Source organism: Bidens hawaiensis, unplaced genomic scaffold (assembly GCF_021521415.1).
Source record: "Bidens hawaiensis isolate Kalapana, Puna unplaced genomic scaffold, B.hawaiensis_p1.1 tig00023933_1, whole genome shotgun sequence".
Lineage (NCBI taxonomy): Eukaryota > Viridiplantae > Streptophyta > Magnoliopsida > Asterales > Asteraceae > Bidens > Bidens hawaiensis.
In genome coordinates, this window is record NW_027493765.1 from 24970 (window position 1) to 97058 (window position 72089).

At 34.0% G+C, this 72089-nt stretch overlaps 3 protein-coding genes, 1 non-coding gene and 4 pseudogenes across 6 annotated transcripts; 6 read left to right on the plus strand and 2 right to left on the minus strand.

The window, feature by feature from the left end:
* The first annotated feature begins 4504 nt into the window (after window positions 1–4504).
* Window positions 4505–11255, plus strand: LOC143568329 (actin-related protein 5-like). Its single transcript, XM_077054509.1, has 12 exons — window positions 4505–4608; window positions 4697–4767; window positions 6268–6392; window positions 6550–6594; window positions 6696–6798; window positions 6884–6993; window positions 7085–7194; window positions 7287–7377; window positions 8600–9031; window positions 9762–9889; window positions 9967–10303; window positions 10719–11255. The coding sequence occupies exons 1-12, from the start codon at window positions 4508–4510 to the stop codon at window positions 11223–11225; spliced, it is 2160 nt and encodes a 719-aa protein (XP_076910624.1). The 5' UTR covers window positions 4505–4507; the 3' UTR covers window positions 11226–11255.
* Window positions 11256–12637: 1382 nt separating this feature from the next.
* LOC143568330 (B-type cell cycle switch protein ccs52B-like) lies at window positions 12638–15579 on the plus strand. The gene is made up of 7 exons (XM_077054510.1): window positions 12638–13186; window positions 13650–13772; window positions 13842–13946; window positions 14073–14252; window positions 14725–15084; window positions 15181–15312; window positions 15471–15579. Exons 1-7 carry the CDS (start codon window positions 12644–12646, stop codon window positions 15522–15524), a joined length of 1497 nt encoding a protein of 498 aa, XP_076910625.1. The 5' UTR covers window positions 12638–12643; the 3' UTR covers window positions 15525–15579.
* Window positions 15580–20772: 5193 nt separating this feature from the next.
* LOC143568328 (aspartyl protease family protein At5g10770 pseudogene) lies at window positions 20773–22164 on the plus strand (annotated as a pseudogene).
* A 1825-nt stretch (window positions 22165–23989) lies between these two features.
* On the minus strand, window positions 23990–24152 carry LOC143568349 (small nucleolar RNA snoR143). The gene has a single exon (XR_013141566.1). It is a non-coding gene; the product is annotated as a small nucleolar RNA snoR143 (small nucleolar RNA).
* A 6999-nt stretch (window positions 24153–31151) lies between these two features.
* LOC143568331 (aspartyl protease family protein At5g10770-like) lies at window positions 31152–34835 on the plus strand. The gene is made up of 2 exons (XM_077054511.1): window positions 31152–31332; window positions 33499–34835. Exons 1-2 carry the CDS (start codon window positions 31167–31169, stop codon window positions 34749–34751), a joined length of 1419 nt encoding a protein of 472 aa, XP_076910626.1. The 5' UTR covers window positions 31152–31166; the 3' UTR covers window positions 34752–34835.
* A 2720-nt stretch (window positions 34836–37555) lies between these two features.
* LOC143568321 (aspartyl protease family protein At5g10770-like) lies at window positions 37556–43265 on the plus strand (annotated as a pseudogene).
* A 497-nt stretch (window positions 43266–43762) lies between these two features.
* LOC143568332 (receptor-like cytoplasmic kinase 176) lies at window positions 43763–47823 on the minus strand (annotated as a pseudogene). Its single transcript, XR_013141559.1, has 6 exons — window positions 47742–47823; window positions 47250–47522; window positions 45826–45961; window positions 45608–45750; window positions 45402–45525; window positions 43763–44178 (listed from the first exon to the last, which is right to left on the minus strand). The product of XR_013141559.1 is annotated as a receptor-like cytoplasmic kinase 176 (transcript).
* A 100-nt stretch (window positions 47824–47923) lies between these two features.
* Window positions 47924–57756, plus strand: LOC143568339 (glucan endo-1,3-beta-glucosidase-like; annotated as a pseudogene). The gene is made up of 6 exons (XR_013141562.1): window positions 47924–47929; window positions 48182–48232; window positions 53032–53672; window positions 54965–55313; window positions 56194–56524; window positions 57681–57756. The product of XR_013141562.1 is annotated as a glucan endo-1,3-beta-glucosidase-like (transcript).
* The last annotated feature ends 14333 nt before the right edge of the window (window positions 57757–72089 follow it).

A 72089-nucleotide genomic window follows, 5' to 3' on the forward strand; every position in this document is an offset into this window, starting at 1 on the left:
GGACCTTTCTCTCTAATATATCATTCTCAATAGTAATAATAATTTAAATGTGTTAATGTTAAGGTAATATTACGATTTAAATGGGCTAAAGGGTCAGCACTGTCACTTAAGAGAACTCGCATATAACTAAGGGGCATTTACATATTTCTCATTCCTAAACTTTGAAATTACATATTTCTCTAAACCATGCTTAAAGAGCATTGTACATTCTGCATTAAAAGCTTGTATTTTGAAAAAATATGTAATTTATATAGTTTAGGAAGGTAAAATATGTAAAAATCCCTATATCTAAGTAATCAACAATAAAAAAAATATCAATATATGAATTTAATAACTTCATTTGTACGAATATAGATTTTTCTCTTAAGTAGTAGGAGAATTAAATTCGTTATTATGTGACCACTTTCAATTTCTTACAACGTTATTTCTATAAAATTTGGAATTCTATTATTTTTTTATTTATATGACCACTAAAATTGTGCACTTCTTTCCTGCAATCTCTCTCCCACCACTACACCCCTAAATACAATCCATCTTCTTGCTAATTGAGCGCCACGTAACATACTTCACCCCCTATCACTACGCATGGTCTCACAAGATATTCATATGCAAAAACTCGGAAAAAAAGAAACATAAAGATCGATTTAGTGATTATTTTTACCAGTAAACACTAACTTATAGAGTTTGGTGGTGGCTAGAGTTAACACATTATATGACATGTCAAAACACATAAATATACACACAAATTAACACAACCCAGAAGCCAGAAATCACGCAGAAACACTGTAGACACAAGAGATGAAAGCATGAATTAAAGAGTGAGAAACATAGCATTACTTAATTTGGAAACTTGCATGTCCTTGCACGCAACCACCATGCACCACCAGTTGATCTCCACCGCCACCTCCACCTCCACCGTAACCATCATGATCTACAACCTACCTATATATGTAGGATATAATAGCAGCTTTACTGGTACTGTTGTACTATTGCATACCTTTCTTTCACCGCTATACAAGTTTTTGTTCATATATTGTACTTCTTTTTTCTTCTTTTGGTAACAGCCTAATTGTATATAAATTTTGTACCACTTAATAATTTTTTGTTAAGATAATCATTTAAGTTATTTTTCTAGACCAACACTACCCCAACCATAAAATAACTTACCAATAAGACATCGCAACCAAACATATGCTTGACAAAAATAATTTATCTAAATGTTTTCATAATCGGCCACCTATGTGTATTTTGAACAACAATGATCACTTCTGGCAATACAACTTCTCATGTTGCTCCAAGAGAGATGAACGTGTCCGCAGAGTAAATGTGAAATTTAGTTTAAGGGAATGTTAAAAAACGTGGACCCCCCCCCCCCCCCGTTTCACATTTTGTTAACCTTAGCTGTTACAGGTTTCTTTCATATTGTAAATGTGTGTTTATTTTTAATTATATTAGTTGTTAACCTATAAAGTGTAATTTCTATTTCTTACAATATTATGATTATTATTTTTGAACGGCAAACTATCTACTCTTAAATATCCTATAAATCACCGTATATGTACATTACAGGATTTGAACCCTCAATATTTTAAATGCCACATTATTTTTCTTTTTAACGATTCAAAATGAAAGCGATACATGGTTGTTTCTTAGAAGGGGCCGATCAATCTTAAAAGGGCTTTTGGTGTGAAGCATAATTCATGGTATGAAATGCAAATGCTAAAAAGGTTCGATGATGACTTGCCACCTCTAAATCTCTCTTAATTATTCATGTACTGGCATATTTTGGTTAATAAATCTTAACAAACTTTAATTACTTTATAAACACTAAGTTTTTTTGAGGCAAGTCTCAAATTTAATTTCCCTAAGTTATAACTCAAATTTAAAATAAGGGTTATTGGATTTAAATATACATAACTTTCACCCTTTGGTCGAGAACATTTACAGCTAAAAAATATTGCCCACCATTTCCAATGTTCATATTATTTTCCTTGAACACTCTCAAGCTTAACAAATCTTAACCCCGCTAGTTTTCTTGCTGGCATGGACAATCTTTTACTCATGTGACATTGTTATTTGGAATATATACCACTTTAAACAACCCCCCCTCTCCTTATGTGGGTCCCACACCTACATATTGAACTTTTGCATATCCGTTACACCTATGTTCGAAGTCGATTTGCATATTTATGTTTTTCATATATATAACTCACTTATACACGCCCTGCTTGCGGTGCGCGCATATAATGTATATATGTGTGAACCCTCGGGTGGGCAAAAGTAAAATTGCACTAATTTTGACGTTATTTTACTAATCTCGTGAAAATAACGTTAAAAGTGGCGGAAGGTTAATCAGGCATCATGTGGTGGCGTTGATAGCCGAAAGACAATGGCACATGCACCAATCAGCCGGTGTCCCGATGATTGAGTGCTATGTGCCTTATGTCCAAGGCTTGATGCAAAACTACTATCGAGCCGAGGGTCTCACCGGAAGCAGCCTCTCTATCCCTAGTAAGGCTGTCTACATCTTACCCTCCTCAGACCCTACCATAGCATTGCTATTGGTGGGATATACTGAGTACGATGATGATGATGATGATGATGATAACTCACTTATACAAAACTCAAATAAGTTCTCAAAGTACTAATCTTGTATAACTTTACAATAATTGAATTTAAATAAGTAAATCATATTTTTGCCTAAATCTAAAGTTTAGTTTTCGAATTTCAATCAATCAACGTTAAATACATTATCAACACTCTACACAAGTGTTGTAAGAGTAGTTTTTCTCAATTGAATTGTTTTTCAAAAGCTTAATCCATTCTCAATTTCCTCTTGACTTTGACACTTCACCTAATTTCCTTTCAACTTCAACCAAATTATCAATCAACCCTAGATCATGTCACGCTTCACTCATGCACATGCACTTCAGTTCATCACATACATTTCATGAGTCACACTCCCATTATACAATCATAGCTACTTTTTAATCCATAGATCCGATTTCTTATAACTTGTTTCATTAGGCATTTCATCATTGTATTTGTAATAAACCGATTTTCGAAACCTTATCAATAATACGACTGACATAAAACATAAAATGAAATAAACTTTTAATTACAAAATTCAGTCATGAATTGGTTGATAAAGACGATTGAAATATAATTAAATAGTTAACCACAAGAATTTAAAAGATCAATTAATATGAAGTAAATAATTTTAAATGATTTAACCTTTTGCTTGAGTTCAAGTTATTTTCTTTCTATCTTTCTAATGAAAAATGCTACTCATACTCTATCATGCTATTAAACCTGACACCTCTTTTTTAAAAGTAAGGATTAAAATGAAACCTAAGCCATATAGAAAAAACTAAAACCCAAAATGTTTACATGTCCCGTTCGGGTATGGGATATGGATTTGAGATTTTTTGACTTTAGAAAATTTTCGCAGGCATGTGATTCATAGTACGCTCGATTACCCGATAGCGTAGACCCGTTTTCCCGATTATATACCCGGATAACCCGACTTACAGTATACCTTTAAAATTATATTTTTTTTTGGTGGAATTGATTTTTTTAGAAGTGAATATATTATATGAAAGTATGAAACTTGGAGCAATAGTTATTCATCAAAATTTGTTTATAGCAATTATTTGTTGTAATTGATTGATTGTTACAAACAGTTTATGGCAATCATTTTCATAATTGATTAATAGTTATTTACCCGATGCTATTGACACACCCACCATATATTTTAAATAAACTTACAAATATACCCGAAACCATGCTTTGACCGATACCCTACGGGTGACGACAAATGCCTTACGAGTTTTGGATGAACCTTACTAACTGGGCATGGTTTCGGGGATGCTTAAACCTAGAGGCGCACAAATCGGTTAACCAATAACCGGTTCATTTTCTAACAGTTTTTTTTTTGCGGGAAATAATCGGTTAGACCAGTTAATCGGGTCGGGTACTAACCGGTTTTGATAAAATAATAAAAAAAAAGTTAACCAGTCAGCGAATAACCGGTTAAAAATTTGTTTTTAATAAAATAATAATAAAAAAAGCAGTTAACCGGTTCGGTTTACAGGTTTGTAACCGGTTTTGAAATCAATAATATAAACCGGTTACTAACCAGTGGTTAGGATCGGTTAGTAACCGGTTAGGATTGGATTGGTTAGTAACCGGTTAGAATTTTGGGTACGAACCGGTTAGAAACGAGTTAACCGGTTTCTGTGTGAAATTCTACGTAAACCCATCTCAAACCCGACACATTTTCAACCTTATCTCACAACCACCTTTTTATCCATAATATTGGGCCTGTTAAGCCCATTTGTCAAACGACCCATTTATCACCCCGGTCTAAAATAAAGCCAAACCAAACCGGCCGGTCCACAACTAGCATCCCGTCGAAGAACTAACTGGTGATGTTCAGTTAAAACTCAACAAATTAGGGCACGCTTTATTCATCTCGTTTCAGCAATCAAAATTGGTTGATTATAGAATGCCGTTCATATCAAAAATACAGAGACAAACCGATTACAATCTGATACCGCCAAGCTGCCCAATCGTAATCGACAATGGCGCCTCGTATTTCAGAATTGGGTAATATTATTATATTCGCAGCTGTTTTGGTTTAATTCGAAGCTTAATGCTATGTAATGTGTTTTAATTAGCTTATTGATTGTTATAGGTGGGCTGGAGAGAGTGAGCCTCGTATTATATTTCGGAATATTGTGCAGAGGCCTCGTCACAAAATTACTGGTATTCGTAGCTCTTAATTAGATTAATATGCTATGAATGAACAACATAGGCATATGTGTTTTTAATCCTAGGGTTGAATACAAGTGATGAATAGTTAATCAAACTTCATCATCATCATCATCGTACTCAGTATATCCCACCAATAGCAAAGCTATGGTAGGGTCTGAGGAGGGTAAGATGTAGACAGCCTTACCTCTACCCCGTAGGAATAGAGAGGCTGCTTCCGGTGAGACCCCCAGCTCGATGGTAGTTTTGCATCAAGCCTTGGACATAAGGCACATAACACTCAACCATTGGGACACCGGCCGATTGGTGCATGTACCCTTGTCTTTTGGCTATCAACGCTACCACATGATGCCTGATTAACCTTCCGCCACTTTTAACGTTATTTTCACGAGATTAGTAAAATAACGTCAAAATTAGTGCAATTTCACTTTAGCCCACCTGAGGGTTCACACATATACACATTATATGCGCGCACCCAAGCAGGGCATAATATTTAATCAAACTTAATATCGGAAATCGGTCAAGAACCGAGATTTGAGATATCGATAATTTTAATATCGTGCTGAATACACACACACACACACACACACACACATATAGCACTTTAACACTAAAAATTCAGGATATCTCCTACCGTTAACAAATTATTCTTTTGCAACTTGTAAAACACTAGCGGTTGTAGCAAGCAGGAATTGATTAAGACTCAAAATACTAACATTAAACACTAAAAGATGAAAATTAAGACGTAAAACACCGATATCGGAAATATCGGTCAATAACGCTGATATTTCACATGAGGACCGATAAACGAGTACCGCCGAGAATGACTGCATAGCTTAATAGGTGAAAGGTTTTTAATCGAATTGCTTAATTTACCAAAAGAAAACTAGGGAAAATGTGACTGAATAGTGAGCAAAGGTTTAAAAGTGTTCCAGTTAGGTCGCTCATGTAATTTTTAGCCCAATTGGGTTACTAAATCTTCAAATCGAGTCTCGTCGGATATTTTGTGCGTTGAGAAAGCAATTGAGGAGAAGATGTGGGGGACGAGATTTGCAACATATGTACTTATATTAAGAAAGAAAAGAAAAACGTTAGTTATAATAAGAATTAAAAATAAAAAATAAATCCACGTCACCACTCCACATTATCATAAAAAAAGATCAAAACATTTTTCTCATTGGAAAAAAAGAGGTAAAAAATATGTTAAAATCTATAATTTAAATAAAATATTAAAGTCGAGTGACCTAATTGAAACGCTTTTTAAACATGAGTGACCTAATTGGAACACTTTTAAAACTTGGTTACTATTCTATGATATTGCCCAAACAATTATGCTGGAATAGAGCATGGCATTGTAGGTTAAATACATTGCATAATAGGAACACTAGGCAAAGGGTATTATAGAATTGTTTTAGCAATGTTGATGTTAATTTGGGGAAATCTCATCTGTTAGTGCCTAGGCCTTAGAGGCTTCTGTCCTGTTTTCATCTGCAGGTGAAACGGTAACAATTGTTGGTGACCATGATCCTGCATTGCTGAAATACTTTGACTGCACTCGTTCTGGACCACGTTCAGCCTTTGATAATGATGTTGTCTTCCAGTTTGAGATTATGGAATATGTAAGCTTACAATGCATGATAGTTTTGATTTTGTCGCTAGCTTTATATGCATCTGTTTACATTAGATAGTATTGTTTCATAATTATGCAGTATTATCTCTAATAGTTAAGTTCAGCTTTTCTTATGGTAAATGACTTCTATACCCTTCACTTTGTAGATTCTTGACTTTGCATTTGATAGATTGGGTGCAGATGAAGCTCCGGTACATTTTCACACCTATTATTATTGTCATCAATGATTTAAGTCTAACATGTTTCATTTGCTAACTTGTTTTTTTCTTTTAAATCATTAATGGCAGAACAGATTAATCATCCTATCCTTATTACCGAATGCGCATGCAACCCGGTACATTCACGTAGTAAAATGGCTGAACTTCTATTTGAGACATATGGAGTTCCTTCTATAGGTATAAATTAGTCTATACGTATATAAAACATATTTATTCATTTTTGTTATCATAACACTATATGTTTACCGACATCTTTTCGCAGCTTTTGGTGTTGATGCTGCTTTTAGCTATAAGTACAATCAAAAACTTGGAAATTGTGATAGAAACGGTCTTGCAATTTGTTCAGGATTTACCACAAGCCATGTGATTCCAGTATGCAATTTATCCTTATCCTTTATAGTTTATATACGCCCTTATGATTATTGCCAATGAATAAATTACTTATTATTCTGTGTTAACTCAGTTTATTAATGGCGAGCCAGTTTATGAAGCATGCTGTCGTACCAATGTCGGTGGTTACCATGTAACCAATTACTTAAAGCAACTTCTGTCACTTAAGTATCCTCACCACATGTAAGACTAGCCTTTCTTTTCCTTATAATAATATTTTGAGCTTCTTAGTCATTCTTTTGTCATTTGAGTTGTTTTTAAACTGGTCAAAACAGACAGAGGCTTACATGGGAGAAAGTAGAGGATTTAAAGATGGAACATTGTTATATCGCTATTGATTATGCTTCTGAAGTTAGATTATTTCAGGCATTACTCTTATCTGCCTTATATTTGTATATTGTTATACCTAGACCTGTAAATGAACCGAACGAACACGAACGGAGCATGTTCGTTTCGTTTAAAAGCATAGTTATCAAATGCGCTAGGCGCACTCAAGGCGCATAGACCTCGCCTGGGGCCTAGGCGCAAGGCGAGGGCCTAGGGAAAAAAAGCGCACTTAAATAAAAAATATATTATGCATATAAAAATTAATACTATATTTCAAATAAAATAAACAAAAGCTATTATATAACATTTAATATCATCTAATTAGTGCCAAAAGTTCTAAAATAGTGAAGATTCAAATGCAATTCCAAAACTTGAATAACAAAATGTTAATGCCTTTGACCTATCCCTGATCTAATTTCAATAACACTCCTTGTGTTTCATTTGCCTGGCTTTATCTTTTCATGTTCTTGGCATAGACAATGCCGAACCGCTCGCCTAGGAACTAGAAGCGCATTTATTGAGCCTCGCTTGAAAAATGGGCCTAGGCGCAAGAAGCGAGGGCTTTTAATAACTATGTTTAAAAGGTAAACGAACAGGGTTTTCTTGTTCATGTTTGTTTGTTAATAGTATAAATGAACGGTTCATGAACATAAACGAACGAACATAGATGAAAAAACATAATTGGCTGTACAACAATTTAAAGTAAACATGCCCATAAATCTGTTGGGCCTAAAATATATTAAAACTAGACTAAATTGTAATGGGCTTATAAGATTTAACGTAAAATAAACATAAACTAACGAACATAACTGAACGCTAATGAAGAGGTATAATTGAATGCTTTTCAAAATTCGAACATAAATGAACAAACTTGAAATGTGTTCATGCTCGTTCGATTATTTCAGGCATTACACTTATCTACCTTGTATATATATATTCTTGTAGGGTTTGAATCTCTACAGATAAAAAATTTAAGAACTTGTAACAACCAATCATTTTATTTACTTATTTTTAATATTCACTATTATTAGAAGGTAGTTTTGCCATTTATAATATGTAATTTTGTAAATGCATATATGTAACTATAATATCGCATATACTAAATGACAAAACTACCTTCAAGGAATATTAAATATATAGAATAAGTAAAAATGATTAGTTGTTAAGAGTTCTCAGAAGTTCTTAAATTATTTGGAAGCTCTGAAATGATCCTGATCCTGTATCTGTTTAATAATTTTTTAACGTGAATTTAATATTGAAGAAAGGGGCGAAAGAAGCCGAAGAAAAGACGCGATGCTGGCAACTTCCGTGGACCCCACAACCAGTTGAAGAACCGCCTTCGGAAGAGGAAATGGCAAGAAAAGCAGCGTTAAAAGAAAGACAGGGTCAACGGTTGCGGGAAATGGCGGAAGCTAAAAGATCTTCCAAAATTAACGAATTAGAAAATGAATTAAAGGGTTTAGAGTTTCTTATACACCAATTAAGACATGTTAATGGAAACGATGTTCAATCATTTTTGGCTGAAACCGGTTATGTTTCTAAGCAAGAAATTGAATCCGCGATTGTTAAAGTGACACAATCGTTAAGGAAAGCTAAAGGGGAACAAGTTGAAGTTGAGGAGAACCCCGAGGTCTCTAATTCGGAGAAGTATACGCTCATTGATGTTCCTGATAGTATGCTAACGCCTGAGCAGGTGATGTTTACATAAATGTTTCTAAAGAAATTTCAACACTTTAAAATAAATAACTAGAATATTTGTTCATAAGTTCCGTTACGGGTTTTCGGTTCGGTTTATTAGGTTAAGAATTTTATTCGGCTAAAACTGAAAACTGAATCGATTCAGATTCAGTATGGTTCAAACCGAACTGAATAACCAAATTCAACCCTAAAATTATAAAATTCGTTAACTGAGAAACCAAATCTCTTGATCGGTTTAAACTGTTTATATGGTTAACCGAATTTAGCCTTTTTGATACTGATAACCGAACAGAGAACCGAGTTGGTTATTTGGTTACGGTTACAACTTATTCGGTTCGTTTTTTTTTTCAAGTTCAAATTTTGCGATTTTCAGTTTAATCGATTTCAAACCAAATAATGAACACCCCCAATAAACAATTCAATTTATCAACCACGGCTGGCAGTTTTACGGCTTGGTTTGGCGGTTGGAACTGAATTTCTCATGTTTTTTCAAAATATTTAGTCTGTATTAAAATTGTTACATGATAACAATGGTTCATGATTATAACAATATACATAATCACGTATTAAAAAGGTTTAAACAATAAAATTTAAGCGAATGATTAGCTTTACATGGTTGGTTCCATCTTCCAAACCGAACAGAACCATTTGAATCTCAAATCGGGCCGACTTGCTTCGGCTTGGGTGGTACGATCGGTTTGAACGGTTTGTTTTTTGCTTAACAGGTCAAGGAAAAGAAGAGACAACTGTTCCTTAAAACAACGTCTGAAGGACGACAAAGAGCAAAACAAAAACGTTTTGAAGAGGAATTAGAACGTGAAAGGCGTAACAAAGAAGACGAACAAAGGCTCTTGTATGTTTTCGTCTTTTCACACATTCACACATTATAATCAAAAACTTATTTTAATAACTTTTTATTTTTTTTTGTAGAGAGAACCCGGAGCTTTACATGGAGCAATTATGGGCCAAATACAAAGACTTATCTGAAAAAGTTGACCAACGAAAAAGACAGAAAACAAACGGCAACAATGGAAATGAAAACGTGTCGGGTGGCGTGGGCCGTGGGGAGAGACTAAATGCTGCCCAAAAGGAACGAATGCGTCTTTTAACGACCGCAGCGTTCGACCGAGGCAAAGGCGAGGATACTTTTGGAACTAAAGACGAAGATTGGCAGTTATATAAAAAAATGAGTAAAGATAATGATGACGAGGACGAGGGACCCAATGAGGACGAGGTTGAGCTGGCACGCGTTGCTTCCAAACTCCGGGTTCGTTTTGTTTACTTCATTTCACTTCAATTGTTTCGTTTTGTCTTGGAATCGTTTTACCCTTGTAAAGAAAACTTCGGGTTGGTTTTTTTACCCCCATTTTACCCCAGCTGTTACGTTATGTCTGGGATATAATGACCATTTTACCATCGTAAAGAAAACTTAGGGTCCTAATTCCATTTTACTTCGGTTGTTTCATATTGTCGGGGGTAAAATGATTGTTTTACCCTTGTAAAGAAAACTTTGGGTTTGTTTTCCATTTTACTTCAGTAGTTTTTTTTTTCAAGGATAAAATGACCGTTTTACTGTTGTAAATAAAACTTCTAGTTCTTTTTCTCTACTCCATTTTACTACATTTGTTTTGTGTTGTTTGGGATAAAAATGTAAAATGACCGTTTTACCCTTGAAATGACAGGAAATCGACCCGTCTTTCTTTCCAAAGTCAGATGCCAGCTCATCAGGAACTGAACAGCCACGTTTTTGTCCGTTAACGGAGGAAGATTTCCAAATATTAATCGGGGTTGAGAGATTCCGGTGCCCTGAGATTCTTTTTAACCCGAACTTAATCGGGATTGAACAGGCAGGGTTGGACGAGATGGCAGGTGTGTCAATAAGGAGGCTGCAATCAAATAGTCAAAGTTTGGAAGTGAGTGATGGCTTGACTAATTCGATTCTGATAATGGGCGGGAGCTGTTTATACCCTGGGATGAGTGAGCGGTTAGAGGCAGGTATTCGTATGATTAGGCCTTGTGGGACCGCTATACGGATTATTAAAGCATCGGATGCGGTTCTTGACGCATGGCTTGGGGCGGCTTTGTTTGCATCGACTGTGCATTTTCAAAGACAGGTTTTTAACAGAAGTGATTATTATGAGAAAGGCGAAGATTGGCTTCGTCGGTACCAGTTGAAGTATACATTTTAGTTATGTTGGTGGCGTTGTATTGACCTGAAAATTAATTGTTGGATTGAACAGCAATCTAGGCCGTTGGTGTCTTGGTGTTTTAGACTCTTTGAATTAAGTTTAAGACACCTATTTAATGAACCAATTTCAATAGATAATGTACAATCACTTTATTAAGAAGTATAGAAAACGTCCATGTGTAACTTTTTAGAATTACACATGAAATCTGGAACTAAATCTAACATGGATTTAACGGCAAATGTTACTGCTATTTTTTCGCGAAGTTGCTTAGATATGAAAGACCGGTTTCAAGAAACAAAAAAGGGGTTACAACCCGATCTGAAACAAGTTTTGTACCGTTTAAGACCGTACGTTTGGGATGGGTTGGAATGGTATGATTTTTTTATAGAAATGGTTTGAAACCGAATATGATTTGGAAGTTGGAAAACAATAAAAAAAAGCGTGTCTAGCCTTTAGAAAATAGGTATTTTGATATGTTAGCTTAGTCACCACACTCAAATGCTGATAAAAAAGCCGAAGATGACGAATAAATATAAAAATAAAATAATATGCATTTCACATAATTTCTAAAACTACGTTTTTGTTACTTGTATCTTTACAAAAATAATAAAATATGAACTTTATGTAATGTATTTAGTTTTTTATATGTTTAAAAAAATAGAATATATTCGAACTAGTTTCAACCTGGTCTAGTTTTCATCTCTATAAAATAGCTCTAAACCAAACAGTTTTGGTTGATGATTTGACAATCATTGAGTCAATCTGAACCGATTTGACACAAAAACCAATTTTGCACACACGCATCACTAACAAAGAATATATATTTAGATTTATAAGACGTGCACTCAGTTACCACCACATGTAATCTGATCACGATTATAACTGAACGTAATTTCATAGTACCCAAATAGTAATGATAACTAATAACTTATTCCCATAATTAGGTTTACATTATACCACGTTACAAATAGGAACGGATATTAAAACTACGCAACTTCTCCCACGTCAAGGTTATGCTGTTCGATCTACTCTTCACCAATAAGAAACTCAACGCTTTAATCTCGCTAATTATATCTTTCAACCGTACCAGCTTCCTTTCTTTCTCCCCTCCAAAGGCAAATCTTTTCACATACTAAACACACATAATAAATAATAAATATAAGTAAAGTTTAATATAACCTCCAACGGCTATTTCCCGCTTCACACGCTCTCAAACCCAAAGTTTCTCTTACACACTTTACCGTTGCAATATTCATACCAAAATTCGACCGTTAAAACCCAAAACAAAAACCTCAAATTATCATTCCAAACATTATTATCCCAAACACACCATTTGGGTTTATTGTTTCTTGTTCTTGTTCGATCATCAATCAAATCCACCCATACCAAACCCAAGATTCAATTCCCAATTCCCGACAATGGATTTGACCCCAAGACGAAAGAGCGGGATCAACCTCCCCGCGGGGATGTCCGAATCATCCCTCCGTCTCAACACGGGCTCAGGATCCCTGATCCCTCTAATCCGAACCCTCTCGTCCCAGTCCCCTCGATCAATGTCCCCCCGGACGATCTCCAACTTATCCGCCTCCCCTTCGTCGAAATCCACTGGAGTGTGCAGCGATCGGTTTATCCCGTGCAGATCGTCTTCTCGGCTGCACACGTTCGGGCTGTTGGATAAGGCGTCCCCGGTTAAAGAAGGCGGTGGAGCGAATAACGAGGCGTATACGAGGTTGTTAAGGTGTGAATTATTTGGGTCTGATTTTGGGTTTTGTTCTCCTGCAGGTGGGAGTAAAGGGTCTCCGGTGAGTAGTCCGAATAGGAATATGCTGAGGTTCAAGACGGATAGTTCGGGTCAGGGTTCGCCGTATTCGGGCTCGATTTTGGGGCAGGATAATGGGTTTGGGTCAGAGACTGTGACTCCTCCAAAGCCCCCAAGAAAGGTCCCAAAAGCACCACATAAGGTAAACATTTAAAACAAGAAACCCTAATTTTGACTTTCTTTGACTTGTAAAGATTTGGTCAATCAATAGTTGAAGTTTAATTCTGCATGTTGCATAGGGTGCATAAATGAGCCAAACTGTCGCCGCTTAAAAGAGCTCGAGCCTATCTGAATTTCACTTATTGAACTCGAGTAGACTCTTTAATAGATGAGCCAAACAAGCCTATTATTTATATATTTTGTAAATAATATATATTATAAATTATGATAAAAGATTAAGTAAATAATATATATTATAAATATGTATAAATACTTTAATAGATAAATAATAAACGAGCAAGTTCGAACCGAACTCGAGCTTGAAAAATTAATCACTAGTCAAGATCGAGTTCTCGTAAGATAAAAGAGCCCCGACTTTAAACAGCATCATACATCTATTTATGAATCTTTTAATTGTCATGTTTGAATTTTGGTTTAATGTTTAGGTTTTGGATGCACCATCACTTCAAGATGACTTCTACTTGAACCTTGTTGACTGGTCATCACAAAATGTGCTTGCAGTTGGACTCGGAAGCTGCGTTTATTTATGGACCGCAACGACTAGCAAAGTAAGATTTCATTAAACTGTTTGTTAAAATATTCAAACATTGTTTTGACATTTCCCATGATGTTTTCAGGTAACCAAGTTGTGTGATTTGGGGCCGAACGATGGCGTGTGCTCAGTTCAGTGGACCCGCGAAGGGTCGTATATATCCGTTGGTACGAGTCTTGGAAAAGTTCAGGTACCATTTTCATGTTTTTTGTTTACTTTCCTGAAACTAAGTGTAATAATCAATAATTGTTTCCATATTTTTTGTTGGCTTTTTTGAAACAATGAGTATTAATCAAGAATGGCTGTGGTTTGATAGGTGTGGGATGGGACTCAGTGCAAGAAGGTTCGGACCATGGGCGGACACCAAACGAGAACGGGTGTGTTGGCTTGGAGCTCGCGGATATTGTCTTCTGGAAGCAGAGATCGGAACATACTGCAGCATGATCTTCGTGTTCCTAGCGACTATATTAGCAAGCTTGTTGGTCATAAGTCAGAGGTAAACATGAAAGCTTGATCAACATACATGAATCTAGTATATAAGTCATGGAAATTGTAAGATGTAAACGTAATCGAACCAAGCCAGAGCGTTGTCTTGCTCGTCGTTGGCTCGTTTAAATTAAAGCCAAAATTTGAATATACATAGAAATATATAAATATCACAAATTTGAATATACATAAATTAAAGCCCAAATTTATAAATTCTTTTGTTTATAATTCTGTATTATGTGTTTGTTTTTATATTTTTGTTTACATACATATAAACTTATATTTTGTTAAATAAATAAGTTGTCCTGATGAGCCACGAGCCGGCTCGACTCATTTACAACGCTATGCGGGATGCGGGATTTATGCATCAAATATATCATTTTATAGTTATAAATCAAATGCAAACATTAAATCTTGATCAAATGCAATAAACGAGGTCCGTAAGATAAAAATCTTTAAACTTCTTTTCGGTTATGATTTAGGTTTGTGGTCTCAAATGGTCACATGATGATAGAGAGCTAGCATCTGGTGGAAATGACAATCAGCTTCTAGTTTGGAACCAACATTCTGCACAACCGCTTCTGAAACTGACCGAGCATACAGCAGCGGTCAAGGCGATTGCATGGTCCCCTCACCAGAGCAGCCTCCTGGTCTCTGGCGGCGGCACTGCTGACCGCTGCATTCGGTTCTGGAACACTGCTAATGGGAACCAACTGAACCATGTTGACACTGGGAGCCAGGTGTGCAATCTTGCCTGGAGCAAGAATGTGAATGAGTTGGTTAGCACTCATGGGTACTCCCAGAATCAAATTATGGTTTGGAAGTATCCAACATTGTCTAAGGTAAACATATCATTTGTTTTTAATTTTTAATATTGTTTTTGAGGTCATTACTTTTGTGTGTTTTAAAGGTTATTAATATTGTTTTATTTGTAACAGGTTGCGACTCTGACTGGGCATACCATGAGAGTATTGTATTTAGCAATGTCACCGGATGGTCAGACGATAGTGACGGGTGCAGGGGACGAAACTTTAAGATTTTGGAATGTTTTCCCGTCTGTGAAATCTCCGGTATGTATCTGGTTAATTAATAGCGTATTGTCATTAATGCGTTAGTTAGGAGTACAAAAAGATTGTCGTTGCAATAATAGTCTTGATTTTCAAATAAAACATCATATGTATTTAAAAGAGAGTTGAATATATTTGACCCGTAATGTTGTTACTTTCAGGCAGCTGTAAGGGACTCGGGGTTGTGGTCATTGGGAAGAACCCAAATCAGATGATGCAGAAGAAGAAGAAGACGAAAATGAAGAGTGCATATGATTGTAAATCGATATATTATTTGTTTTTTTGGATATAGAAGAAGAGAACATATAGGATTATTTGTTTTTTAGATACAGAAGAAGGAAGACTTTACTCAAGATGAACATATATGATTTGTCTTTTAGATACAGTTAAGGTTTCCATTGGTTTTCTTGTGATGTATCTTTCTGTTAATGATTTTTGCACTTTATGTGTTGTCTAAGTACATTTTCGCCACTTGTAGGATGTATCCGAAAACAATAAATAATCCAGGACCTTTTTTTCTTTATTACCAGTTTACCACCATAACCAGATCTGGCCACCAAATAGCAAGAATTTGATTGTATGGGTTCTTGATATATAGTTTATTTTATGATCACAAATATAAAAATAGTTTGAAGCTAATTCCATAGCTTTATTTCAAAAATGGGATTTTTGGTATTTATTATTATTATTATTATTATTATTATTATTATTATTATTATTATTATTATTATTATACTAAAATTGATCCAAGCAGAGAATTTATCAAATGAACTTGCCTTAATGATCAATTGTAACGTATGAAAGGTGATGAATATGTGAAACTTTCTAGCTAAGAAAAACACTCTTAACTGATCAAACTGATGCAAATAAAACCATATTAGAGTTTGTTTATAAAAATAATGAAGCTAATAACAAGGAGAATTGCCAATTAATTGGTACTTAAAAAATGCAAGCGTCCAAGCTAGAGTTGAATAGATTTTAAATATATTATTCATAAAACAGTAAAAGTGATCGCGTGGCCTAATGGATAAGGCGCTCGCCTCAGGAGCCGGAGATTGTGGGTTCGAGTTCCACCGTGATCGTATTTAAATTTTTATTCTTCGTTTATAAGAGTTGTATTTTGCATTGTATTGTTACGAGCAAAATTGTTAATTCGTTGTAACGTAAAACCCTAATGATGGTGGCTATCAAAATAGGATAAAATTATGAAACAAACTATGTAAATATAACCAATAAAATGTGTAATAATTATAATTGAAGAGACATGCGAATTACACGTACTAATTTTAAAATCTTGTTATGGAAAATATAAACTTAAGAAATTAATGATGGTGATTGTTCTTGAATTGGTGTAGCACAAGGCCTTCAAAGTGGTAATGTGCCATGAAATGAAGCTCTACCACGAATGCTCTTAAAGGTATGGGAGGACCTGGTATTCTCTCTGCTATTATCATCTTGTTTTGGTTCGACAATGCATGCTAGGATGCATAAGTTTTCTTTATTTTTTTATTTTTTAGCTTGAGAATATATGTAAAGCGTATAATTTTTCACATCAGGTCGTCACTATAAATTCATTTAGCAAGCTCCTTTTTTGGATCGAGTCGTCCGTGGAATAACTCTCTGATTAAAGTGACGATCAGGTCAGATAAATGATTATTAAACTTGCACTCTTACCACGTGTTGGTCCAAGGGTGGGTGTGGGCTTGACGATTAATAATCTCAACAAATGATAAACAATTTGTGTAAGATGAAAAATCAAAACTATCACCCTAATGGACGAAAAACACACATAATATCAAATGATGTTTATAGCTCTGGCATAAATCTATAATGCTCAAAAGGAAAGATTGATGTATACGGACGAGGAGTCCACCCATTTTCGCTTTCATTTTCGCTTTAGTAAGGTAAATAAATATGACAGGTCTCATTTCCGCTTTAGTTCAATCCTCATTTAACAATCCGACACGTTTTACATTTTGAGTTAGTCCTTCAAAAGTGTTTTGTCAAACTTGTCTAGCTTTTGTTTGACCTGTATAAGGTCCCTGACTTGAGACTCTCCTGAATCAGTTTGTCTTTCATATTTTGTTTGCAAATACCATAATTTTTTACCTATATTAAATAACTAAATCTACAACTGAGATACTAGCCTTTTAAACCCTCTTTTCAGTTTACATAACAATGTATATGGCAATTATCAACATTTAAGCTAGCATTATAAACATGAATTATAAAGATTGAATTCTTAGGTTGAGTTTCTTACCATTTAGATAATTTGACCCTTTTGGATAGTATAACTAAAACAGTTATTACAACCAAAAACAGAAGACCGTTCTCAATCAAATTTTACATGCACTTCAAATGAGAGTATAATATTAAACTAAACAAAAAATTTAAAACACTACATTGACAAAAAATTAAAATAACACGTCTTGTAGTAATTAATGCACAAAGTTCAAGTAAGAAAATACATTAGTAAAGTCAAATTGACATATGCTAGTTGGACTCTTATACACATACAGTTGAGTTTAATAATCAAATTGATAATCATTATGTACATTGTTACCTCTTTTTAATGTTATCATCATTATACACGGGAATAACTCCATCATCAAGTTCGTCATTATCATGCACAATGATGTTTTCGTAAGATAATAAGAGTTGATATATACTAAATCAAAACCTGGTAAGATGCCGATTTATTTTGTAATTTTTTAAGGTTTATTTTTCTTTCTGTTGTATGAAACTCGTGTAACACTTGAGCATCAATTACCAACATATTAAATAACAGAAGATAATCAAAACCACGTACCAATTATAACCAAATCTGAACTAAATTTATCTGAATAAACAATAAAAAAAATATGCATGAAATACATGAACCATAAAATGAAATAAACGTGTTCAAGTTTGTAAATATAATGTGACAAAAATAGAACTACAAATGCATAGTCAATAACAACTTGCATAGTGGTTGATTTTTTGCTTCTTCGATGTTATCATACTTAGCATTAATATAAGTGGCTAATAAAGACGGGCACTAATTTGCATAGAAATACTTATCTACAAATCACATATAAGTGCTATGCATATTTCGTACTTGGTAGATGTTAGTCTTTTTATTGGGCTTTCTTTTACTTTAATGGATCATAGCCTACCTTTGAAGCAAATTCAGAGATAGGATCTTCAAAGTGCAATTTTGGAAGTGGATATTTAACTTTAATTTAAGACCAAACATAAAATCAAATATGTAATTTAGTTCAATTTTAAATGGTTACGGTTTGGTTTAACCATTTTATAACCAAATAGTGAACGCTTACACCATCCACATATTTGCATCTCAATAATGATTTGGCGCCCAACAAAATTATACAACCTTGCAGCACACAAAACTCGATTGACAAAGAGTTCCAATAAAAGATGACTGCATCCGGACTTACCTAGGTCAGATGTTCGTTGGAGATAGTAATTTTTCCTGATTATGGTACTATTAGTATTCAACCACGAATTAGCGATGGATTGCCGATGGTTGTTTTAATTGACCCTTTTCTATTTTCTTTATTTTTTTACTGAATCAGTGATTACGGGTGGAAATCACCCATATCGCTGGTAATGCCGTTTGTGATACGAAGTGTTTAACCAATTGACAAAACACGTAAAACAAGCTAATGGATATGTAGTACTTAACTTGTAATCATGTTAACGGGTAGACTTGTAACATATAGGATAAGCGGGTTTATGGGTCGGCCTATTTATTATACGAGTTATATGTAACACCACATAACCTTAATTGCAACATTTCATGTTCTTAGAAATTGCCCAACCCTATATTTAAGATGATCTATTGACCTTAGTCATTAAATTGAAATCAAGCCACTTTAGAGGGTTTTTCAAAAGAATATCATTTGTTATAATTTAAAAATACAAAGTTTAAATTTTATGTAATGTTATAATAATATTATATAACAAACCAGAATAAATAATTGTGCAAAGACTTCCAAACTCCAATTCCACGTCGAAGACCACTAACAATGGTGCGTTTTATTGCCATGACTGACTATAAGTAGAGACCCAAAACATAAATTAAACAAAAGTCTAGTCTTCCACTAAGTTCTTCCCACTTTTGGAAAAACCGTACATTACAGTCGTTGTAGTATGTTGCTAACATCGATCCTTAAATTGTTATGGTCATGGCACCATACCAACATTAATAACGGAATATAAGACGATAGGGTTTATCCAGGGTCGGGCCTGCGTGGGGATTTAGGCCCCCAATTTTTTGGGGGCTCTCAAACTCAATCCAATAACAACAACAACAACATTATCTCCACCTCAGTTTTCATCTAAATTAGGAGTTTCACAACACCGTAGCAACAAAATTAAACTTCATTGATATAAGACTATATTTTTTATGTGAACAATATACCGGCTCTAGACCTGAATAATTTAGAATGGTTTTGTTATAGAATTTTGGAATAAAATGACCCTCAATTATTATTTCACCTTGGGCCTTCAAAATGGTTGGGTCGGCCTTAGGTTTAACTGTCAAAACATTTAACATAATTTTGTTCAAAGAATTAAAATGGTGTAATTAGGAGAAGTAATAAGATGTTCTCAACAATGACAAGAAAATCATATACTACAAAATGAATACATAGTAAACTAAAATGGTCATTTTAAGGATGTTGAGAGAATATCAAGTGTAGCGATGAAAAAGCATCAATCTGTAAGTATATAGTTATCAAGAATATTTATAATACAGGTTAATGGAAATCCTAAAATTCATAAGAAAATACAATAATATTGTGAATGGCAAGACTAAGTGCATTCATATCCCTTTCATCATATTTTACTCTATAATTTAACTAAAAATTATATGGGACGTGAAGGTGCAATAGAAATTATTTGAAAATTTAAGGTCTTGCCACTATAAATAATGGGACGTGAAGGTGCAAGAGAAAGCATCATTGAGAAACTAGAAATGTCATCACCAAACTCTCTAATCTTGCTTCTTTGTTCTCTTTCTCTTTACTTATTTTTGGTAACAGCTAGAAAAGAGTTTGTTGTCGAAACAAGTGATGAAGACAATTATCATACCCTCCGGCTAAGCTCTTTATTTCCATCTTCTATTTGTAACTCCTCCAAAGGTTGGTTTTTCTTTTAAACTATAACTCGCAACATAGACTAAATGGTTATATAAAACGTACGAAAAAAAAAACTTTGGCTTAGCTATAACAAGGTGTTGAATAAGTATTTGTCTTTTCATGTGGCAATGGTTAAAAAGAAGTGTGATTTAGGAGTCTTAGTTAAGAGTGTGTGAAACGTTGTTATATTTGCCGTGGTTAAACTTTATATTAATTTATATGTATAATATTTATATTTAAAATTACCGTAGTTCACTAAATTTTACGCTTTATCAATTCCCAGCTTGCTTACTCTCATTTAACTTAAATGACCCGATGGACCATGGGGTTAACCGAGCTCAAGCTCAAGCTCAACTTAACCATTGATCAAAGGAGATACAATTTCTTTAATGTGACATACAATTTTATGAAACTATGCAATTTGTTTCTTTCCAAACATTTTCTAAAACTAGGTGACAAGAAAAGGGGATCATTGGAAGTAGTTCACAAACATGGACCATGTTCTAAGTTCAGTAAAGACATGATGAAACCCTTGACCCTGGAAGAAACCCTAACCCAAGATCAATCAAGGGTTAGCTCACTCAGGGCTAGGTTAACAACCAACAAAGGCAAACAAGACATACTAGACTCCAAGACCACCCTCCCTGCAAAATCGGGTAGAACAATTGGAACTGGTAACTACATTGTGACTATTGGATTCGGCACCCCAAAGAAAGACCTTACACTCGTTTTCGACAATGGGAGTGACCTAACTTGGATCCAGTGCCAGCCATGTGCGGGAGAATGCTATAGCCAACAAGAACCAATATTTCAACCCTCCATGTCAACCACCTATACCAACATTTCATGCACCTCAACTGAGTGCTCGTGGCTCGCTTCCGCAACAAGGAACAGACCCAGATGCATCTCATCCACGTGCGTGTACGCTATTGGATATGGCGATGGGTCATCACGATTGGGTTCTTTGGAAAAGAGAAACTTGCAATATCTTCAAAAGACATAGTTGATAATTTCTATTTTGGGTGTGGTCAAGACAACGAAGGACTTTTTAAAGGTGTTGTTGGGCTACTAGGACTCGGTCAAGACATGCTATCCATTGTGTCACAAGCCGCTAACAAATACCGGAAAGTTTTCTCATATTGTCTTCCTTCACAGTCTAGCTCAATCGGTTACTTAACATTTGGAAATAGTAGAACTTCTAGTAATGTTAAGTACACGTCATTCACCACAATAGGGGGCTCTTTATATGGTCTTGAACTTGTAGCCATGTTTGTTGGAGGAACCACGCTAACAATAAGTCCAATGGTGTTTATGAAATCAGGTATGGTCATAGACTCGGGAACCGTGGTCACTAGGCTCCCTTATACGGCCTACACAGCTCTAAAGGACGCATTTAGAGCAAAAATGGCAGAATATCCGATGACTACACCAAGAAGCTTATTTGATACATGCTATGATCTAAGCAATTATAGGTCAATTAAGGTCCCAAAAATTGGTGTTCTTTGGGGTGAAGGCACATATGTGGATGTTCCACTTTCAGGGATATTTATTCCATATGAAGTTAGTCAAGTGTGCTTAGCTTTTGCGGGTAATGATGATGATGATGATATTGGTATATGGGGGAATACTCAACAAAAGACAATGGCTGTTGTGTATGATTTGGGTGCTAGAAAGATAGGGTTTGCATCAGGAGGATGTGCTTAAACACAAATGAATTACAATGGCACATGGCGTACAACAGTAGGTTTTGTTGATTATCACTATATTGTATCAAAATAAATTTGTATTCCAAAGCCCTTTTGTATCGTTTAATCAAACGGTCTAATATGTTGGATTAGTATATGTTTTTGTTCTGTTATTTATTTGTTTTCATTATCCATAGATTGAACTGGGTTTGATTAGTGCTCAAATTTGGTTGTTTGAACTTACAATTAACAAAAAACAAGTCGTTTGGAGCAGACCAATTCAAGCTGTTTTACACATCAATCGACTCGTATCCATCAAAAGCCCTAAAATCAGTATGAAATTCAGAAAAAAATTATTACATTTTTAACAGGGGACAATTGAGTGCAAAGTTCTTTAAATTTGGAACAACCAATAGCGATAAACTCATTTAGGGTTATTATCGGCCAATAGCATTTAATTGAGAATTTTAAAACCCAAGAACATGGCTAAATGAGAATGGAAAGAGTCTCTCATACCGTGTTGGTCACTGGGTGGATGTGGGCTAGACGATTAATAATCTAAATATATGATAAACAGTTTGTTCAAGATGAAAAATCAAAGCAATCACCTTAATAGACGAAAAACATGCATTAATACAATGTAGAGTATATATTGGATATCAAATCTTTATAATACTTCATAGACTGAATAATAACGTGGGACTGACATGCGAACTTTGGGCAAATATGAACCGCGCAGATACAAGTTATGCCGTGGAATGAAAGACAATTCTAAATCCACACTGTCTACAAAAAAAGAACTAAGTGATGCAACTATGAATCTCATTGAGAGTTTCGATCCTATCCCAGGATGAACATTGGCAGCATGCTTAACACATACAAGTTAGACGCAAAGTGGTGCTTCTAGTGGCAGAAGGGTTAGTAACACACGTAAGAATATGCCCTTGGGAGGGGAACAAATAGTTGAAAACGGCTGCTAATACCTCGTAGACTAAGGAGCAAAAGAAGGAATCCGGCCAAGGGGTTTCTTCTGATTAGCTAGTTGATGAGGTAATAACCTACCAAGGTGATGAATGGTATTTTTCGAGAGGATGATCAGCCAACCTAGGAATGAGACACGGCCCAGACTCCGGTAGTAGTGGGGAATTTTCCACAATGAGCTAAAGTCTGACGAAGCATTGTCGCCTAGATGAAGAAGCCCACGGGCCGTGACCTTTTTTCTCCAGAAAAGAAGCAATGTCGGTAATTGGGGAATAAACATCGACTAACTCTATACATGGACATGATATATCATGGCGAATTCTTCAGACAAGATTCTATCTTCAACAATGGTATTTGATAAGAGATTTCAAGTAACTATTTCCATAATCTTCTTTCTGAAGATTCATCAAAATGATGTGTCCACATTGATATCGACACATCTAAATTATGGAATAAACCTTGAGTGCTCAAAAGGAGATTCACATATATGGAAGGTCAGCCCACATACACATTTTACTTAAGTCGAAAGAAAAGTAGGCGAGCCAAGTTGAGAACGATAGATAAATATGATCAGTCTCATTTCTACTGTAGTTCAATAATCATTAACAATCTAACACATTATCTTTTTCAGTAAGCTCTATTAAAGCAAACCAAAACCAAGTTCTGTCATAGCCTTTTAAAATAATGGCCCAGCATAAGTTGATGACAATGTGATTCAAACTGGTTTTACATGGGAACAAGGTCGGGTTCTACACCAGTTTGGAACTGGATATTTAGTACGTCTCTAGTTTAGACTATTCTGGATCAGTTTGTTGCAAACAAATATTGCTTGCAAAAAACATATTTTTTTAGATAAAACATTTAAGCGAAAACTGATGTGAGATAGAATTTAGTAGACAAACAGATGGGTAAAACCGCTCATCTGTGGAAACCATCTCAACGGTTGTCTGGCCGCTGCCTAATTTCCAACAATATCATAAGTTGATCCTCAACCAATAACTGATCAAAAAACAAACTCCAACATTGATTAAAACCAGGCTTTTAATATACGCTTTGTTGTGTATTAACACAAACCATTTGATGAAAAGGTCTATGTACAACATAATCTTATCATGAGAATGTAGAAAACAATATCAATCTACCAAACACTAAAGCATAGAAAACAATATCAACTACAATACAAATCTACAAAAGTAATGTTCTATAATAAAAAAAGGAAAAACCTAATAATAACAACACAAAAATCATATCAGCAACAAAATAAAAGCAGCAAATACTTGTTTAGCATAAATAAAACTAATAATATCAACAAAATGTAAATCAACAAATAATTATGACATCTCATAATCGAAAATCAACAAATACAAACAAAAATAACTATAAATACAAACCTAATAATAACAACAAATTGGGTTTTCATGTTAAAAATAAAATGTATTTAATAATAAAACAAAATGAAAAAAACTAAATTAATAACAAATGAAAAAACAACCTAGGATTGAAAACAACAAAATTTAATAATGTGAGATAGAATTTAGTAGACAAACAGATTGACAAAAACTGTTATCTGTGGAAACCATCTCTACGGTTGTCTGGCCGCTGCCTAATTCCCAATACAAATCAATGATTGAAAATTAAACGTTAAATATACGCACCGTTGTGTATAAACAGAGAATCATAAATGAAATAAATCATCGCTCTGTTTACAAGCAAATGCAATTAATTAAATCAAACAAAAGGCTCATATCAAGTGTAGATTTAGAGATCTCTGTCATCGCAAACATCACACGAGAGCCTGATTCGATGAGCTTGATATGCCATTTGAGCCATCTCTGGGAAAGAGAGGCGGCAATAAGCTTATAAGGTTTGTGTGATGTGAATGTGTTGCTAGAGTCCTCTCTCTTTATAATCACAGCCGCTTGTTTAAGGTTGTGAAAGGAGCTGGTGGTTATATACAATGCTATATGTGATTTAGGGTTTTGAAGGGTGTGAAACGAAACGGCGTCTTTTAGGAGTTTATAATGAACACGAATTATAATATTTTTTTTTAAAGAAAAAGAAACATAAAAGATGGGAAAGGCTTAACGGAGAGTCAAGAGCAATGTTTTCATAATCGGATCTGACAGTGACTGGACGGGCGACCGGTTCATCGGTTTAACTGGTTGGACCGGACGAACAACTTTGTTAAATAAATGACGGGTAGGCTGAAAAAAAGATTTTTTTTTTTTTAAATATATTTTTATAGTAAACCGATTCAATCGGTACGGCTTGCCAATTGGTTGAACAGGTTCGGACCTTCTGGTTCACTGGAAGCTGAGCGAACTACACAGAACCAGGGCGGTCAGTGGACCGGTCCGACTGGCTAGTTCTGTCTCAACAACATTGGTTAAGTGAATTCTTCTTTTATATATTGTTTCTTATTAAGTTATTATGATAATTTGATAACAAAGTTACTAATTTCGTGTTCGTGTTGTCTCGCACAACCAAACCGAAACTCAGCGTTTTTGTTAATTGGCTGTTTTAAAACGAAATCAGGGTTAGGAGACTGTCTCTGATAAATATTGTTGGGAAAATAAATGTGTGTTTTGTGTGATGATAGTGAATTACTGAATTTGGAGTTAGAGAAACAGGATTTAGCGTTCACGAATGAAATCCTGATCATACATGCATTTGATGGGGACTTCAATTCTTTGTGAACACTAAGTTCATGATGATGTTGAGATTGGTATTCAGGAGTGTTGAATTTACTGGTTAAGCAACTTAAAGAACCATGAAATGATGAGTGGACATTGAAGCTTGCTAATTATACACACAAACGCTACACACACATTTAAATGTACCCTTTTCTATTTACTTAGTTTTTCCTGGATCACTAATTACCAAAGGATATTGCCCCTCGGTGGTATATTGTTTGTGATATGTTGATCACCCTATTGTGGAAACATTTAAGATAATGCAACCTTAATACAAATCCTTTTACCCATTTATCAAAACACATCAAACAAGTTGATCAGTAATGATGGCTAAAAATGTTAAAATATTCTTGACATTCTTTCACTTTGTATCCAACGATATATTTGTGCTTATTTATGTATTTTTGCATTTGGGCTTCTTTGGTGATAAATGAGAGCAATTGGGCTTGGATACAACTAAGAGGATATGAGCTTGTTTATGGGTTGAAGTTTTGTTTTGTACAATTGTACTTATATAACTGAATTTGAATAATTGGAAGACAAGTTGTTAACCCGCTAACCTATTCACTTAAGATCTGATCATTGTCACAAACATATTATGATAGGATATCAATCTGTAACGAGTAGGAATTGAAATGATAAATAAAACGGATAGATCAACGGCTCGTTTTCGGATAAAGATATACAACCGAAATAAACCGCTGGGCTGCGATAACCAACCGGAGATACAGATTCACCACCCCGGCTATCGTGTCTATGATCACTCGAGATGCCAAAACCGAGCTAGCAAAGACAAATCAACTTTAACTCAAAATCCATTAATTAACCAAAGAAACTTTATCATAAATCATAATCATACATTACTGCTGCCTTTCATTACTACATTGTACAATATGTGTAGGAGATAAAGAAAAAGGAAACTAACTAAAACATGGCCTCATGAAATAAGCTAGTAAGTGAAACAAAATTGAAACGTGAAGTAACTAGAACAATAAACTAAAAATACGTGACAAATAAAATAAAACATAAACAAACGTTGCATGGCAGAAGACGTGACTAAAAATACGTGACAAAATAAAATAAAATATAAACAAACGTTGCATGGCAGAAGACGTGACTATAACCGGGTCATGGTGGATCGTCGGGTAGGAGTAAACGAATGAGCCGACTCATCGGCTTGTTCTTTAGTGACAGATCTTCGGTCACGGGTAGTCCATTTTAGCAATTTTACCATCTGGTTACAGTTTTTTAGCGTTGCCGAGCTGACCCGATTATTCATTTTTAACGTCTAACAATTTTAGAGAAACTTGATCGCTATCATTCTCTTCCTCTTTGAAGAAGTTTGTCCTCAAACTTGGATCATCAGCCTGAAACCCATATAAAATAGTCCTCAACATGCTGCTAAATAGATTTAAGAGAGAACTTCGATTTTGGTCCCTATAGTTTTTTAAAATTATCAATTTTGATCCAATAGTTTATTTTAGACTTTTATGGTACAATAGTTTCAATTAACTATCAGTTTTAGTCCAATCCATTAACGCCATCCACCAACAGTTAGTTAATACAATTTTGAGGGGCTTTTTTGTATTTTTTACAAACTTTTAATTTAATAATTTTTGTTACTTTTTAGTATTATGGTTTATTATATTTGTTTATATATAAATATCTACACACTTTTATTTTTAATATATATATATATATATATTTTCAAAACTGACGCTTTTATGTAAGTGTATATTTATTTATTTATATTTAAATACTTTCAAATTTTTTTAACCTTCTATAGTTGTAATAGTATGTCGACTTTAAAAACATTGTATTTAGTTTTATTTTGAAGTACAATTTTAAATTAAATTATGTACCATAATTAACTATAAACTAAGAAGTCATTTCCATTTTGATGGGCTAGTAAGGTGATTAAGATATGAAATATAGAGTACAAAAATTTAGTTGTTTAAAAAAAATAAAAACCAAGAATTAAAATTAATAAACAGATTTTCAATAACCCTCCGTCAATTGAAAAGTTGAACAAAATAATAATATAAGATCAACATATGCGTTTTTTACCACCAAGAAATAGAAACAGAAAAGTTAATTTTTTTAAATCATTTATACTTAATAAAGTGTAGAATTAAAATGAAACTTAAAAAATAAATATTTTGCTTTTTAAAGCCTATATGCTATTACGGCTATAAAAAGTAATAATAAAAGTAGTCAAATATAAATAAATATGTAGTTGCATAAAAGCTCCGATTTCAAAAAAGTATTTAAAAAAAAATAAAAAAGAATATATTTATTTATATATAAACAAATATAATAAACCATAATAGTTAGAAAATAACAAAAAGTATAAAGCTTATATTTAGTAGAAAAAAGAAATATTCATATGAATTAAATGTTTGTGAAAAATATAAAAAAAAACCCCTCAAAGTTGTATTAACTAACGGTTGTTGGATGACGTTAGTAGGTTGGACTAAAACTGATAGTTAATTGAAACTATTGTACCATAAAAGCCTAAAATAAACTATTGGACCAAAATTGATAATTTTAAAAAACCACAGGGACTAAAATTGAAGTTCTCTCTAGATTTAATGAGCACACCCAACCGACAATATGTGTTTAACAAGAAAAGATAATGGTGAACCGGGCTTGTGTTTAGCACAATTCTCTTAAACAGATTTGCGGTCTGTTTCTAGGGCACGTCGGTTCAAAGTAGCAGCGCTCTGTCGTACTTGATCACTTGTCTGAAATGAAAATGAAGTAATGCTACATAGAGTTAGAAAGAGTTGTGTATTTTGGTGTGTCTAGCTAGAACTGTGGCATTTGAATTGGTTTATAATCATATGGATTCATTGTTTGTTTGCTTGTTCAAATCTACTTATAATAACGATCAACTGATTATTTGCGTTGTTAGAAAACTAATAGTTTGTGTGAGTTATAGGGTATGCTTATATTTTTGTATTTAAGTTTAATATTCTAATAAAGGTTTTTGTCACCTTTTAATCTCTCGCCCAATGCAATCGATATATCACCGATATATCAGCGACATATCGGTTATCGGTCCCTTGGCGATATATACGTCAGAATATCTGTATCGATAATATCAACAAATTGGCCGATATTGGACTAATATTTGACCGATATATCACCGATGTTCTCGATATCATTGCGTTAAGTCTTAATTATCAACTTTTAGTGTTTAATATAATTGTTTTAAGTCTTAATCAATTCTTACTTGCTGCGATTGTTAGTGTTTTGCAATTTGCAAAAGGTTAATTTGTTAATGGTAGGAGATTAATCTGAATTATTAGCGTTAAATTGCTATATATATGAATTTTACACGATATTAAAATTACCGATATCTCACTGTGATAATCGATTTCTCAAATATCGGTCCTTGACCGATATCCGATATTTTTCCGCATTAACTGCGTAGCTCTCGCCACGTTATTGTATATCTCTGTTTTTGACATTTGTAAGCGTGTTAACGGGTTAGGGCATGTAACACAACTAGTTTAAAAGGCTTGTGGGACAACCTAATTATTTATTTTCGTGTCTTGCCACTTTAGAGGGTTTTTAAAAGTATCATTTATTAAAAATAAAGTTTAAATATGTAGTTTATAATGTTATATAACAAACCGTCATAAATTAATGCATGGGCAAAGACTTCCAAATTACCCCAATTCCCACGTCGAAGACCGCTAAGAATGGTGGACTAATTTATTGCCTTGACTGTACTATAAGTGAAGACCCAACAAGCGAGATGGACGCAAGATTACCAGAAATCACAAGATATACAAATTAAGGAAATGTCAACAAATAAAATAAAAGTCTAGTCTTACGTCTACAATTTCATTTGTTACATGCTCTAGTCACTGCAATTATACACGGTGACGGATTTTGAACATTTAGTATGGATGGGCCGAAATTCATGAGACTCAAGTTTTCTTTCCTGCTTCTAAGTTTCAGGTCGGCAATCCGATTCGGGTCAAGTCAAACAATAAAAACTCTATATTCAATCTTTCAACTAAAACACTAATTCAATCATTCAACTCTAAATTCAATCGTTCAAATTACTGTTCTTACATACAAAAAATCAGTTTTTTAAACAAACAAAGACGAGGAGTTTATTGTTAGTGTTTTTCTTATTTGTTAAAAAATTATTGGGATTGGACTAAATGTTAAACACTGTTTGGTATGGATGAGTCGGACACAAATAATATGGATGGGCCAGGCTCAAATAATATGGATAGGCCATACTTAGTACATATAATTTTTTTTTCTTTTTTTATGGAAAAATTTACCCTAATAAGCAAAAAAGATGAATGGCCCACGTTGCCCCCCTTATAAGATCCCCCAATGATTATACACAAGGGGAGGCTTCCTTGTGGCCGGGAAATGCTAATAACTGAAGATAAGACGACCGTGTTTGACTGTCGAAACTTTTAAAGAAACCTTTTAAACATAATGTCGTTTGAAGGAATAAAATGGTGAAATTACGAGAAGTAATAAGATGTTTTCAACAATGACGAGAAAATTATGTACCAAAAAATGAATACGTAGTCGACGAAAATGGTCATTTGAGGATGTTGAGAGAATATCAAGTGAAGTGATGAATGAGCATTAATCAATCTAGTTATCAACAATTAGCAATCAAATTAGTGATTGAAATGCAACCAACATGGGAGGGAGTCATCCCATTTTTCTCACATACCACGTCATATTTTTCCAGTTTTTCTCGTATTTCCCCAAACATAATAGTGTCACTGTCACCCGACCTTTTTCTATTTTTTCCCAAAGGCCAAAAACATCAAAATGGAAATTGTTGGTAATTTCAAACTCTAACTCATAAGTCGGTGAACTTGATGGACCGATATTGACAAGTCGTCATAGTTTTTTATGTTTCCGCCTATTTACAATATTTTTTTCAAACTGCATTGTAATTAAAATAGCCAAACAGGTAATGTCTTGTCTAACTATTAAATGCAAATTTTGTGTGTTTATTTTTTGGTGAGTTACATCAATTCGTCCTTGGTATTCCCGGCTAGAATCGATGTTTCCCGGGAGTTCCAGTCTTCCACTTTGTGTGCTCTAATACCGTGAATGCCATAACTAGACCTGCTAGACTGATGTGCCTTAAATCAAATCTGATTCTCTCTTCTTGTTTTTTATCATCTATTTTCTATTATATTTATTAATTTTATATTATACCTTATAATAATTTATTCTTTTAAAATGATTTTATCTTAAAAATCAGATATTTTTTTCTAACTTATTTGAAAATTCAAGGTCTTAATTACCTCTATAAATAATGGAATATGTGAAGGTGCAAGAGAAGCATCATTGAGAAAGTAGAAATGTGGTCTCCAAACTCTCTTATCTTGCTTCTTTGTTTTCTTTCTCTTTACTTAGTTTTGGTTGCAGCTAGAAAAGAGTTTGTGGTGGACACAAGTGAAGACAACTATGATACCCTCCGGCTAAGCTCTTTGTTTCCATCTTCAACTTGTAACCCATCCAATAAAGGTTTGCAATCTCTCTATAGTTCTTACCCATTTTATGTGTGGTTGTGCATGTGTATATAATCCAGATAAGCATGTGAAAACATCAAATTACATGGTGAATATACATAACGTCATAGTTAGTTACAGTATAATAAATAAATCCTTTATTTATGAAGTGATTTTTTTTCTAATAACTAACCTCTTTTTCTTATTTAAATTATGACTCGCAAGTTGCAACATAGACTAAATAGTTATTATATAAGACAAATAAAAAGGACGTTGGTCAAGCAATAACAAGATATTAGATAAGTATTTATTTTTTTCAAGTGGTGATGATTAAAGTCTCGAGATTGTAAAAAAAATGCGATTTAGGAGTATTAGTTAGAGAGTGTAAATCACCGTTTTATAAACAAAGCAATATTAGATGTGGTTAAACTAATATTAATTTAACTATACTGTAGTTCACTAAATTTTCGCACATTATTTCCTCGAATAACTTTTGAATGAGAAAATAGTGGATTGTTTAATAACTTTTGGAGTATCAATATTTGTAACATTCATGTATGACAAAAATCATTCGCTACATAAAATATATACCACTAAAGCCTGAGACCGTCTCCAATGTTTATGCATTTAGACGTCCTTAACTGTCACATAATATCTTTATAAATTCTTACAAATCTCAATTTCATCTCCAACCCTATAAATATCGTTATCTTCTTTAATTTCCACCTCATCACATATAAAACTCTTTTTATTTTAATTTGGGCTCACCTCATCTTCAAAAGGCAACAAAAACCAAAGCCCTTATGGAAGGGCTTGGTTGCTAACGACAAGGCTCTCCAATGGTTAAGGGCTACCAAGGGCCACTAAGGACATAATTTATCTCATGCTTTGGAGATAGTCTGACTAGCGACTAATTAATTTCGTATCTAAAAGTTAAAGTTTTGAGTTGCTACATTTTTAAATGTCTTTTAACATATATTAATTTTAATATCACGTAGCAAAAGTGTCGCATCACTATTAATGTAAGTGATGTATCATTTTTGTAACATTGATGCACCGCTTTTATAGTACTTTATATAACATAAAGAAGTGATGACCTGATTAGCGACTTCTATCATCCATGTGAACGATTTATACGTAAATGATGGAAACACAATTTTATGTGAACGATCGAAATTTAACACTATATTATTCTTTTTAGTGTGGGGTCATTTCTTTGACTATAGGTAAAACCCTGTTTGTGACTTCTAGCTTCGCTTGTCTGCCTTTAAATGAAAGTTGATTTTCAAAAAAAATAAATAAAAAGTTATATTTTTATAGAATCCTTTCTATACAACACAAACAAATACACGTATATACATACTTGTATACGGTTGTAAAATCTCTACTATATGCCAATTTAACCGCGGATTAATCGCTAGTTGTTACCCCACAGACTAGTTGGTTGTATTTCAAAATATAAGTCAGTGTGAATATAAAAAGATATTCCATAGATACTATTGTACATGTGAATATAGGAAGTTTTTGGAATCGTTAAGTCTCCTTCAAAAACCCTTTCGTGTCAGGAATGAAATTGAACCCATAGCAACCACCACTAGGAGAGTAGGACACTATAAAAATAATAGTTGTAATACATAGCAATTATTATAAACAACATTGGCTAGTAGATGATGAGACTTTTTAATTTATTACATGATTATCAATGCTTACATGTGAGAATTGTGGTTAAATAACACTTCAAATTTAAAAATATGCATTTTTAATTTTTATTTTTTCTAATTATGTTAACTTATATAGAATAACTATTTTGTGTTTTGTCTTCAAAACAAAAGATACATAGTTGATTTAGTATATTAAAATTTATAATTTCTAAAATAAATATGTAAAACTAGTTATAACTTATATACATAAACAAAAGAGTTAGAGTATTAGTACATAAGAAGCCGAACTAGAGTTTGAAAAACTAAATACTCAGCTCCCGACTTGCTTAGCTTAGACCCTTATCTAACTTAAATGACCCAATCAACCACGAGGTTAATCAAGGTCGGGCTCGACACTTAAATGACCCAATCGACAATGGGCTTAATTTAACTTGGGGTTGACTCGACCATCCATCATAGGAGATACAATTTAATATTCTTTCCAGACATTTCCAAAATAAAAAACTAATTCTATGAACTAGGTGACAAGAAAAGGGGATCACTGGAAGTTGTTCACAAACATGGACCATGTTCTAAGTTCAGTAAAGACATTGTGAAACCCTTAACCATGGAAGAAATCATAACCCAAGATCAATCAAGGGTTAGCTCACTCAGGGCTAGGTTAACAACCAACACAAGCAAACAAGACACACTATACTCCAAGACCACTCTCCCAGCAAAATCCGGTAGCACAATCGAATCAGGAAACTACATTGTGACTGTTGGATTTGGCACCCCGAAAAAAGACCTTACACTCGTTTTTGACACCGGGAGCGACCTAACCTGGATCCAGTGCCAACCATGCGCAGGACACTGCTATAGACAACAAGAACCAATATTTGAACCCTCCATGTCAACCACATATACCAACATTTCATGCACCTCAAGTGAGTGCTCGGGGCTCGCTTCTGCAACAAGGAACAGACCTGGTTGCATCTCATCAACATGCGCTTACGCTATCATGTACGGCGACAAATCATACACGATCGGGTTCTTTGGAAAAGAGAAACTTACAATATCTTCAAAAGATATAGTTGATGGTTTCTATTTTGGGTGTGGTCAAGAGAACCAAGGGCTCTTTTATGGTGCTGCTGGGCTGCTAGGACTCGGTCAAGACAAGCTATCCATTGTGTCACAAGCTGCTAACAAATTCGGGAAAGTTTTCTCATATTGTCTTCCATCGCAATCTAGCTCAACCGGGTACTTAACTTTTGGCACTAGTGGAACCTTTAGTAATATTAAGTACACACCATTCACCACAACAAGTGGCTCTTTATATGGTATCGAGCTTGCAGCCTTGTATGTTGGAGGAACCAAGCTCACAATAAGTCCATCAGTGTTTAAGACATCAGGTATGATCATAGACTCAGGAACCGTGATCACCAGGCTCCCTTATACGGCCTACTCGGCTCTAAGAGACGCGTTTAGGGCGCAAATGACAGATTACCCTTCGACTACACGAACAGACCTACTTGATACATGTTATGATCTAAGAAATTTTCAGTCAATTAAGGTCCCAAAAATCGGTGTTCTTTGGGGTGAAGACACATATATGGATGTTCCAATTTCAGGGAGATTTTATGCAATTGATATTAGTCAAGTGTGCTTAGCTTTCGCGGGTAATGACAATGATAATGATATTGGTGTATGGGGGAACACTCAACAAAAGACAATGGCTGTTGTGTATGATTTGGGTACCAAAAAGATAGGGTTTGCATCAGGAGGATGTGCTTGAGCACAAATGAATTTCAATGGCACAAGGTGTATGACCATAGGCTTTGCTGCTTATCACTATATTGTACCAGAGTAAGTTTGTATTCCAAAGCCCTTACGTATCGTTTAATCAAATTGTCTAATCTATTCAGTTTGTTGGTGTTTTGTTTTGTTATTTATTTGTTTTTATGATCTGTAGATTGAATTTTTTTATGCTATAAAGATTTGTGTTTAGGTTTTAAAGTTTTAAAATACCCCGAGCATGTATCTATGCGAATCGTGCAATGAAATCACCATGGTCGTCTATGAGGATTTAAATATCGCGGTCGAGTCAAAATGAAAAGACCCGTATGCCTTAACGAGTAGCGAAAATAATATAAGCTATTTTTTTAAACGGCGATTAATGTTATAACAATAAGCATAGCAAAATTATAATATTAAAAGCAAATACCGTAATAGCTAATGGCTAACCAATAATTTGTGAAGCCCCCTTAGCGTTATTGGCAACAAAGAAGAAATTTTAATCGGCCGCTAATTCTCTTATTTTTTATTTAGTTTTTATATTCCTTTAGTTTTTAATTTTGGTTGGGGCTCAACAATTAAAACTTGATTAAATGGGTTAATAAAAAAAATTGTGCCAATAATTATACGACAATCAAAATCTAGTCATATTTTATTTGCATGTGTTGGCCGGTTATCTGGCTCGTACACCCTCTCAGCTGGCCCAGGAAATCACTTTGAGATTAAAATATTTTGATTCTACTCACGAATTCTCAAACGAAAAAAAAAGGAAAAAAAAAACAAGCAAATACAAGTATATGGATACTATGATGTGAAAACGTGTACACGTATGTAAAATAGATCAAAACATTCCTTACACAACCATCATAGGGTTTTGTTCAAATTACACAACTCTTGGTGAAAGTGTAGTTAGTTTGCAGTTAAAACAATTGGTGGTAGAGATGAGATCAGTACCATAAGAAAAATACCAAACCAAAAATGAGTGAAACTATTCCAAATAAGGTACCAATCTTATCGGTTATGTACATGTACCAACGGTAGTACCAAAGTTGAGTAGTACTGAGACTAAAAACATGAAAAACGAATAACGATACCTATAGCAATTGTGTTTGGCCGCTACCAGGAATCAACACAAAACTGTTCATCACTAGTTGGCAGTCCCTCGATTGTTGTTAGCTAGCAACTTCTATGAGCAGTAAATTAGTTATTGAAGATTAATCTTGAATTATTAGTAAGGTTAAGGGTTTACTTTGTTATGTTTTATTAAAGCTTATTTATTGTAATAGAGGTCTAGGCTATTATTATTTTTTTATTTTTTGTGTCAAAAGAAGTCTCTTTTTTCGTATGTTCATAAAGTTTGTTTGTTAAGCTCATTTGATTATATGAAAAGAGTTAAGGGTTGTCATCACAATATCTCGTGTTCGTTTGCTTGATCTGATTTTTGTTACATCTAGGCCAACAATTGATATCAAAGCTATACCAAGCTCATGGTAGAATCAAAGAAAGAGGCCGATCACAACAAGAACTATATCGAAGCAATAAGGTTAATGAGGTCAGAACTCATATTTTTTGAAATTAGTCGCAGGAAGTCGGTGGAACTATTTTGAAACCACACGAGCAGGTAGTTATTTATTATTATTATTATTATTATTATTATTATTATTTTGAAGCAAGCTATTACCTCAAAACCAAATTTTAGAACGGAAACCAAGAAGGCAGCCTGCTCAATAAAGTGTTGAATATAATAAAAAAAAATTATCGAAGCAACCAAGAAGGTAACTACGGAAAAGAGAAGCAACCAAGTCATTAATTAAAGTTAGAAGGTAACCAGGCGAGTCATTCATCAAGCAAAGAGATTACCGGGTGAGAATTGTTTTTAATTGAAAAAATTCTAGAAGCACAAAAATAAAAACCAAACTGCGAGAAAGTGTTCAAGTTTGTGGAATCCATGTTTTAAAAGCAAGTTTTGTGTTTAACAAAATTGTATTATAATCAAGAATGCTATTCTTAATGAATTAGAAAAGAAAAATTTATGGTGTTTGGTTATTTATTGGAGATTGGTTTCGTGATCGGAAATCAATTCCAATTAAAAGAATAAACCAGAAAAGAAAGTAAATATAGGAAAGACACGATGGTGGTTGGAGAACTTCCAGTATTAACAAAATTACACAACAAAGTATGGTCAACAAAGATGGAGGAATTTCTGAAAGATTATGACTTTTGAAACGTTATTGAGCATACAGTTGATGTAGCTGTAAATGAAAGAAAGATATATACAACATTGGGGTGCATATGTCAAGTGATGGGAATACAACTAACATGGGAGGGAGCATCCCTTTTTTCCTAATTTTTCTCGCATGTCACGCCAGTTTTTTCCACGCCCCACCCTCCCTTTTCATATTTCTTGAAACATGATGGTGTCATCCTACTTTTTCTAAAGGCCAAAATCATCAAAATGGAACACTGAGAAACCAGAGGGAATTCCTCAAAATCTGGTGAAACGAAACCCCTGGATTCGATCCGGGGTGGTATTCCCGACCTAGGCTAGCGTTTCCCCGGGGTTTCCATCTCCCACTTCGTGTACTCTAATACCGTGAATGGCGTAACCTACGAGACTAATATGGCCTTAATCAAATCTGATTCTTTATTCTTGTCTTTTTTATCTTATATTTTCTATAACATTTGTTAAGTTTATACTTAAATGTAATTTATTCTATGAAAACAATTGACCTTAACAAACAAATTCGCGGTTCTACGACTATAAATAATGGGACGTGAAGGTGCAAAAAGAGAAACATGTAGATAATGTCGTCACCCAACTCTCTTATCTTGCTTATTTGTTCTCTTTCTCTTTACTTATATTTGGTTGCAGCTAGAAAAGAATTTGTGGTCGACACAAGTGATGAAGACAATTATCATACCCTCCGGCTAAACTCTTTATTTCCATCTTCATTTTGTAACCCATCCAATAAAGGTTGGTTTTTCCCTTTGCAAAGCCTAGATTTCTTCTCTTTCTTCTGTATGTATATTTTTAATCAATCTATATCTTAATTATTGTTTTTCTCGAAATAGAAGGCAAACAGGCAACAAGCTAGCTTTATCACTAGCCATTTTTACGTAGCAAAATGAAGTTTAAAAATAATGTTCATAAATGTTGTGTGTTTGTGCATGTGTGTCTAGATAAACATGTGAAGACATCAAATTAATTATAGGGTGAATATACATAACGTCATAGTTAAAGTAAATTAAATATCTTATTCTAAACCATTTACTTACAAAGCGATTTTTTGTAGTAACTAGCCTCGTGTTATTTATAACTTTGACTTGCAACATTGCCGACTTTGGTCTAGCGGTAACAAGGTTTTGGATAAATATTTATCTTTTCAAGTGATGATGGTTTAACTGTCACGATTGTTAAAAAAAGTGTTATTTAGGAATCTTCATTGACATGGCTAAACTTTATATGAATTTATGTGTACGTATTTTTTTTTTAAATTATTCTTCAGTAATTCACTAGATTTCGCACTTTGTTTCCTCGAATAACTATTTGGCTGATAAAAATAAAATAGTGGATTACATATAATTTGTAAGGTGTTACATACATTGGGCAAATTTTTATCAATTGTAAAAAACTCATGCATGATAAATCATTCGCTACAGAAATTGTTAATAAATCTTATAGGTAATACACGCATTTTCAAAAGAATTATGTTTTTATATAATTTAGTAATCAATAATATATAGTTTAGCAAATTAGAATTTCTTTTAAAGGCAATTTAGCATACTAAATATAAAGCCTCTTAAGTTTTTTAATCTTTGATGTAAAATTGTAAATATAAATCACTAATGCCTGACTAATATCATATCTCAAAGCAGAACTTTTAAGTTGCTACAATTTTTAAACTTTTGTAATTAACATCAAGAGATTTTAGTATCACGTAACAAAAGTGTCGTCGCATCACTATTAATAATGTAAGTGATGCAACATTTTTATAACATTGATGCACCGCTTTTGTAGCACTTATATAACACAATGAGATGATGGACTTATTAACAACTTTAATTTATCATTGAATTCTTCTTTATGACCGAAAAAAAACATGTGTATACACACGCAGATGCTTGAAATTTGTATTTGTGCATATGTGTGAAATTTATGTCACCCGTAGACAAAAAATTATGCATATTCCTGCATATGCATTAAATTTATGTCACCCGCAGACATAAATATATGAATTTATGTTACCCTTGGACATAAATTTATGCATCGAATCATTTCTATACAACCACACAAAAAAGTACATATATACAATCATTTCATACATACTCGTGCATATGCATGAAATTTTTATCACCTATACCCATATACATAAATTTATTTCGCCCATATATGCATACTCTCACATGCACGCATGAAATGAAAGGATGAAATTTATGTAACCCGTTGGCATAAAATTTATGTCAGCCACAATAACATTATCATGAGTATATTTAGAATGCTAGTATTGATCAAAATATAACTCAATGTGAATATAAAAGGATATTCTAGAGATACTAAAGTATGTGAATGTAGAAAGTTTTTGGTAACGTGAGTCTCCTAAAAAATCCCTTTCATGCCAGGAATGAAATTGGACCCTTAGCAACCACCACTAGGAGAGTAGGACTATAGGTATGATTATCTTCATGGATGTGCACACCAATGCGTACAAATTACTTAGTCCACACACGTCAATTAATCAATAATTACAAAAATAACATTTTAATTTCGATTCATCCTTTTAATAATACATAAAAAAAATTGTCACTAGTATAATATATATGCCTTTTAAAAAAGAAGTACTGTCACTGGCTAGCCAAGCATGAGAAAGAAAATGCGTTTTTGTTTTATGCATTAGTTTGCTTTAGTTTAATGAACATCACAAGTGTCCAAAAGCCTCGCGAGAGCAGCCAACTATTAAATAAAAAGTGTGTAAATTGAAACTGAAAGTCCAAAAACAGTAACACTTTCTTTTATTGATGAACACATTATTTATTATACAGAATGCTGATGTACAGATAAAATTGTAAGTTTTTTTATGGTTTTCTTCAAATTTTAGGGATGGGAAATGGTAATAGATTCGGGGTCTCCCTTGAGGACTTTTACCGATAGTACACAAACATGTTGTTTTTTATCATTTAATTAGGTGTTATTTGTTTTTTAAGACAAAAATTGTCTGCAATCTAATTCTATCTGATTTCATGTCTGCAACTGAAGTTATGGTATCTGCAGCTGAAGACGTGGTATGAAGATCTCCAATCTGAAAATATAATACTGTTTATTTTATAAACAGGATATCATCTGCATAAGCTGAAAATTAGTTACATATCATATATATCACAGTAGATAGAAGTCACTTAACGTCTGTATACTGCTAAAATAATTGGTGGTAATGTACGAACTGTGGAAGTGGGTGGTGGTGGACGATTGGTGGCAGACGACTGTGGTAGGCGGTGAACGGTGGGTGGTCGTGATGGACGGTGGTGGTGGTAGTGGCCGACGGTGGTTGGTGGTGGGTGGTGGACGGTGGGTGGTGGTGGTAGACGGTGGTGGCAGCTGACGGTGGGTAGTGGTGGTGGGCGGTGGACGGTGGTGGTGGTGGTAGTGGACGATGGTTGTGGTCGACGGGGTGGTGGTAGTGGTGATGGACGGCGGTGGTGGTGGGTGGTGGGTGGTGGACAATGTTGGTGGCGGACAGTGGGTGGTGGTGGATAGTGGTGGTGGGTGGTGGTAGTGGACGATGGTTGTGGCCGACGGTGGGTGGTGGTGGTGGGTAGTGTACAGTGGTGGTGGCGCACGATGGGTGGTGGTGGTGGCGCACGGTGCGTGGTGGTGATGTTGGACGTTGGGTGTTGGTAGAATGTTAAGAAGTGTGAAGAAGTTAAACAATAGCTTATTTTTTAAAACCAGAAAAACATTTTTCAGATCTGTATTTTTTTAAAAAACAAACAGTATTCAGAAGCTTATATATGTGCGCCCACAGACGTAAGTTCCTTGTAGACGTTTTAAGCAAAAGAAAAATAGCACCTTATACTTTTATATAACATTAACATATTAAATACTTGTACAATCTTATTCTGCTAACTAAAAATTAGAATTCTAGAAATGAGCATATCTAATCTAATCTAATCTAACTATATATTAATCTTCATATGAAGATAGCATTTTGTAAAATTTTGAGAAATAAATTATTGTGTGATACAAGTCTCGAACCCAAAACCTCGTTTCAAACAAAAGATGCTTACCAACTCCACTTAAGTAGTTATTATGTTGAATTTCTTGACTTCTAAATGATATATTGTTAATTCACTTATAATTAATGTATTACATATACAATTTTTTATTTTTATTATATTTTTCACCCGTGTGGAACACGGACTCTAATCTAGTATAGTTTAAAAGAACTCAAACCTCGGACCCATATTGGAGCCATTATAAATAAGTACCAGCACAACCTTTACCTTTGGAGCTTAACTAGGCTTATGAGTTTAAATGATTCTATTCATTTATATGTAGTGGTATAACTAAAAGAACAAAGATGAAATAGTTGTTGCAAGTCACTGACAAATTGACAATGAAACTTTAACTAAAGATGTGTATTGGTTTAACTAATTAACTAAATCCCATTAAGCTGTTAAGTAGGTGCTTAATTTGATAAATTTTGATACCTACCCATAATTGTTTGGGTGGCAATGAGGGATGAGGTGGAGTAGGGTTGACGTACACTACACCTGCTCTTATTTATAAACCTTTTTTTAATTTGTTATATAAATATTTGTATAATCGTTATTGCATACTAAATTATGATAAAAGTAGTGTGTATTTAAGTTATATGTAAAATTTATAGTTTGTAATTTAAAAAGAATATACTTAAAATAGTTACAAAATATATAAATAAAAGAGTTAGATTATTAACATACAAGAAGCCGAACTCGAGTTTGAAAAAAAACTAAATACTCACGAGCCTTGAGCTTTAACATTAATAGAGCTCGAAACAAGGGTAGTCCGATCTCAATTCCCAACTTGCTCAGCTTAGACTCTCATTTATCTTAAATGACCCGATCAACCATGACGAGCTTAATCAAGCTCGGGCTCGAGTCAATTATCGATCATAGAAGATACAATTTCTCAAACGAGATACATACTTATGATTTAATTCATTAACCATGCAAATATGTAATTTAATTCTTTCCAAACATTTTCTAAACAAAAAACTAATTCTATGAACTAGATGACAAGAAAAGGGGATCATTGGAAGTAGTTCACAAACATGGATGTTCTAAGTTCAATAAAGACATGGTGAAACCCTTGACCTTGGAAGAAACCTTAACCCAAGATCAATCAAGGGTTAACTCACTTAGGGCTAGGTTAACAACCAACACAAGCAAACAAGGCATACTAGACTCCAAGACCACCCTCCCAGCAAAATCTGGAAGAACATTTGGAACCGGTAACTACATTGTGACTATTGGTTTTGGCACCCCGAAAAAAGACCTTACACTCATTTTCGACACTGGGAGCGACCTAACCTGGATCCAGTGCCAGCTATGTGATGGACAATGCTATAGCCAACAAGAACCAATATTTGAACCCTCAATGTCAACCACCTATACCAACATTTCATGCACCTCGACTGAGTGCTCAGCGCTCCCTTCCGCAACAGGGTTTGAACCCCGCTGCTTCACATCCACATGCGTATACACTATCAGATACGGCGATGGATCATTCACGGCTGGGTTCTTTGGAAAAGAAAAACTTACACTATCTTCAGAAGACATATTTGATAATTTCTATTTTGGGTGTGGTCAAGACAACGAAGGACTTTTTAAAGGCTTCGCTGGGCTGCTAGGACTCGGTCAAGACAAGTTGTCCATCGTGTTGCAAGCTGCTGACAAATACGGGAAAGTTTTCTCGTATTGTCTTCCTTTGTCTAGCTCAACCGGCTACTTAACATTTGGAAATAGTGGAACTCCTAGTAATGTTAAGTACACACCATTCACAACAATAGGCGGCTCGTTATATGGTCTTGAGCTTGTGTCCATGTATGTTGGAGGAACCAAGCTAACAAATAAGTCCAACAGTGTTTAAGACATCAGGTATGATTATAGACTCAGGAACCGTGATCACCAGGCTCCCTTATACGGCCTACTCGGCTCTAAGGGACGAATTTAGGACACAAATGGCGGAATATCCATTAACTACACCACTTGCAATATTTGATACATGTTATGATTTTAGCAATTATGAGACAGTGAAGGTCCCAAAAATTGGTGTTCTTTGGGGTGAAGACACATAAGTGGATGTTCCACTTTCAGGGATATTTATTATATTTGGGATTGATCAAGTGTGCTTAGCTTTCGCAGGTATGATAATGATAATCATGTTGGTATATGGGGGAATACTCAACAAATGACAATGGCTGGTGTGTATGATTTGGGTGCTAGAAAGATAGGGTTTGCGTCAGGAGGATGTGCTTAAACACAAATGAGTTACAATGACACATGGTATAGGCTTTGTTGATTTTCACTATATTGTATCATAATAAGTTGGTATTCCAAAGCCCTTATGTATCATTTAATCAAAATGTCTAATATATTCAGTTTATTGATGTTATATATGTTTTGTTAATTATTTGTTTTTGCAATCTAAATATTGTTCATCTTTGTTGGTAGTTCTTGGTGATCGTGTTCTATTTCAACTTTCCATCAACCGTGCAGATCCAAATTAACGTCCAATGACTTTTAACATGGTAATCGAAAGTTTTCAATTGTGGTTGCCGCTCGTTATAATATAAAATTTTTATTTATTTAAAATTATTCAATTTCAATTAAAAGTTAATTAGTTGTCACGTTAATCACAATTATTATAGAACACACATGGCCCAATTTCTAATGCATATTATAACGAGTCAAAACTGTACACTAAAATCATCCCCACATTTTAGACCAAGTTACACAACCATAACCAAACAATACTTAAGCACCACCACTAGTCAAACCAGCTGGTCTAGGATAACTAGAACCGGCTTTACTATCATCACTATCTTTCCGAACCGGTTCATTTCTCACACTTTCAGAAGCTTTCTGCAGCTCTTGAATCTGCTCCAATGATTTAACCAACTCATCGGCATCGGGCCTGTGTTTGGGCTCTTTCATGAGACACTTCATGGCAAGTAAGGCGGCCCGTGTTGCAACAGCAGAAGAATACTGGCCTTGGATGCGCGGGTCCATAATATGTAGAATCTTTCGTTTGCTGGTTAGAAATGGTTTAGCAAACACGACTAGTATTTGCTCACCAGATGGACGGTTTTTGTCAATGCATCGTCTACCTGTTAGAAGCTCAAGGAGGACCACGCCGAAACTGTATATGTCACTTCTTGCGGTCAAATGGCCTTCATAAATAATATGAGAGAATTATGTGAGATTTAAAATGAGACTGCGAAAGCTTGCAAATCACATATTTTTGTTCAAGTTGGTGGCTGCAGTAAGGTTTATATTAACTATTAAGAGGTGGCAACCGGGTCGGGTCGGGCTGACCCATGAACTTTATTTGTCGTTTTCATTTTGAATCATGTTGAATTGGGCTGACCGTGGTGTAAACGAGTCAAGCCAACATTTAGCAAATGAGCGACTCAAGATTAACTACTTAAAAACTCGAATCGAACCGAGATTAAACAAGTTCGAGCTCAAGCCTTAAAATAAAGCTTGTTTAATAAACGAGCCCGAGCCCGAGCCCAAGCTTCACTTATCGAGCTCAAGCTAGCTCGCGAGCCTGAACATCCCTATTATTTATATAGCTTTTATCTAATGTATGAAATATATACATATATAATATTTATCATTTATAGAACTATGATAAAAATAACTACATAATATACTATACTATATATAGAAATAATAATTAAATAATACGTAAAAACGATTACAAAAAAATAAACGAGCCGAGCTCAAGCTTGGGAAACAGCTCACGAGCCGAGCTTGAGCCTAGTCAAGCTTGGGTTCTATTACACCCCTAGAGTTGAGCTTCAACGAGAACCAGGTTATTTTGGAGTTCTTTTATTAAACAAGCTTGACAAGGCTCTTGAGCTTAACTGGGCCTATTATTTACATAACTTTTATTTAATATATTGGCATTGTATATAAGTTACGAAAAAATAATTAATAATATACATCACTATAAGTATAAAAATTAAAATTATTATAAATAGAAATAAATAAAATAATGATATTCATATTCTTAATAAATAATAAAGAAGCAGAGCATCCAAGCTCAAGCTTTAGAATAGAACTCTAAACGAGTCGAGCTCATCAACTATTTTTCACCCTAAATCTTGCAAGTAGAAAACGCGTTAAATACAATGATATTACTACAATAATAATCTAATTCTTTCTTCATAAAATGATTTAGAAAGTGTAAAGCATTTCAAATACACTTTGGGTGACTTTCAACCTGTTTGATATGTTTCCACTTAACCTAAAAACATAACATTCCCCACCCGCTAAAGAAAAAGTAAAACCCAAATCAACCCATTTATCCATAAAAGGATCAATTAAACTCAAATTATCTACCTTACTTTTAATAATTATCTAAAAATGATTAGAAAGCCCAAATTACCTGTGGCCATGTATTCAGGTGCTGCATATCCATGGGTACCCATAACCCGTGTCGAGACATGACTTTGACCATCCGCGGGCCCATCTTTTGCCAGCCCAAAATCAGAAAGTTTAGCATTGTAATTCTGAAACACGTAAAGGGTAAATATGTCAAAACACCTCAAAAGAATAAGCTAAACTAAGTAAAAACATTAATTTGAGACATACCGAATCAATTAATATATTGGAAGACTTGAAATCGCGATATATAACTTTAGCTTCGGGACTATGTAAGTATGCAAGTCCTTTTGCAGCACCGAGAGCGACTTTTATACGAAGGTTCCAAGAAAGAGGTTGAAAGTAAGAACTTCCTGTAAATACAGTATTGTAATTATTATAATAAATGTAGATAATTTAATATGTGAGGTATTATATCAAGAACTCACGTCTGAAAAGATGGTTTTCCAAGCTGCCTCGAGGCATGAACTCGTACACGAGGAGTCTGTGATCATCTTCTAGGCAATAACCGATTAATTTAACAAGATTTGGATGATTTAACTGCCCTAAATAATTAATTTCTGCCTGCAAGAATATTAATTTAATACCAGATAAAGAAAGTACTAATTGCATGTCTTAAACTGCACCGGGTACCAAAGAGCATGGATAACTTTATTGGGTGTTTGGATGCGCGTTTTGAATTTGCTCATGTAAAACCGGACAGTGTCTTCACATGCTTTTTGTGTTGAAGTTGTAATATCAGTTAATCACATGTTACAAATGTTTGACAAAATTTGATTATGAAAGAGAATACTTAATGAAAATAAGAAAAAGTATCATTTTTGTAGGAAAAAGGGTTTGTGAAATAAGGTAAAAGTATTAGATTAAAAGATAAAAAGGCCAAAAATGACATTTTTATGCGAAAAAAGTAGACATTTTTTTGTAAAATATGATAAAAAAAAAAACTCTCTAACTAGGCTGACAGTTTTAGATAATCAACATTTGAAGTTTGACCCCAATAACCATTCTAAATAGTTGCTAAATTTTGATTATATAACAGAAACTAAATAAAATGACAAAAAAAAAAACATTTTTAACGAAAAAAGGATTAGTGTAAACGAGATAAAACCATCAGATTAAAAGATAAACGACCAAAAATGACATTTTTAGGGAAAAAAGTAGACACTCTTTAAAATATTATGAATAAAAATCTCTCCATTTAGGTTCATCAACTTTAGACAATCAAAATTTAAGTCAATAATCAGTTTCAAAACACAAATCTATGTTTAAAGAGTTGCCAAACTTTGATTTCACAAGAGAATACTAGATAAATCATAAAATGATAAAATTAAATATAACATTATTATAGATAAAAAGGGTTTGTGAAATAAAATAGAAGTATTAGATTAAAAGATAAAACAATCAAAACTAGACATTTTTATAGGAAAAATAGACATTCTTTCTAAAATATGAATAAAAATCTCTAAACTAGATTTTGACAATTATAGATAATCAAGATTTGAACCGAATAATAAGTTCCAAAATGCAAATCCATGTTTAAATATTGCCAAATAATGTAAGAGAAAACTATAGGATAAAATGACAACAAAATAAGAAAAAAAAACATCATTTTTTATAGAACAAAAAATATTTTGAGAAATAAGATAAAAGCATAAGTTTAAAAGATAAAAAGACCAAAAATGGCACTTTTATAGGAAAAAGCAAACATATTTTTTTTTTCTAAAATATGAACAATAATATCTCAAATTAGGTTCATCAATTGCAAATAATCAAGATTTAGACCCATATCCAAACAACCCCCTAATCCAAATCCAATTTAACAGCCAAACAACACACAACAATTCACACTTACCAACCACTCTTGATGACCTTGAACACCTTCATGGTTCAACCTCTTAACCGCAATAACAGTACCCGTACCCGGTTTTGCAGCTGCAAGCGATTGCTCATCAATCCACCCTTTGAAAACCGACCCGAAGCCACCTTCTCCCAACACACTATCGGGCCGAAAGTTTCTAGTGGCGGCTTTTAACACATTAAAACTGAAAATTTTCAAATTCGACAATCCCAAAATCTCCGCTTGGCTCTTCGGACTAGGCGGGTACTGATGCAGATGTAACCTTACCTATTAAAACACACTATTAATATCATTTGGCCCAAAATCTTGATCATAGTATCATATATTCATAATCATACATCAAGTTTTAATCTTAATCATAATATTATTTATGTAATTTTTATTTAAGCAAATTACAGAAACCCATCTCAGGTAATCAAACATAGATCATATTAATACCAAAAAAAATGAAAAAAGAATCAAGAATTCAAGATGATAGATACTTACCATCAAGACGAGAGCTTTCAATCTTCAACCTCACACTGAAACAAGAACCCATTAGGGGTCAAAACCCTAGAGTTCTTCTGGTCAATTTGGGCGGAAACTGTTTGATCAAAGAATGAAAAGTTGAAAACTCACAGAGGCATTTAGACAAACAGTGGGCGGGTGTGAACAAAAACCCACACCAGATGCGTGTTCAATATGAAAACAAACTAATTATTATTACCTTTTGAATATTATTTTAGTTTTGTAGAGAATCCTTCGAAAACAAAGCTAAAGCCAAAAAATGCTGACCCACTTCCATTAATTCTTTAATAGTTATTTTTTTTTTGTTTTTTAAACAATTTTGATTTATGAAATATGGTGGGGATTGAGGAATCCAGTGAAGGTTAAGAATTTGACAGCACAGAGTTTGCTGCTACATTCTTGCTAGATATTATTATTAGTATTGTGTTCCGTACTGTTCCTCGAGTTTGACTGGCTTTGTGCTATTATTACTACTTTTTCAGTCACTTTACGGTTAGGGCCCCTGAATTATGACTTTTGATTTTGTAACGAATGGCCCTTGTTACTCGAGAACGCATGAAAGCTAGAGCTAGAAATGGTGCGGTTCAACCTGCGCTATGCGGTGGTGGGAATTCAGTCAGTAAAGATCCACTGCGTATAAAACAAAAGCGAAAAGGTCATTTGGAATTTATTAAATGGCATTTGGTTAAATTTTTACTTAAATAATGTGTCGGGTGCAAAGTTTTTGATTTTGATGTATTCACTATAGAAAACGAAAGAGGTTACCCAAAAATATAGTCATGTGTAATAAAAGGGTATTGAAATGTGTCGTTTCTTTGTTTTTTTATTACATAACGTTCAAATTTCTGCTACCAGAATCACGAGCTATTGGAGGTACCGATATGAAGATAAACCAAAAAAAATATAACTTGCTTAGTTATTTGATTAGTTTAATATGTGAATTAATTTATAAAACAACAAAATAAATCATGTAAATTAGTAAGGTTGAGGAACTATTCACCCAAACTTAATGTTATATATGGAATAAATGAAATGGTCAATTTAGTATGCTATTTATTTAACATTTTATTTGTTATGCTAGCTTTTGAACCCATGTATTACACGGGATTTGTTAATATACGTTTTTTGTTAAAGAAATGAACAAAATTAAAGGTAAGAAGAAAATAAAATATATACTACAAATAGTAAGAAGTCTATATTCTCAAATTTAGAAGTTAGAATGAGATGAACCATTACAGGTTTACAACAATATACAACATTTATTAAAATTGTTTTGACTTCTTACCCATGGATAACTATGATAAATGAGATTAGAGATTAGAAAGAAAATTATAACCCATTTGTCAAAATTGTTTTGACCTATGACCCATGGATATGTATGATAAATTAGATGGGGAATTAGAAAATTATAACCTTTTATCAAAATTATTTTGAACCATGGATTGATATGAATGAGATGAAATATTAGAAAGAAAATTATAACTCATTTAATAAAATGGTTTTGTCCATAACTCATGAATAGGTAGAATGAATGAGAAGACAGATTAGACAAACAATGAATTTGAGATTGCCACATCATTCTCATTATTATTTTTTATTAGTAAAGTTAGATTTGTTTTTAAGAAATGAGATAATATAAGATAGATTATGCATCTTTAAGTCAACCATTAGAAAAATATTAAACTCCCTTAATTATCTTTTCTTAGCACACTTGTCAAGTTGTGTAGAAGTAGAGTGGAACTAATTGAAAAATGAAAAGTATAAATCTTCGGGTCATCCATAAAAGTGTATTGCGGGGATGATTTTTCATTAACAGTCTCTAATGAGTAGTTTTTGTAAATACAATTTTATTTTATATTTAATAGCACACTTGTCAAGTTTGAAGTAAGAAAAAATATGATTTTTTTTTGGTTTTATTTTTTCTTTTTAACAAATACATATATATTCTAACATGTTTTCTTATCAAATAATGTTAGGACGGGGTACATTGGGTTTATTCGTCATTGACTTGAAAAATACATGAGAACGATGTTATATTACTTTTATAGACCAAATAGTATAATAAAATATTATGAGTAATGATAAACTATAGAATAAAAATAATTTAATAAATAAGTGTCCACTATAAATTCCCACTTCCATTTTCTATTACTTATCTCCATACTTTTATGTAATCAATTACTTTAATTCCTTATCTTTTATATGACACACATTTAGATACTCTAACTTTGTTTGAAAAAGTTGCCTTTTTTCATCTTTCTAATCCACAAACTCAATGATTCGTTTTAACACCGCACCAAAGATACCTGGTAGATTATTGTGACGTGTTATGAACTTACTCGTGCACATATATTATAGTTACATTAATATCTTTTTATACTTGGCATATTCATATCAATCAAAAGCAGCACTAGGAGGTCTAGAAGGGGATGACTTTGCAATCCAATAGTAATCATTTGGGCTTGCAATAGGCCCATAAATTCCTTATGAAATGACCTCCCAAGTGACATTAGGGAGCATCAATCTTTGATAAACTAACAGCCCAGCCCAGCCCAGCCCAGCCCAGCCCAACCCAAGAACAATACATAAAAAAGTTTGGAGAAAAAAAATGATGAGACAGTAGAGATGCACAAAATAACCGGTTTAGAACCAAACACGGTACTCACCAAACCGGTTTCCAAACCACCCGAGCCCGGTGGTTCGTATAGTGGTTCTGACATTGAATAAGCGTACCGGTTTTAAAACCAACCTTATTTGAAAAAAAAACCCGGTTTGGTACACCTCTTAAGACAAAGGAGTTTCATGATGATTAATTTTTAAGATGGTTAAGAAAATATGTGGTGTATTTGCTACAACCTTTGATGTATAAACAACTTGTCATTTACCATTTTGTCCCTCTTGGACAAAATGTTGTGTTAGAACAACATAAAAAGGTTATCTTGGTTCGAGTAAAAACTAGTTGGGGTCGAAATAGTTTTGGCCCAATCCAAACTGCTTTGTTTGAGTCGGGAGTTAAGCCCAACATCCACCCCATAATTCCCAATCTAAACTAGAAAGCTTTTCAACTCCAAGTAGCTCCCTCATATTCATAAATTTTATCTTCGAAAGCGATTTAGTTAATATGTTGTATTTTCGCTCCTCGCTGCTAATTTGCTCTATCCTCACTTGGAATTTTTCAACACATCATGTTCGGGTTACAACAATATTAAAAAAAAAAGCAAAAAAAAAAAAAGAAGAGGTTTGATTTAATACTTTTGCATTTATTCAAATTCCAAAATTTGTTGATCGAGATTAGCACTAAAATCATTTAGGAATATGGCGACTTTATGTATGGTTCATTTTTTGACAGTGATTCATCATAGTCATCGAGATTATGTGAGTTCTATCTCTTGATTTGTATAACGCGGAAAAGAAGATTCTTAAGCATTAACTTGACATGTACAGTGATATCGAAATTATAAGACATCTTTCCTACCTTTGGAATATCGGTTATAGAAGTTATTAATTATTGTAACAAATACTAAAAGATGTTTTCTTACAATAAATGTTTTGTGAAGATAAATTTAATCTAAATACAATCAAAGTGGAATGATCCTTTGAACACTTGTGTTTGTAATAGAAAAAGGCTTGGGTTATACAAGGAAGGTTATTCAAATATCAGAAGAACCTATACGACTTGTATAGGGGCTATACGAGTTGTATAGGTGCAGAGGTATGTTGTGTCAGCTAGTGTCAGGTCTTGTTTCCTTGTATCATATAGCTCCTATAAAAGTCGTATAAGGCTATATGACTCGTATAGCGGCTATTTGATTCGTATAGGCTTTTTTTTAATTATTTTAAAATTACAAAATAAAAGATAACAACCGAGTTGGTTATAAAATAGAAACACGTAATTTAAAAGTAAATATTTTGCTCCATAGTAATCAAACAACTACGAACAACTTGAGCGTTTAGGGGTAACGGCTTTTAAGATGTTGTCATGCGATCCGTTTTGGTTGACACATATATGAGTTATTTGTCATGCGATCCATAATTTTCATCGTCGGTAATTCAACAATTTTCACTTCGCGAACTCCACAATTTTCAATCAAATTACTTTCTTGATAATTTATCGTTAAAAATCGATGTAAAAAACTCCATTCATTTAAAACTTACAAAACTACTACATGATCTAGATAATAAGAGAAAAGAGACTAAGAAAAATCAAGAAAGATAAAAATTGAAAAACTTAAACGCTTAGTTATATTATTTTCATTAGATTCTTAAATCCCAATATTACAATTAGTCAAACAACTTTCGATAGAAAATCATAAATCATTGCACAAATCTATCATGTTTTAGACTTATATCCAAATATAACAGTCAGTCAAACAACTTTTGGTATAACCTTACAAAGCAACACACAAATCTTATATGATTGGAAAGTGTGTTCATGAGTCGAGCCCGAGTCGAACCAGGTTGGTTTTGAGCTCGGGATCGAAATTAAACGAGGCAACTTAGCTAGGCTCTAGCTCGATTTTGAAATTAAACGAGCTTAAGATCGAGCCAAAGAGCCGAGCCATGACTCGAGCCGAGCCGAGGCCGATTTTGGCTCAGTTACAAGGCTTGATTTTGGCCTGGTTTTGTACGGGTCGTATATCATCTATACGGCTCGTATAGACCAGAAAATAATTATAAATCATCGATAAAAGTGAAGGCTGACACGTTATCTATACGAGTCGTATAGCCCATATACGACTTGTATAGGTCAGATGTGGTAAGTGAGCTATACAGGCCAGGAATCCTATACCGCTCGTATAGAATGAAAAAAGTTATCATATCACCTCCGTATGTATGTCAATAAATGTGTGCTAACGACTCGTATAACTCTATACAAGACATATAAAAATTGTTCACACATCAAATCAAATGGATGGTCTTTGAATATAACATCAGACAAAGGATTTAGATTCGACCGTTACAACTTACAAATAAATTTGTAACTAACATCACATGTACAGTTTTTGTTTTTATATATTCTGACATCACATGCTAGAGATTATGCTTTTTTTAATCTTCATTTCAAAGTAGTATTTTGTAGTTTGAAATTGAATCCCCTTTAGATTCTTTGCTTTCACAAAACCCATACCCTTGTCACACATTCCTCCCTTTTTATTCAACCTTTCTCCCAATACTCACAAAAGTATATTTCCTACCCAATAAATCACTCCAAAACCCCCTAAATTCCACCTACAACAACAATGCCTATTCCAAACCTCCACCACCTCCTCTCCTTCTCGTCCCCGCAGCCACCGCCATCGGTGTCAACTATGGCACCATTGGCGACAACCTCCCACCCCCATCCGCCGTCGCACAATTCCTCAAATCCAACACCACGATCGACCGCGTACGTATATTCGACGCCAACCTGGACATATTAAAAGCCTTTGCTAACACTGGCATCCTCGTCTCTGTTACCGTCCCCAACGGTGACATCCCGTCTCTAACGAACCCGTGGACCGCACGTAGGTGGGTCCACACCAATATAAAACCATTCCATCCCATCACCAAAATACATTACATTTGTGTTGGTAGTGAGGTACTACACTGGGGCCCACAAAATATTGTGGACAGTCTAGTGCTTGCTATGAGAGTACTACATGCTACATTAATTAAAAGTGGGATTAAAGATGTAAAGGTTTCTACCCCGCATTCGTTGAGTATTCTTTTGAGGTCTAATCCGCCTAGTAAGGCGTCTTTTTGACCCGGGTGGGATGTTGGGAACCTTGCACCGATCCTTCGGTTTCATCGAGAGACGAAATCGGCGTTTATGGTTAACCCGTATACATATTATGCGTACACGCCCAGGAATGAGAGCTATTGTTTGTTCAAGCCTAATGCCGGGTTGTATGACAAAGCAACCGGGAAAAGGTATGCTTTAATTTGTGTTGTTCTTTTAATGAATTTATTTATTTGTTTATGGTTTAGTTGATTTATTTTGCATTATCTTTTCTAAACTTTTCCATAAAACGAGGGATGAGCTTCTTTTTTTTTCAAGTATATTTTTAGACCAATATTTTGACAATTTGACCGGTTTCTTTTTTGGGTTTGGGTGTTTTCAATAATACCATATCTACCTGTCAAGGTCGATACGGCAATTTTTTTTATATTTTCACTTGTTTTTTATTTTGGTAGTTTTCGGTAACGAACTGATGCATCCCCATATAAAACCGCTATTAATATGCTACTTTATCATTATCAACTGAAAGAGATTCGGAGTGAAGAAATTTTTGATTTGATAATTTATTTTTCTTTCACTTGGTATTCTAACAGAAATCCAAAATATAAGCTTAGTTAAGATAAGAGCATTTCCAATGGACTCTCTAAATTATGTGAGGGAGTTCTTCATTTTTTAGATTAAAAATGGTTGTGAGAGGAGAAGAGAGAAAATGTTACTGTTCATGGTTAAATTTGGAAAAGCGCACTGTTCATCTCTATAATTTTTTAATGTTTTTGAAAGTGGTTGTGAGTGAATGAGAGAGAAAATGTAATGATAAAAGTATAAAAAAGTATTATTTAATTGAAAATGAGATAGAAAAGATAGTATTTTTAGTGTAATTATAGAGATGAAGATAAAGAATTGAATAAGAATGCTCTAACTAAAAAACTCTCTTCTTTTGGTGTAATCCTTTTGGGTCCGGCTCCTTTCACGGATTTTTTTTATATAGCATCTGAGCTATTAAAAAAAAGAGTAAACAGAATTTAGTTTTGAAAATTTTAACTAAAATTTTTTTCCTTTTCTTTTTCAGGTAATCTAACATTTATATTGGTTATAACTTTTAATATTAAACCGTTTAAAAAATGATATACACATTTTTATTTAATTTTTCCCTTTGACCTTTCAGTATTTTAAAAACTTTTTTCAAATAAAGTATTTTTTTTTCATTTTTTAACAACCAACGAATAAAGTCTAGATACCCAAGGTAATCCAACGGCAAATATCGATCGCATACTCCCACGATTGCATGTAATGATGCTTAGCCCAAGCTCACTATCTCTTGTTTCGGGTAATACTCATTGCCGAATGCCAATTAAGTAAAGGCACCAACAAACCAAAAAAAAAAAACTTTAGAAACACTTGTATATTGTGTAAAACTAGAAAAACAAAATTTGTTCTTTAATATGTAACTTTTGTAATCAAATTTTTGGTTATTAATTCAAAGGTACACCAACCAATTCGATCAACTGATGGACGCCGTATACGTATCCATGAAGAAATTGGGTTACCCAGACGTTGAAATAATAGTGGTGGAGACAGGGTGGCCGTCGGGCGGAGACCCACAAAACACACATGCCAATGTTGCCAACGCCGCAGCTTATAACGGCAGGCTAATAAAAAAAGTGACCTCCGGTGTCGGAACACCATTAATGCCCGGACGAAAGTTTGAAACTTACATATTTTCATTGTTTATTGAGAATCTTAAAGGGCCGTCGTTGGATGAGAAGAATTTTGGATTGTTTCGACCCGATTTAAGACAAGTTTATGATGTTGGATTAATGCACGGACCTCAGGTCACTGGTGTAGTTTTTATGATTTTATGAAACACACAGCTTTAAAAGAGACATCGCTGTCACCATCACATAGATAGCCTTAAAAAAGACATCGTTACCACCGTCAATATATTTAAATAAAAAATAAACGTGTGGCATGTAGAATCGAATCAGAATAAGGAAAAGAGGAATAGATACGATATACAATATTGATAAAGGTACAATTATTGATGTTCCCTCTCCTTTGAAAAGTACAATTTTTTTAAATACATTTTTATACATAATTTTCAATAAATAAAATTAAATGTTCCGCTATTAAAATTAAAATAAAGTTCAATCAGGCAAGAGTGCAAGGTGGAGTTTAAAAATAGAGCTTGGAACGAGCTCGAGCTATCCTTGTTTCGAGCTTTATTGCTGAATCCTGAATTTCTCTCGTGTTGTTTTTCAAGCTTGTCTTTGTTGTATTTATTAATTGGTAAATTATTAAATTATTTCTTATTTATACTAACTTTAATTTTAATATGTAACATAAATATATTATTATATGTTTTATCAAAATTTTATATTAGATAATAATACTTTTAAGTATATATTTAAGATACTAAATGAAAACCATATAGAAAAGGTGCACGATACGTTGACTGGAAACTCGGGAAGTCAGGATCAAACTTTTCTATTATATTTTTTAATTTGGCTACAGTATACAGACGAGTTTAGGTTGATTCACATTTTTAATGAATCGAACTTGAGTAGCTCATCTCTTTTACACCTTTCTAATTGTCACGTTATAAGATCATTTAAATATTAGTATTTTCTTTTATAGAAACTCATGTATTCATAAACTTGTTATGATACTCTTGTTATAATTTGAGAATTGATATTTGATACTTATAAATTACAGACAATGAGCCCATCACCAAAATCACCATCAAACCCGCCATCAACACCGAGCTCATCACCAAAGACACCTTCAAAACCACCATCAAGACCGGGCAAGCGCTGGTGTGTGCCTAAACCAGATGCTAGTGATGTTGCACTTCAAGCCAATATAGACTACATATGTAGCAATGGTGTTGATTGTAGCCCCACCCAGCCCGGTGGGCCTTGCTTTGAGCCCAACACAGTGCGAGCACACGCTTCATTCCTCATGAACTCTTATTATCAAGCCCATGGCCGTCATGATATTGATTGTGACTTTGCTCACACTGGAATTGTAGCATCCACCGACCCAAGTAAGTAAATAGCATTAATCTCTCAATCAGCCCATACATCTTGGCCCATTTGTAGCTTTTTAAATGGGCTGGTGTTGTTGAGTCGGGTTTTGCCTTGTCTAAGGTGCTGTTTGTTTTTGCAGACATAAACTGTCTGCAAGCTGATTTCATCTGTTTTCATGTCTGCAACTGAAGATGTGGTCTGAAGATCTGCAAGCTGAAAATATAAGACTGTTTGTTTTTATAAGCTGATACTGTCTGCATAACTGTCAAACTTATCTCACAAGATAGAAGTCATTTATTCAAGTTACATCTAGTTTTTAGTCTTTGCTTGCCATGCCGATTTGGTTTTGGTGGGTGGTGGAAGGTGGTGGTGGTGAATGGTGGTAGTGGCGGCGGACGGTGGGTAGTGGCGGTGGATGGTGGTGGTGGACAATGGGTGGTGGTGATGGATGGTTTTGGTTGGTGGTGGACGGTGGTGGTGATGGATGGTGGTGGTGGTGGGTGATGGATGGTGGTGGTGGCGGTGATGGATGGTGGTGGTGGTGATGGATGTTGGTGGTGGTGATGGATGGTGGTGGTGATGGATGGTGGGTGGTGGACGGTGGTGGTGGTGGCGGACAGTGGTGGTGATGGATGGTGGGTGGTGGACGGTGGTGGTGATGGATGGTGGGTGGTGGACGGTGGTGGTGGCGGTGATGGATGGTGGTGGTGGTGGCGGTGATGGATGGTGGTGGTGGTGGGTGATGGATGGTGGTGGTGGTGGCGGACGGTGGTGGTGATGGATGGTGGGTGGTGGACGGTGGTGGTGATGGATGGTGGGTGGTGGACGGTGGTGGTGGCGGTGGATGGTGGTGGACGGTGGCGGCGGGGTACGGGGGTGGTGGTGGCGGCGTACGGTGGGTGGTGGTGTTGGCGGACGGTGGTAGGAGCAGTGGATGAGAGGGTGGCTGCAAAGGGAGAAGAGTAGGGTTTTTTTGTGAAGATGTTTTAAGCAAGATTTCCTTGCTTTTCTTTTAAGATGAAAGAAGATAACTTCAGATCTGTTTTAAGAAAAAAAACAAACAGTCTTCAAGGGTAATGTCTGCGCGCCTGCAGACATTAGCTCCCTTGAAGATGTTTGAAGAAAAAACAAACACCCCCTAATTAACTAACGTATTTTCTTTATCATTTTCAGGTAATGGTGCATGTAAATATATTTAGATGAAGTGGATCTAAGAATTGTAACCATGGGTTCTTTGTAATGGAATGTCTCAAAACGTATGGTTTAACCTTTGCATTGTTGGATGATACACTTATTGTTTGCAATTATACAGTCCGTGTGCCACCACAAAACATAATCTAATGTTGTTTGACAAAACATGTGTGAAATCGTAGAAAATAATAAAATGAAGTTAAAATTAATTTATGTTGCGATAGGAATTAACACGACGTTCCATCTTCTAAAGTTGATAGAGAAAAAGAAGAAATATTGAAGCTTTATTTGAAACAAAACTGAAAAACAGAAAAGAAACAAAAGTGAAAAGCGAACGGTGGCCTGACAAGGCGGCGGCACACCACCCTGTATAGGGTTTTTCTCAAGTGACGGCTTATTTGAGTGTAGCGTGGCGGAGATGAAATAAAGCCTTGTCTGGCTGTGATACCATGTAAGACAATGGTAAAATACTGGATTGATAATTTCATTCAATAGTATTTACAATTACAATATATAGAAATACTATGTAAACCCTAAAATTCTAAGGTGAAGACGTGGAGGGCCCGTAACAAACTGATTTCCGAGAACAAGCCTTTGAAGATTGAGAATGTTATTGGACATATAAAGGTTCTTAGCTATCTATGGATTAAAAATAGGGCAAAATGCTTAAATTTAGATTGGGATAGATGAAGGATGTTGATTGAGTAATTATTGTTTGTGTTGTTGTTTGTTCCGGCCCTTGTTACCTTCTTGATTGGAAGGGTTTTGGTTTTTCCTAATAGAAGTTCGTTGTTAAAAAAAAAAAAAGGAAATCTAAGGTAAGCCTGTAAACTCATATTAATAATACCTAGCAATAATATAGTCCAATAGTGGTGAGAGGGAGATGGAAAATAATATATTCCAATAGTGATGTGAAGTAGATGGAGATGAGGTGAAGATGTGAAGTGGACTTTGTGGTGTACACGTGTAATCTGCTTTACAATTCAACTGAAAAGTAAATACGGAAGAGAAAGTGAAAGGATGAAAACAAACTCAATTGCATAATGTAGAAGCTTTGATGCACACTTTTCTTTGAAATTGTGTATATTTAAATTTTTTAATATTTTATTACAAGAAGTTGAAGCATAAACAACGCATAAGACTTCGGGGTAAACTTTAAATCCATGGCGTTAAAGCAGATTCGACATTGGTTAATGAGTAGCAAAACTATTCTCTTTATTAGTAATGAGCGTTAAAGACAAGATAGATTAAAATGTTAACAGACTTTAAAATTATTACACTCACACATAATAATTTAAGAATTGCTTTTAAATTTAATTGTGAAGGGTTAAATGAGGTTAAACCATTTTTTTAAGTGACATGGAGTAGAATGGGTAAAGTGAGTGATGTGACGCTTAAGTGGAGTTAAGGGACATAAAATGTATTTGCTACGACCTACATTCGTAAAGCATGGCCGTTCAAAAATAAATTAAAAAAGAAAAATAAAAAAAAAACAACGTAAGTTCATGAAGCATGACGCTTTGGTTTCTTTTCTTTTTCTTTTTTAATTTATTATTCTAATGTATTTTTTTAATTTAGTTTTATTGATTTAATATACTTTAAAAATCTTATTTAATTACTCGTATCAGTACTATCGAAACTGTACTGATATTTGTTTTTTTAGTTTTCGATCAAGTAAAACACGTGTTGACGTCTTTCTTGACATATCACGACTTCATTTTTCAGGTTTTTACTTTCTATTGCAATATCCAAGTGCATGTACAATGCCAATGCCGTAATAGACTAAATTGATACCACCAAATTCCCGCCACAACACATGATAGTATTTTACGAGTTATTTACAAGGTTAAAGAGAACGATTAGCATCACCTTCATTTATGTACGAGTCATTTACTAGAACGTGTACACGATATGACGATATTGTGGTCCATATTTGGTTTTGATTTCTATGGTAAATGTCACATATGTCTTCCTTTCTTACCCATTTTGTTTGGGTTTGGTTTGGAGGACTCCATAAGTTGTTTTTTATTGTTTTCGATAAGAGTCAAAACATATGTTGACGTTTTTTCTTGGCATATCTCGACTTTATTTTCCAGATTTTCTCTTTCAATTGTAATATCGAGTGCCTGTACCTTGTCAATGCCGTAATTGACCTACCTATACCAACTAAATTCCCGCCATAACACGTGACTGTATTTTACTAGTTATTAGGTTGAAAAGGACGATATTAATCATCACCTTCATTTATGGGTCATTTAATAGAAGGGAAAATTCTCAAAATAAGTATTTATGAAAACAAAGTTCTTATTTTAGGTATCATTTGTAAAAAATTCCAGAAATAAGTATTATAAACTAGTCATGACGAGTAGTTTGTATAATCAATTAAAAGTTGCAATGTGTCCTTAAACTAACCGTAATGAGCAAGTTCACTAATCAATTACTCGTCACGACTAAATAAGTTTCATGCCTCGTAATCAACGCCCACGAGTTATTTATAAATCCTTTAGTCGCGACGATTAGTTTACCTGGTTTACATTCCCTACACGAGTAGTTTATTAGTAGTTAACTCGTCGCGACTAGTTTAACCTTATAATTTACTCGTCGCGACTAGTTTAACCATAAAATCTATTCGTCGCGACTAAAGAACTTATTAATTACTCGTGGACGATGATTACAAGGCATGAAACTTATTTAGTCGTGACGGGTAATTGATTAGTGAACGTGCTCGTTACGGTTAGTTTAAGGACAGGTGGCAAGCTCGAATTGGTTTTTACAAACTACTCGTCACGACTAGTTTATAATACATATTTTTGAAATTTTTTGCAAATAATACCTTAAACTAGAATTTTGTTTTCATAAATGCTTATTTTAGGAATTTTCCATTAATAGAATGCACACGGTGTTGTGGTCATGTGGTCCATATTTGATTTCGATTTATAATTATCGTAAGTGCCAAATAGGCCTTCCTTTCTATTACTCATTTTGTTGGGTTTAATTAACAGAAGGCAAAAGTCGTCTGTTTTTATAGTTTTCGATAAGAGCAAAACATGTAGCAAAACATGTGTTGACGTTTTTTATCGGCATATTATGATTTTATTTTTCAGGTTTTCTCTTTCTATTAAAACACCGAATATTTGTACCGTGATAAACCAAACTAATACAAACTAAATCCCCGTCGCAATACGTGAGTGTATTTTTTACTAGTTATTTACAAAGATGAAGATGATAAACGTCACCTTCATTTATGTATGGGTCATTTAATAGAACGTGTACACGCTATTATGGTTCATATTTGGTTTGGATTTATAATTACGGTAAGTGCCAAACAGATCTTTTTTAGGAGTTCACCCATTTTATCAGGTTTGTGATGTGATTGAAACGTGTGTGTATATATACACACGTACTATCTTTTGTCGTTTCTAATATTGTGAATATATTTTCATTTTAGTCTTCTTTTGGATCTGAAGAAAGATGAAGTCTTTAGCAATGATGCCAAATGACTCGGATCTCTTTTACAAACCATACCTTGAACTTGAATTAATTAATCTAAAAAGTTGAAGCATTGCGACTCTGCTTTCGGTTTTCTTCCATGATTCTTTTGAACTCTATCTTGTTGTGATCAACAGCTTCACGCCACCAAAGATTGTCAGCTTAATGCTTATTCACTTTTAGTTCTAAATGTATAAATAAAGCAACCCAACCTGCTCCTAAGAACAAAGGAATCACGTACTACAATCTTTTTTAGTCGATCTCTATTCAGTTAAGTTACAATCCTTCCTCTAATCCCATTGTTTGTACTTTGTACAAAAGTACCAGGTCTAAATCTACCCACTACTGCTAACGAACTTATTCCAGGAGACTGAAGAACTAACCTTTGTAAGCCTTTCAACTGTTTTAAGGTATCTACAATTGTGTATTCATCAATCTGTTTGCATGTGCAGATAATAGCCTAAAACCTAAACAGAAAACTAAACATTGAAGCGACGAATTACTGAGCTATACATGTCATAAAATTTACGAACTGAGTGACTATAACGATTATAAAAAATGGTCAAAGTTTACCGACTGTTTTTTGCACAGCGTCACCATACAATCCAATACCAATTCCCCTTCGTCAAAAAAAAATCAACATGGCCAGATTTAACAAGACACCAGGTCAGCTGCATGTCAACAGTTTGTCCACCTAGTTTTACTACCTTAAATCATTTTTTAAGCCAGCTCGTAGTCATGCCAGATCAATTTAGTTGTAATGGGCCAAAAGATTTTAAAAGAATATACTAACGAACGTGAACAAACGGACCTAAACAGAGGTAAACTATCAAACATAAATGAACGTAAACGGATGAGCATAGCCAAATATAAATAAACAAACGTTTACAAACATTACTAAACGAATGATATATGATGTCTCACTTTTAGAAACGAACTTTCAACCGAACGGTTCACTGGACATTCGTTTCGTTTACAGGCCTAGCCACATGGCATTAGGAGGATATATGATGTCTCACTTTTAGAAATATACACAAGATAATCCCCTCTCGGACATTACTTAGGTCCGGCCCAACGTGGCGGAGGCACTAGCAAGTGTCGTGCGGTGTGTCCACCGTCTACCCACGTATGAAAGGATCCAGACAAACGTATACGATAGCCTGAGGGCCGACGACTGCCTTTGCTTATAAAGTTTTAGGGATACATAATCCCATGTAAACAATTTTTAAGACTCATTTAAAGAGTTATAAAAGTTTGAGCGTATTCACCTTTGGTCTGATTAGTGTGTCTCACTGATTTATGCTTGATCTATACCTTGGACTGATAGTACGAGAATAACTTTTTATAAATAACTAGATCAACGATCTAGCTTCACACCTTTAGTCTGTTTGCATAATCTTTACCTTGATATTCGTTTCTTTATAAATATAAGGACCTTTAGTCTTTTCTTTGTTTATCATTTATACACTATGTTTCTTCTTCATGAAGAAATGTATATACCGGGTTTCTTCTTTCATAAGAAACATTATAAAACTTTATTTTATAAAGAAACTAAAATTCCAACTATAACCTCGTCTTATAAAATCTATATTTCATTTGATCAAGGTATGAGCTATATCCCTGACTATGGTCTAAGCCATACGTAATAAAATGATTGGGCATAACCCCTACCTTGTGTAGCTTACTTAGAAGAAATGCCCAAGCTTTACGTGGGCAGAACTTCTACTTATCGTCGGGTAATCGAGAGAATAAACTGACAGAGGTTCTACAACTAGCGCGTATATCGAGACACGAACACGTTGGAACGTTGGGATCGTGGCACGTACTTCGAGATTATATGTGTATGTAATGTGATGGATCAATGGGTTTTCACCCCATGGCTGCCTATTTATAAGATAGAATTGTGTTCCTTCCCGTAGCGCGAAGTACTAACATTTGTTCGTTCGCGTAGCGCGAACGACACGTTAACCGCCTCTGATTATTCTTGTCATTCGCGTATAGCGAAACATCCTTTCACGTCACGCGAAGTAGACCTATAGGTCTGATATGTCATCATCTAGACCTGTCACGTGCCTCTACGTGGTGACACGTGTGACGTGTCCTATGACGTGTTGTCACGTGTCGTTCAATGACACGATTACTTCGTGGCTACTTTGCCTAGTGCGAAGTGTTTTGTTCATTTCCTTCGCGTCGCGCGAAGGAACTGAAAATTTAGAATTTTCATTTTAGTCCCCTGACTTCTATACTTTACATATTTGGCTCAAAATTTTAGAGATGTTATATATATGTGTGTGTGTGTGTGTGTAGGTTGTGTAGCATCTCAAATTTTTCGTATTTGTTTAAACCGATTCGAAAATGTAATTCGGATCTCTAGAACTATTTAGAACTTGTATTTATTGGTTTTTAACTTGGTTCAACTTATTTTATAATTTTATAACTTTTAATCATGCCAAATAGTCCTTAACAACCTTTAAAATCGCTTAAAACGGCTAAAAATCGCATTTTCGGGAACTACAAGGACTATTTTTGTCAATTCTTTCATATTTTCGATTAAATTAATGAAACTTAAACTCCAAGAAATGTTATTGCTGGTCCAATTTCGTTTTCTTGGTGTCTAAGCCAAATTTTGTTAGTTATTGTACTAGATTTTCTCATTAAATAGCTTATTTTATTTCCTAATTTGTTTTTAGCATCCAAATCGCTTATTTTTGGCATAAATCGAGTAAATTAAGGTCAAAGAAAAGAATTATAACTAAAATACAAGTCCATATTCATAAATTACTGATCATGCACGAAATCTACAACTTATTTCATTGATTTAGTTATTAAATACATATTCGGTTTTCTAAACGAGTGAATTTACTAAATATGGTTCGTTTTAGTGTTTTCTATATAAACAACCCTTATTTCTTATGCCATAAACTTACCTAAACCCTAAATTTACATGCTCAGCCGTCACCTACCACCAACCTTCATCATCTTCTTCGGTTTTTGCATTATTGTTGAAGATACGCGCTTATTCGGTTGACTTTGCTTGTGCACCGACCTTTGACTCATCGTATCTGTTGATCCTTTCACTTTCCGGGTAAGTTGTAAAATATAGAATCATTCATATACATTCCCAAGTCAATAATATTCAATCAATTTCGGTGGTTGAAGGGTGTTAACTGGCCAAATCGTTTAAAACTCGTTAAAGGACAAAATAGTCAATTAGTTTGACTTTACGTTTTCTCATGCTTCTGGTCGGATTCAACGTTCGGTCCAGAAGACTTTTATTCCTGTAACAAAATTTTAAGGCTACTGACCAAAACCCGACTTCCGACTCGCTGTTCGGATTCTGGTCAGTACCAGCTCGCTTAAATCTTAAAACAAACATAACTTGAGTTCTAAACGTCAGTTTGGATTAATTCCAGCGGCAACGGGTTCGTTTTTTTTTATATTATCATATCCTAAAATCTCAGATTCTGAATTGTTTATATTGCTTGACATGTAGTGGACGACTCGCTTATTCATTAACTCGCTTAATCGTGTTTATATTCGTTTGTCATTAATCTAAGGTGAGTTTATCATTCCCCTATTTTACTCAATTTTCTACATGTTTTGGGGACATATGCGTATGTATCTGTATTTCATACTATATATATATATATATATATATATATATAGAAACATGATCAAATACATTTTATTCTTAACATGAGAACGGTGAGAACCAATTTGCTGTTATCATTAGGTTTATTTTTATAGGTATTTGCTGTTATATTTTGTTCGTATTTGCTAATTTTCGATCATGAGACGTTATAAGTATTTGCTGATTTATATTTTGTTGTTATTATTAGATTTTTTCTTTTGCTGTTATAAGTATTTGCTAGTATATGTTGTTATTATTTTATTCTTGATTTTGATTCTTTTGTTGTAATTTTTAAGTTTTTTTCTTTGTTATTATAAATCATTGTTTATGTAGATGTTTCCTATTTTCTCGTTTTTTTTATAAATTGGTATTATTTCCTATGTTCTCATGTTAAGATTAAAATTTACATGAACCTTCCCCTATATATATATATATATATTCAAACAAATGCATACGTGTTATTGTGAGTGATTTAATCAAACATACGTGCTACTTGCTTACTTGTATTACCATTCACTCAATCGTATATTGGGATTACTATTCAATCAATCATATAGCGGGTGTTCCTGCTGGTGACCAACACCCGATTCGCTTGGCAACGGTTCACATACTTGTTTGTGTTTTGATTATATTTACCGCACTTATCACGTCATGCTTATTTATATTGTTGTGTCGTAACTGGTGATATTCTCACTCAACTTTATGTTGAAAATCTCCATTTTATACGCATATGTAGGTTGCTTGTATTGAAGATTGAAGTTTGGACACGTGGACAAGACCTTAGGGTATAATCAAGACAAACATTAATTGAGCTTATGTTCATATTTGTATATTGTTTGTTATAATTGGATAATGTGTGTATTATTTGAATAAAATAATTACTTAGATATTGTCACATTTTATATATGATAATATTTTCGAGCTGTGAGCAATCGGATCACGCTTTCACGCCCCGACATTTCCGCCTTAAGTTGGAGTGTGACAGGTTGCATGCTGCTGTGTAGATTATATGTTTTCTTATGCTTAGAATAAGTGTATGCTACATTTGTTTGTGTAGGATTGTAGGTTGTATATTTTTTGTTATATTATAATACAAGCATGTGTAGGATATTTACTTTGCATTTAAAACATTGTAAGTAGTTTATGTAGATATATTAATTGAGAAAAAGTATGCATTGATGCTGTAAATAATATCACATGTTTTAAGGTATCTACAATTGTGTATTCATCAATCTGTTTGCATGAAGGAACATGCTCATATGCAGATAATAGCCTAAAACCTAAACAGAAAACAGAAAACTAATACTTTACTCACATTAATACTTTACTCATTTATTTTTAAGCATTTAAAACATAAAATAAAACTAGTGGCTCATATTCATTTCTCACATTAATCTCATTTCTCTCTTGAACCATCCCCTATATATATATATATATATATATATATATATATAATGTAAACTCATTTGAATTATGAAAACCCGTGAAAGCCCTATGTAACATCGTTTTTTTTGTTTTTCTAAACATGTTATATATGTTGTTACATTTAAAACAAAACATCGAAAAATAAAAAAAATTGTTTTGCTATTTTTTAACATTTTTTTACTAACTTTTATATATGTTTTCAGGAGAGAAAAGTTTATATTTATATTTTTATTAACTTTAATTGTGAACCACAAGATTCAAACTTTAATTAAAAACATGTTGTTGAAAATGAGTTTATAGAGTTTTCATCCTATACATATATATATATATATATATATATATATGGTTTTGATCAAATACAAATTAAATTAACGTGCTAACTGTAAGAATCAAGAAGTATAATTATATATACAACATAGAGGAATTATAGTATATTATAATTACATAATTATACTATTTGATTTTCATAGGTAGCATACTAACTCCCCCCTAACACACACACACACTCATATAGGCGAGTTACTATACAACAATCCCTTGTTGTACATTACGTACGCAACCCTATCAAATATCGATTTCAATTTTACGTGATGGTTGTTTTGTAATTAACCTAAAATATAATTCGTTTGTGTGATCTAATTAATCGATTGCAATCAACTAATTCATACCCCTGTTTGTCGATCTAATTCCTCAATCTAATTTTGTCGTAGTTGATGAATTAATTAGTTGAAATATTGAAACAAAACCAAAAACAACATCCAACGTCGTTAGGCTCAACCGTTCAACTATGAATTATGAACCAACTAATTTTGTCATTATTGAAATTTCAATTTACGCTAAATTATGTGATTGAATTATGTAATCAATTATTATAAATTATAACTGAAAAATTTACACTCAGGTAGTGTTTGGTATGCAATAGTGATAATGGGAATGGAATGATTCATTACGTGAGAATGAAAAAAGTGGTGTTTGGTTGCTCAATGAAATAGAATCATCCATTACACATGAAATCACATTCCATCAAAACCATTACTTCCCAATGTTTTAAAAACCGGTTTTTTACTCGTACCGAATTGAACTAAAAAATGGTACAACCGGTTGAACCGGGTTATACCGGGAGGTTCAAACGGTTGAACAGTTTACCATATAATTCATGCACAGATATTATATGGGCCTGCCACCCTATTTATTGCATAGGTATTATAAGGGTCTGCCATCTCTTATTCTTGCACTTTATTCATTTTACAACTCTTACAGTCATATATGCAATAAATCAATAAACGCATACGGCATATTCTTACAATATACAAGTATATTTAAATAATGTATATAAATTCTTTTCTTACAAGTATGTACACATCCCCAAAACGTTTAAAAGGAAATGGGGGCTGGAAACTCACTTGGATTTTGTTACGCTCAGGGTTAATAGTAATTCCTCTCTTCAACTAAGCACGACGAACTGTTTAACATATTCAAGTGTTAATTAACTACTTAACTATGTACCACACTTTGGAATTCGTAATATATAGCAACCACATTCGCAACACTGTAGCAATTCGAAACATTATAGCATATCGCAACACTGTAGCATCTCGCAACACTGCAGCAACTACAACACTGTAGCAATTTGCAACACTATAGCATCTCACAAATTGTAGCAACTCGCAACATTGTAGCAAATCGCAACTCTGTAACATCTACTGTAGAAACTCGAAACACTGTAGCAACCCGCAACACTATAGCAAGTTGCAAATTTTAGCTGTTTAAACGAAATTGGCTTTATCTTCAAGATTTGATCCCTATTTTCGTAAAGCTCAGGATTCTATTAAACGTTTCATTTCGATCTATCGCGATACAAAATTTCATGCAAATCTGACTTCTTTACCCGTCCTTTTTACAAACCAAACACTACTCGTTTTATCCTAACCGAGCCAACTAACCCATTTATTATCAAGTTCGTTACTTTATCATTAATCATGACCCGATCTATCATCCTACCAAGTTTCATGCAAATCCGTACACGAAAAGCAAACCTTTTTTTAGCTAAAATATACCTTTTTGAGGTCGGTTCAGATTTGGTTTCGGACACAGGTTTGATCTTGATCTTTCAACTTGAAAGCACGACAAAATAATACTAGGTGATTCCTGCTCATTCCTCATATTTCTAGATCCGGTTTTAGTTGGGGAATAGAGAGTATGCGTGCTTTAAGTGTGTGTAGGCAAAAGATAAATTATGAGATTTAGGGTTTTAGGGAGGTTTAAGGAGCTTATATATGCTAAGCCATGGACCTCAAGCCCATTACCACCCTTAAGTCCATGTTTTATGTCAAATCCTACCACCCAACTTATTATTATTTGACATGATTAAATAATAAAACACAACTATAAATAAATTTCCTTTATTTATTATTTCAATAAAAGTCGGATGTTACAGTCATCACTAAAGGAGCGTTATTAAAAATAATATCACTGTCAACCATATCATCCAACATGTCATCACCAATATAGATTGAACCGCATGACACATTTCTTTCAAATAATATTCTTACTTGGGTAGGCAAGAATCTCTTCCACCGACTCGAAATTGGTTCGTCTTGGAATCTTGACTCAATCATGTATTATCAGCCAAATGCCATTAATACCCTTGGATTTAACAGACTGATGTTGTGAAGTTTCTACCCCTTCACCACAAAAACACACTTAATGTTACCAAATGTAATACCTCGTGTATATAGTGTGGCTTTAGTCGCAATGCGGTCCAACAACAATCTCCAAATAAAGCAATTAATTTGAAAAGGAACCGACATAAGCCAAATTTTAAAATTTTGTACATGATGATCTGCATTATCTAATTCCCACCTCAACGATCTAAATAAGAAAACCGAGCATTTTCCATCTATTTCTTGCCACATCCAAGTATTCGGATTTAATGACATGACAATGGATGAACTAATTTTAAAACAATTTTGCAAATCAATTTCTAACCGAGCCAACATGCCCTTTTTTTTTCCACCTCATTTCATTTTCTATCCAGCCGTAACAATCAACAAGCCACACATCCTTTTGTTTTTCCAAAGCAAACAATGATGGAAACGCCTTATAGAGCGCTTGTTCATCGGCCCAACAATCAATCCAAAAGAGTGTTTTATCCCATTTTCCCATTTGTTGTTTTAGTCGCTCTAACACTCTTCATGTTTTTTTCATCACTATTCACCCGACTAATATGCTTTCAAACCCCACTTAAAAAAGACTTTACCGGAATAGCTTCTCACATGTGTTTCCCTCTATTTATTGCTGAAATAACTTTTACCCACAGGGAATTCTTGCTAACAACACAACCACTTTGCAAGTAAGTCCGTATTCGTAGCTTTAAATTGCAGACACCTAATATACCACGCTATTTATCAAATATTGTTCTATTCAATGCCACCCAACTTATCTTCTCTTTCTCATCCGACCCTTCGCATAAAAACCGTTTTCACTTGCTATCAAGTTATTTTAATACCTTCTTCGGTTCTTTAAAGACAAAGAAATAATAAGTACCCAAGTTCCTCAAAACCGAATTAATAAGCATTAAACGGCCCCAAAAAGATAATGATGTTGCCTTCTATTTAGATAATTTCTTATCAAACTCATCCATAACATGGTGTCAATTACGACTTCTATTCACATTTGATCCAACAGGCAAACCAAGATGTACAAAAAGGAAATTTTTCCTGATTTGCACCTTAACAAACATGCACCTCTACATACCTCCACCCAGTCCACCTTAATTCTTTTTTTTTCAAATTTATCTTTAATCCAGAAACTACATAAAAACATCTCAAATTATGATTCAGAATTCAAGAGGTTAGATGAGCTCCATTTACTAAGTAAAACCACATCATCCACGTAAAATAGATGTGAAATAAGTGGACCATTCCTTGGTGCTTGAATACCTTTTATAAACAAACCTTCTGTGCATGCAGATTTCACAGCCACGTTTAAAGCCTCCATTGCAATAATAAAAAGGGGAAAGGGCATCCCCTTATCGGAGTCTTCTTCTTATATCAAACTCAATAGTTGATGACCCGTTTATTAAAACTAAAGATCTTGCTGAACTGAAGGTACCTTTAATCCAACTTCTTCGTTTTTCAGGAACCACATTTGTGACAATATGTAATCAAGAAAACTCCAATTAACGGAATCAAATTCCTTATCTATATCGACTTTTAAAATCATTATTTGTTTATTAGTTTTCTTGCACCATGCTATTACCTCGTTCAAAATTAATGCACCTTCACTAATATTTCTCCCAGATACATAGGCAGATTGTTCCTCACCATTTATCAACCCCATCACCTTTTTAATCCGATTAGCCAATACTTTTAAAATAATCATCGGTATGCACCTAATAAGATTAATCGGACAATATTCTTCAATTTTCTGAGGATCATTAACCTTGGGTAAAAGAGATATGAAACCGGAATTACACCCCTTATCAAACTGCGCAGATGAAAATATGCTAACATCCTCGCAACATCATTCTCAAATAAATCCCAAAATCTCTTAATGAGTTTAAAAGTAAAACCATTTGGACTGGGTGCCTTTTCTCCACCACACTCCCAAATCGCAACCTTAGTTTCCTCTTTTAAGTATGGGATTATCAAGCTCGCAACCTCAGTTTCAGATAATCTGGATAAATTATTGTTAAAGAAGATTGGTCTTTCCTTGATCGGGTAAAAAAATCTTTTCTTCAAAGAAACCTTTAATCTCCACTTTCAATTCATCCAATCTAGAAAGCCACATCAACCACAAGTTTATAAACCTTTAACGAAGACATTTAAGCAAAACAACAAATACATTCAATATTGGAACCATATAAAATCGATTAACAAAAACCGAGCCTATAGCAGGAATCGAACCTTAAGAAGAATAACAAACACGATTTAGGGTCTACATCAAAGATAAATAAATAATACAATGCAGAAATCGAACATAATAGCATACCCTAGGAAATCGAAGCTAGAACTATGGTGAGATGTTGTTTGTTAATCTATTCATGCTGAAATACATTATGAAATCAATTTAGGGGTTATATTAATCATAAACGAACATAAATTCAAGTGAGTAACATACCTTCAGTTCTAGAACAATGATGAATGGGTAGATGATAATTCAGATTCGTTTAATGAGGTTACAGATTGATTAACAATTTAGCTTTCAAACATTATGAAAGGGGGAAAGTGGTTTAGTGTTTCTGATATGATAGATATCAAACAAATAAAGGAACCACAAACTAAATCATTAAAGTACGTACCGTTGGCAATTAAACAATGATGATTAATTATACAGATGACATAACAAAATGATCGGAAAGGGGATAATATATGATTTATGTTTTGTGAATCAGTAATGGCTAGTATGACGAAACTATTAATGTGGGTTATAACATTTAGAATTGGGTCGGGCAAGGGACCGCGCCTAATTGTAAAAGGCTTGTGGCTATGGGCAGGATTTTGAGAGTGAGAGGGGCTAATAAGACGACACGTGGCAAGTAAAACCTTTATTTATTAACTAGCTTAGCTACCCGTATTACACGGGTTTAACAATTTAAATTATGTAAGTAATAAAAAACTCAACATATATATAATGTTTAATAAACATGCATATCCCTAAATTACATTTTAACCATAAATCATTTCAAACTTTTGTAAATAGATGGCATTATTACTTTTCTTTTCTTGTGGCCTACTACTAGAAAATTGTTTAACTTCCTACATCATTTTCCGTTGGAAATGCGTGGGAAATCACCGTTTCCAACACATTTCCAACAAAAAAGGGTATGTGGAAAAAAGACTCGT

Excerpts from the sequence above, each read along its gene's own strand:
- LOC143568330 (XM_077054510.1), top strand. The coding sequence starts at position 12,644 with ATGGATTTGACCCCAAGACGAAAGAGCGGGATCAACCTCCCCGCGGGG. Across the intron at positions 14,253-14,724 it reads TTGTTGGTCATAAGTCAGAG|GTTTGTGGTCTCAAATGGTC; the intron begins GTAAACATGAAA and ends GTTATGATTTAG. Across the intron at positions 15,313-15,470 it reads TCCCGTCTGTGAAATCTCCG|GCAGCTGTAAGGGACTCGGG; the intron begins GTATGTATCTGG and ends TGTTACTTTCAG.
- LOC143568331 (XM_077054511.1), top strand. The coding sequence starts at position 31,167 with ATGTGGTCTCCAAACTCTCTTATCTTGCTTCTTTGTTTTCTTTCTCTT. Across the intron at positions 31,333-33,498 it reads TTGTAACCCATCCAATAAAG|GTGACAAGAAAAGGGGATCA; the intron begins GTTTGCAATCTC and ends TCTATGAACTAG.
- LOC143568329 (XM_077054509.1), top strand. The coding sequence starts at position 4,508 with ATGCCGTTCATATCAAAAATACAGAGACAAACCGATTACAATCTGATA. Across the intron at positions 4,768-6,267 it reads GCCTCGTCACAAAATTACTG|GTGAAACGGTAACAATTGTT; the intron begins GTATTCGTAGCT and ends TTTCATCTGCAG. Across the intron at positions 9,890-9,966 it reads GAAGACGAACAAAGGCTCTT|AGAGAACCCGGAGCTTTACA; the intron begins GTATGTTTTCGT and ends TTTTTTTTGTAG.